This window comes from Rattus rattus, chromosome 8, assembly GCF_011064425.1.
Source record: "Rattus rattus isolate New Zealand chromosome 8, Rrattus_CSIRO_v1, whole genome shotgun sequence".
Classification (NCBI taxonomy): domain Eukaryota; kingdom Metazoa; phylum Chordata; class Mammalia; order Rodentia; family Muridae; genus Rattus; species Rattus rattus.
The window spans coordinates 13,034,618-13,106,706 of record NC_046161.1 but is presented as its reverse complement, the minus strand read 5'-3'; positions in this window follow the sequence as shown (position 1 = coordinate 13,106,706).

The following is a 72,089-nucleotide window of genomic DNA, read 5'->3' as shown; positions in this document are numbered from 1 at the left end:
CAGGATGTTCGTTTCTCAGCAAGATCACAAGTTTGTCATATCACTGGGCATCCTGACCACCAGATTTGTATTAGTCCTCTGCAGCTGGCTGGGGATTTTCCATCAACCCAGTCATACTTAACTCTAACCATAATATTAACATCAATAATGGAGGGTTTGAAGGGCATCACTCCCAACATTTCTTAACTATAAAGTCATTTAAATCCAAGTCAGCATAGCACAGAGATTTACATTATTGTATTCTGTTCATTGATACACTACTTATAACACACAAGTCATTGGGTTAGCTTGGGCTTCTTTCATGGGGTCCATGGAAAGGGAAAATGCTGCCTATATTTGTGACAGAGTATTATTCTGCCATAAATACAAATTAAATCATGTAATGAAGGATAAAATGTTTGAGAGCAGGTATTATCTAAGATTTCTTACAGGAGAAATACAGTGCTAGTGAATCCTGATTTTATACTTTCATCTCAGTACTTGTTTCTGATTGAAAACTGAACGGTAATTTAATCAAATATAAAATATTAATTTGTCCATTGTATTCATTTTACACACCTTATTTTAGCTTTTCCATTACCTTATTTTAGCCAGGTTTATGAGATTGATAATCTAATTTTCTGATAGTTCGGTTGTTGGTTTGCTTTATGATTCTTTTTATCATTTTGCACAGCTTCAGGGTTGTCTTGTAATTTTTTAATCGCTTTGTATGTATATTTCTGTATATGTGTGTGTTTATGTGTCTCTCTGGTTGTGTTTATGTGTCTGTGTGTGTGTATGTGCATTATATGAAACATGCAATTTACCTTGATCAGCTATAGCATGTTGCTATTGTGTGTTAATATTACTATAACAGCTGAAGTTCTTGAGATGTGGGAAGCTTTGAACAGAAATGCATCTCCATAGCCATGTAAATATTGTTTACTTAGTATAGTAAGTATTTAAGGGTATGCTGTTTAAACTTAACAAAGTCTTGCTTTCAAACTTGCTCCCACTTCTTTCTCTGTGGTCAAGCTACTTTCCTGAAGGAATTTCCATTGTTTCTGACCTCGGTGAAATAAAAATTTGGTAGAGGATCATGTAATCCTCTTATCCAGCTGGAATACTGCTCTGGCAAGTGAGATTTAATGAAGAAGACTGCATAAGTCATGGCAGCCTCCTGCATCTACTCCCACCAGGTTTAAAAGACTTCTTCTCAGTCCCTTAGAAGGAATCTTCTCAGCTTTTTAGAATGAAATCCTCTGCAGTTGGACAGCATTGCCTCTGACTGTGGGTTTCAGAAATGTCTCTTCATACTTCTATATGCTTAACCTTCAATGGCACTTGTTGATTACAAAGCAATTGTTTATAACTGCACATAGGCTTTTGTACTAGGTGCCCAGATCATGGCTATGTCTTCGGATATATATGATTCTCACTCCAGATGTTGATGATACTGTTTTCTCTGTACCATCAATTGTCTTAAAGACTTAGAAAAACCTACTAATTTTCTGTTTGTCAACATTTATTTTGTGGCCATAGTGTATAGAGGTGGTGAATAACTTTATATAATGACTCAGAAACTAGAAGCCTCGAGTTATGAATTATTTCTAAATAATCTACCATATCGGGACTTGGAAGAATTTTATCATTTGTGTTTTTTCTACCAAAACCAAAGTAGTAGATCATTTGAAGAAATTACCATTTATATAACAATAAAGTACCCAAACACAGAGTGGATATATTATAGTCTTATTGCCAAGGTGGGAAATATGGATATTTTAAATACTATAATATAATCACAAATCATAATCTTTTAACTCGAGGGCACTGCAATTAGATAAGCAGAAAGCAAAGAGCTCCTTTATTCAATCAATTATGTGATTATTTATCTTCATTGCTACCCTGAAAGTGTTAGAAGCAATTGAGTAATCAAACATACCTCTGGCTGTGTCTGAGATCTATTTAGACAGGATTAACTGTGGATGTTAGCATGATCACTTAGTGTTGAGACCAAGAAGAGATAGGAAAAAGTGAGCAGAATGCAGGCATTCTCCCCTTTTCTGCCTTTTGGTCCTCCAAGATATAAACATCTTATTCAACCACATGCTCTTCTGTCTATAATATGTCTTGTATGAATACATGGGGCCAAATGACCACCCCAAAATCTCTGGAATCATGATTCAGATTAAATGTTCTTTGCTTTGTATCAGATAATAAATGCAAAATTTGATATCAGATTTATTTGGTCCTTACTGTAAATAATCTTAATCCCACACCTCTTAATTTTTTGAACTGGATGTTGGAAGAGTTTGGGCTCATGTATTAGAGAAACCTCAACATTCTGCAAACAAGTTAATAGGTATCTTTGCTATGGGATCAGAGTACCAGTGGGTACGCAAAGGAAAGAGAAGGTCTCCTAGAGCTTCAAATGAAACAATGACTCTGCTGAGAATTGGGCCATTCACATCACATTCCAACAAAGAATTTGTCTGCATTTTATCTGTGTCTTGAAGTTCATGAGAAGGAGAGTTAAGAGTGTTGAGTTAAATAATTTAGCAAAGAAAATTTCAAAATGGTAGTTACTGGCTGCTTTTATTGAGGTCTTTAAAAAGGAACTAGGAACAAAGAGCAGAGCAGAAAGCTTGAAACTGTTTGCAGTCTCAATAGTAAAGAGCTGCACTTGAAGTTATGGACACAGTATTATGGCATCTAAGAAGAATTGCCCAATCCAACAGAAGTAAGCATTCTATGCAAAGATAATATGGGAGTGTCCATATAGTGTCCATTTGGACTTCAGAGTACAAAATCCCAAACTTGTATGAAATTCTTCTCCTCAAATTGTGTCTGCTGTGGTCTCATCTTTTCTGAAGGCTGGAAAGGAAAATGTTTTCCTCTCCTTTTCTTTTTCTTCAGATATCCAGATACCCATAGGCACTGTTGGAGTGGTGACGGGGCCTGGCTTATTCCACAGGATGCTTACAAACCTTGTCAGTGTACATCTGATGCTGGGTGTGCCTTAGTGCAAATTAAACAAGTGCAATTTTCAAGATGGATTTCACAAAGATTTCAAAAGCTTTAGTGACCAGGTAAGGCATGACAGGATCAGAGTCCCTGTAGGGTACACTGGCTTTATTTCAATCCCTCTCTTGTTTCTGCTCCTCCATTTGTTTAAATGTTAGATTATTATTTTTGAAGAAGAAGGACTCAAAGATGTACAGCTAAGTGTTGCTTTGAGTTTCAAAGAAAACTTTATACTGAGGCTTGAACAACTGTCAAGATGCTGACAACTTCTGAATTTGGGTTATATGAACATTACATCATAGAGAAAGAATAAATCTTAAGCAGGGGTAGTAGATGGACAGCTGTATTTTAAAATGACACACTTGGTGGCCAGCTTGACAGATTAAAAAAAAACTGACTCTTGCTCATCACTGTTGACCTGACTGTAGAATCACCTAGGAGATTGAGTTTTACTTTGAAAATGTCAGTGATAGTGTTTCTAAAGATGATTAACTGAAAGCTTTGGGTCTTCAGTGATTCAGTGACCTCATTACATAGGTTTTATAGCCATATTGATTCAAAGAAGAAATTAAGCAAAAATTCAACACCCACACCCTCTACTTCTTTTCCCTACATGAGATGTTTTTTCTATCATAGATCAAATTCCTGCCATTATTCTGTCTAATCTTGGCCTGTAGCATCAAATAACCATGGGTTCATGTCTATATGCCATGAAATACATATCAGTTTTGGTTCCTGGCACTGAATGTGAAATCAAGGGCATTTTGTTCTGACTGTTTAATATTTTTTATGAGGTTCTCCACATCTAAAACTTCATGGAAGAGAAAAATTCTTATTTGCCTTCCTAGCACAGTCTGACATTCATCCAAAGTATAATTGATAATCAGACAGATGCCAAGTACCCACTAACCATTGAAAACACAGCAGTGAGAATGCCAGAGTTTATTTGTTTGCTTTTGTTCTTTTTGTTTTTTAACTAGGAGCCTTAATGACTTCCCAGAATATCAACGTAAAAGAAACATATTTTCATAAGCATGTGAAGTAAGGATAAAATAATGCATATTCCTCACCTTTCATTTCTCATCTCTCTGTGATTTACATATGAATATATCATGAATCAGATATTTTTAGCACAGATACTTTTCTACTTAGCTGTGCTCCATTCTTGAAATTTGAAGGAGCCACAATAAATGCATTTCTGGAAGAGGCATCTACTGGAGTTCAAATGGCATTTAATTGACTATTAAAAGTAAAATAGACCTGGGCTATAGTGGTATTCCTTTAAGCCCTTTCAGGGAGGCAAGGCAGAGGCCAGAGGCAGAGGCAGAGGCAGAGGCAGAGGCCAGAGGCAGAGGCAGAGGCAGAGGCAGAGGAAGAGGCAGAGGCAGAGGCAGAGGCAGAGGCAGAGGCAGAGGCAGAGGCAGAGGCAGAGGCAGAGGCAGAGGCAGGCAGATCCTATGAGTTCAAGACCACCTTGGTCAACAGAGAGAATGGTTCCAGCACAGCCAGAACCCACAGAGATACCCCATCTTCAAAAGAAAACAAAACAAAAAAAGTGAATGGGGAGACATCCTGAGACTGCAGGAAAGACTGCCACCTCTGCACATCCTGGCTCATATCCCTGGTCCAAGGGGAAACTGCTCAGTGCCTCTGGACACAGGGATAGAGGAACAGACAGCTGCTGTTACCTGCGAATCTGGTCTTCACCCAGGACCTAACTGAACCGGCCAAACAGCTCCCAGCACCCAAATCCTGAGGGGGGAGAGCGGGACCCTCAGAAGTGTGGATACTTCTGAGAAATCAGAGGAGAATACCCTCTGTCAACAGTCCAAGACCCAAGAGGAAATAGCATAGTGCCAACTATGTCCTTGGAGTACAAGGACCTACATAAGCAATCAGGGGCAGGACCCTTTGATTCCTGCCCGGCCTAGAGCTAGAAGACTGTCTCCAGGAGTGCCTACACAACTGAAATAAGAGCACCTGAGCTCAGGAAAGGCTGAAAGAAAACAGGACAACAGTTCTACAGGAATGCTGACGCAGAGGCCTACAGCAGGGTCAAGTCATACTCAGAAACAGCAAGACAAACAAACACCACAGACAACTCAAAGGCTAGAGGCAGGTTCAGGAACCTAAGCAACAGAAACCAAGACAAATTGGCATCATCAGAGCCCAGTTGTCCCACCAAAGCAAACACTGAATATCCAAACACACCAGAAAAGCAAGATCTACATTTAAATAACACTTGATCATGATGATGGAGGACTTTAAGAAAGACAGAAAAAAACTCCCTTAGAAGAATGCAGGAAAACACAAGTAAACAAGTAGAAGCCCTTAGAGAGGAAACACAAAACTCCCTGACAGGATTACAGGAAAACACAAACAAACAGGTGAACGAATTCAAAATGGAAATAGAAACAATAAGGAAAGCACAAAGGCAGACAACCCTGGATATAGAAAACCAAAGGAAGAGACAAGGAGCCGTAGATACAAGCATCAGCAACAGAATATAAGAGATAAAACAGAGAAACTCAGGGGCAGAAGATACCATAGAAAACATTGACACAACTGTCAAAGATAATGTAAACCTCAAACAGTTCCTAGTTAAAAAAAATCCAGGAAATGCAGGACACAATGAGAAGATCAAACCTAAGGAAAATAGGTATAGAAGAAAGTGAAGACTCCCAGCTCAAAGGACCAGTAAATATATGCAACAAAATTATAGAAGAAAACTTCCCTAACCAAAAGAAAAGATGCCCATAAACATACAAGAAGCCTACAGAACTCCAAGTAGATTGGACCAGAAGAGAAATTTCTCCCATCACATAATTGTCAAAACACCAAATGCACAAAACAAAGAAAGAATATTAAAAGCAGTAAGGGAAAAAGGTTAAGTAACATATAAAGGCAGAACTATAAGAATTACACCAGACTTCTCACAAGACACTATGAAAGCCAGAAGATCCTGGACAGATGTCATACAGACCCTAAGAGAACACAAATGCCAGCTCAGGTTACTGTGTCCAGCAAATTTTCAATTAACACAGATGGAGAAACCAAGATATTCCATGAAAAAACAAAATTTATGCAATATTTCTATAAATCCAGCCCTACAAAGGATAATAGATGGAAAACTCCAACACAAGGAGAGAAACTACAGCATACAGAAAACAACTATATAATTTCCTTGCAATGAAACCAAAATAGAGACACACAAACATAATTCCACCTCCAAAAACAAAAATAAGAGGAAGCAACAATCACTATTCCTTATTATCTCTCAAGATCAACAGATTCAGTTCCCCAATAAAAAACAGAGACTAACAGACTGGATACATAAAGAGGACCCAGCTTTCCCACATGCTTGAAATACAGTTCAGAGACAAAGACAGACACTACTTCAGAGTAAATGGCTGGAAAAAAACTTTCCAAGCAAATGGCCCGAAAAAACAAGCTGGAGTTGCCATCTTAATATCAAATAAAATTGACTTTCAACCAAAAGTCATTAAAAAAAAGATAAGGAAGGACACTTCATACGAATCAAAGGTAAAATATACCAAGATGAACTCTCAATCCTAAATATCTATGTTTCAAATGAAAAGGCACCTACTTTCATAAAAGAAACCTTACTAAAGCTCAAACCACACATTGTATCTCACACGATAATAGTAGGAGATTTCAAAACCCCACTCTCCACACTGGACAGATCATGGAAACAGGAATTAAAGAGAGGGGTAGAGAAACTAACAGAAGTCATGAATCAAATGGCTTTAACAGATATTCATAGAACATTCCATCCTAAAACAAAAGGATATACCTTCTTCTGAGTACTTCATGGAACCTTCTCCAAAGTTGACCCTATATTCAGTCACAAAACAGGCCTCAACAGATACAGGAAGATAGAAATAATCCCATGCATCCTATCAGACCACCATGCACTAAGACTGGTCTTCAGTAACAACAATATTGACAGAAAGAACACATATACATGGAAGCTGAACAATGCTCTACTCAAAGACAACTTCATCAGGGAAGAAATAAAAAAAAGATATTAAAGACTTCTTAGAATTTAATGAAAACAAAGAAACAACCTTCCCAAACTTGTAGGACACAATGAAAGTGGGACTAAGAGGAAAATTCATAGCTCTGAGGGCCTACAAAAAGAAACAGGAGAGAGCACATGTCAGCAGCTTGACAGCACACCTAAAAGCTCAAGAACAAAAAGAAATGAACAATCCCAAGAGAAGTAGAAGGCAGAAATAATCAAACTCAGAACTGAAGTCAACTAAGTAGAAACAAAAAGGACTATACAAAGAATCAACAAAACTAGGAGTTGGTTCTTTGAGAAAATCAACAAGATAGATAAACCCTTGGCCAGACTAGCCAGAGGTCACAGAGACTGGATCCAAATTAATAAAATCAGAAAAGAAAAGGAAGACATAACTACAGAATCAGAGGAAATTCAAAAAATCATCAGATCTTACTACAAAAGCCTATATTCACAAAACTGGAAAATCTGGAGGAAATGGACAATTTTCTAGACAGATACAAGGTACCAAAGTTAAATCAGGAAAAAATAAACCATCTAAACAACCCCATAACTCCTAAAGAAACAGATGCAGTTATTAAAAGTCTCCTAACCAAAAAGAGCCCAGGTCCAGATGGGTTCAGTGCAGAATTCTATCAGATCTTCATAAAAGACCTCATACCAATACTGTACAAATTATTCCACAAAACTGAAACAGAAAGAGCACTACCAAATTCCTTCTATGAAGCCACAATTACTTTTATACCAAAACCACACAAAGACCCAACAAAGAAAGGGAACATCAGACCAATTTCCCTTATGAATAATGATGCAAAAATATTCAATGAAATTCTTGCAAACCGAATCCAAGAACACATCAAAATGATCATCAATTATGATCAAGTAGACTTCATCCTACAGATGGAGGGATGGTTTAATATATGAAAATCCATCAATGTAATCCAGTATATAAATAAACTCAAAGACAATAACCACATGCTCATTTCATTAGATGCTGAGAATGCATTTGACAAAAATTCAGCACCCCTTCATTGTAAAAGTCCTGGACTATCAGGAATTCAAGGCCCATATCTAAACAAAGTAAAAGCAATATACAACAAATCAGTAGTGAACATCAAACTAAATGGAGAGAAAATCGAAGCAATCCCACTAAAATCAGGGACTAGACAAGGCTGCCTACACTCTCCCTACTTATTCAATATAGTATTCGAAGCCCTAGCCAGAGCAATCAGACAATGAAAGGAGGTCAAAGGGATAAAAACTGGAAGGGAAGAAACCAAAATATTACTATTTGCAGATGATATGATAGTGTACTTAAGTGACACCAAAAGTTCTACCAGAGAACTACTTAACCTGATAAACAGTTTAAGCAAAGTGTCATGGTATAAAATTAACACAAACAAATCCTCTATTCAAAGGATAAACAAGCTAAGAAAGAAATTAAGGAAATGACACCCTTCACAATAGTGCCAAATAATGTAAAATATCTTGGTGTTACTTTAACCAAGCAAATGAAAGATCTGTAATGACAAGAACTTCAATCTCTTAAGAAAGAAATTGAGGAAGATCTCAGAAAATGGAAAGATCTTCCATGCTCATGGATTGTCAGGGTTAATATAGTAAAGAGGGCCATTTTGCCAAAAGCAATCTACAGATTCACTGCAATCCCCATCAAAATTTCTACTTAATTCTTTATAGAGATAGAAAGAACAATTTTCAAATTCATTTGTAATAAATAAAAACCCAGGACAGTGAAAACTACTCAACAATAAAAGAATTTCTGAGGGAACTACCATCCCTGACTTTAAGCAGTATTACAGAACAACAGTCATAAAAACTGTATGGTATTGGTACAGAGACAGGCTGATAGATCAGTGGGACAGAACTGAAGACCCAGAAATGAACCCACACATCTATAGTCACTCAATCTTTGACAAAGGAGCTAAAACCATCCAATGGAAGAAAGATAGCATTTTCAACAAATAGTGCTGATTCAACTGGAGGTCAGCATGTAGAAGAATGCAGATCGATCCATGCTTATCACCATGTACAAAGCTTAAGTCCAAGTGGATCAAGAACCTCCACATCAAACTAGATACTCTCAAACTAATAGAAGAAAAAGTGGGGAAGGGTCTCGAACATGTGTGCACTGGGGAAAATTTCCTGAACAAAACACACATGGCTCATGCTCTAAGATCAAGAATAGACAAATGGGACCTCATAAAACTGCAAAGGTTTTGTAACACAAAAGACACTGTCATTAGGACAAAACAGCAACCAAGAGATTGAGAAAAAATGTTTACCAGTCCTACATCTGATAGAGGGCTAATACCCAAAATATACAAAGAACTCAAGAAGTTAGACTCCAGAGAGCCAAATAACCCTATTAAGAATTGGGGTACAGAGCTAAACAAAACATTCTCAGCTGAGGATTATTGAATGGCCAAAAGCACCAAAAGAAATGTTCAACATCCTTAGTCATCAGGGGAATGCAAATCAAAACAATCCTGAGATTCCACCTCACACTAGTCAGAATGGCTAAGATAAAAATCTTAGGGAGGATGTGGAAAAAGAGGAACACTCCTTCATTGTTGGTGGGATTGTAAATTGTTACAACCACTCTGGAAATCTGTCTGGAAGTTCCTCAGAAAATTGGACATTTTACTACCCGAGGATCCAGCTATACCTCTCTTGGGCATATACCCAAAAGATGGTCCAACATAAAACAAAGACACGTGCTGCACTATGTTCATAGCAGCTTTATTTATAATAGTCAGAAGCTGGAAAGAAGCCAGATGCTCTTCAACAGAGGAATGGATACAGAAAATGTGGTACATCTATACAATGGAGTACTACTCAGCTATTAAAAACAATGACTTTATGAAATTCATAGGCAAGTGGAATGAAGCAGAAAATATCCTGAGTGAGGTTACTCAACCAGAGAAAAACACACTTGGTATGCACTCATTGATAAGTAGATATTAGCCAAAAAGCTCGAATTCCCCAAGATGCAATCCACAGAGCACAGGAAGCTCAAGAAGAAGGATGACCAAAATGCGGATGCTCCCACTCCTTCTTAAAAGGGGAAAACAATATCCATAGGAGGAGATATGGAAGCAAAGTTTAGAGCAGCGACTCAAGGAATGGCCATTCAGAGCCTGACCCACATGTGGCCCAATATACAGCCACCAAAACTAGATAAGATTGATGAAGCTAGAAAATGCTTGATGAAAGGGACCTGATATAGATCTCTCTGGAGAGACACATCCAGAGCATGTCCAATACAGAGGTCAATGCTAGCAGCAAACCACGGAACTGAGAATTGGACCCCCTTGGGGTGAATTAGAGGGAGTACTGAAAGAGTTGAAGGAGCTTGTAACCCCATAAAAACAACAATGCCCACCAACCAGAGCTTCCAGGGACTAAACCACTACCACAGACTATACATGGACTGACCCAGGGCTCTAACTACATATGTAGCAAAGAATACACTTGTTTGGGCACCAGGGGAAGGGGAAACCCTTGTTCCTGCCAAGGTTGGACCCCCAGTGGAGGGTAATATGGGGGAGGCAATAAAGGGATATATAGTGGGAATACCTGTATGGGGGAGTGGGTGAGGAGGGAATGGGGGCTTACGGAGAGGAAACCAGGAAGGGAATGACATTTGAAATTTAAGTAAAGAAATATATCTAATAAAAATAATGTCCAGTGGTCAATATGGACTACATAAAATAAACGTAAATTAGAATAATAACTGTCCAATTGTGTTATTCTCAACTAGTTTGCTTTATTTGAGTGACAACAGGCAAGCCACTTGTCAATTGACCTCTTATGAGACTTACATATATTTCTCTATAAATTGAAAAAGATAATCACCCTATTATAGGTCCATTGTTCTAAATGATTTATTGCATAAAATAATTCATTTAATAGTGCACAGAGCTATTGACATACTAGTAAGGAATTATTCTACAAGTATTACATAATTCTAGAATATCTTTACTCATTGGTGGTCAGACTTAGTTACTGGACTTGTTCTGCTTCTGTCCTTAGGGTATCCTTGTATCCCTTTATATCAGGCAAGCCTGGAAGGAATGAAGCTTATCTCCAGCACCTGAATGCTTGGAGAAACAACCTTCTCCAAGGCAGTTTTAGATGAAAACAGCTCTCTTCTCTAGGGGTTGGGGAAGTAAACAAATGCTGTATAAATCTTGGATAGTGGGTAGGGGGTTTGAGGGTGAGCATAAATGATTGGCTTGTAACAAGGTGCTGGGAATGCTTCATATGCATGAAGAGGAGTTCTAAGTGCTTATTGGACACATCCTTATAGGGACAGAAGAAGTTAAATCTGTAATCTGGCGACAGGGCTAGGTGATTACTTCAAAGCTGGCATAGGTGGGGGTTGTAAAGGCTATGCATACAATGGGACATGCTAGCCAGATGCAACGAGCAGCAGTCATTCTCTTGCCTGTCTGAGGATGAGATTTTCAGTGTTTGGACATATCTTGACCTCATCTCATTCTTGCTCTGGACTACCTCCAAAAAGCTCCACAACTAGTGAGCATTGAAAACACATTATATTAAAGCATTACACACCCTTTGTAATAAAATATTTTTAACCAATAGTTAGCTAGAATACAAAACACAGATTTTCTCCCAATACTAATTGTGACTTCACATTCACAAATTCTTTTTTTTTTTTTTTTTTTCGGAGCTGAGGACCGCACCCAGGGCCTTGAGCTTGACATTCACAAATTCTTAAACATTATCTCCCTAAAGAACAAACTGTGTAGGTTTATGGGGAGTGTAGTTATACCAGAATGGATTAAATTGTGCCATTGTCCATAGGAATGACAAAAGAAGTTCTCTTCACCAGCACTGGAGTGAGAGGTGAAAAACTTCCTTGGAGGAATGGTTCAACTAAGAGAGTACTGCTAGAGAATCTCACAAAACCAAAGAAAGCATTGCTTATCATTCTCTAGAAATGATGAAAACTGGCTCCATTTTTCTGCTGTTTATATAGTTTTTCTATCTTTTCCTAAACCTTGAGCTATATTAGAATTTGCCCTCATCTCTCCACAAATGAATTTGGGATCAGTAACTTAATTCTCTTCATACATATTTAGTTTTAAGAAGCAGAGACAAAGAATGCCAATGTCACAGACCAAAAACACATTTAAAGAATTGTCATGAGAATAAATAGTGAAGAATAAATAGGATCTGACCCAAAGAAGGATTCCATGAAGAATCAGTTTGCATAGTTTCAAGGCATTATAAAACCATCCCATATACCAATATACACAGTAATAAGGATAGTCTATGGAACTAAAGAGATTATGTTCATTCATAATCTTCCTGACAGAGAATATAGTAATCAAACAAAAGGGATATGTGCTCACCTATAATCTTGGTTCATCGAGAGATTCAGCCAAGTTGAGCAATCATTTTTACCATAGCAAGACCTCTTGTCAGAACTGAAATTGAAATGAGATGAGAAATCTCACTTAGGAATGTTTGCTTATTATGCAGGAGGCCTTGTCCTGAATTAATCTTTATTGGCAGATAGGAGGGGAAAATGTATTCAGAGTTAACCAAAATACTCTTGATGAAAATGTATAATATTTGGCCTGAAACTATAGATTAGTTCTTATGACCAGTTGTTAACATGTTTCAAATACTTGTTAGGCTGGTAAATTTAATGAAGTTTGTGCGAAGGTACAGTGGTAGCAAACTCTGGTTTTGTACATTTTTAATCATATCAATAGCAAATATAGTTTCAAAATTAAGTTCCAGTGGTGAAAGAAAAAAAATAGACACAGGCTCCTACTCCCTAACCAAGAAGGTAACTGCAAATGATACCCACATTTAAAGGAAAAATTAGTTTTCACCAATTTAGCCTCACTGGGTATATTAATCACACTTCAGGGGAGGACTCCCCCTACCCAACAGTAGATGGCCAATACAAAACTAAATAAATGATATTTTTGAAAACATTTTTACTTATATGAACATTTTTTTGCCTCAGTTTTTTTGTTTGTTTGTACTTTAAGATTTCTGGATATGTGTTTGTGTGTGAGAGAGGTAGGGGTCAGTTCTTGTATGTTTGTTTTTAAAGGTAGATAGAAAATGAAAGGTTATCAAGTTGGGGAGTGGAGGAAATGGAGAATTGGGGAAGATATGAGAGAAGTTTGTGGAGGGAAATATGATAATTATATATTCTTTGAACTTTTTTCAATTAAAAATACAAGTATCAGAAAATAAATTTAATTTCTATATTAAGGAATGCATGAACATTTCTGATTATGAGGTTAGTTGTAAAGCAGTAGACAATGAATGGGCCTGGTCTTCGGTTGAGCTAAAGCTAGAAGACCCAGGAAGAGCTTTGTCTGCTCCAGGGCACCAGGTCCCTGTCACTACCTGTAACCCCCCCATCCCCCCTTGGATTTGTGGCCACCAATCACGTAAGGGCAATGCTCCAAGCCCCTCTAAATGTAGCCCTAACATCTCAGACCAAGACGGTAGGAAAAGAGACATGACCACAGGTCACATAGGCTCAAGAAAGAGATCTCCATTCAAATGAAGTACCTGGAGGGCTTAGCCAATAAGCTTTTCTTCACAGGCATTCCTCCCTGAAAAAGATTTTTAATCTCATTCCCACCCTGAGGGGTATGGTTTTACACATCCTTTTTCTGCCATGACAATAAATGCCTTAATACCATGGACTGCACCTTTTCATTGAGATCCCATGTGCGGAGTCATGGAGAAGGTTGTTGTCTATAGACCCATTGTCTAGTCTCCCATAGACCACCTCTTTGCACACTCAGCCACAACCATCACCAAGCCCAAGCTTGATGCCCTCAAGCCAAGGACTATATACAGCAGGACCAGTTAGAGCTGCTCCCTTCCCCCACCTCCTGACTTGGGTTAGAACCAGCCCCCAGACCCAGATTCCATTCTCAGATATTCTGTGACTTCCAGTGACACTTGGGTGTCCAAGAGCCTTGGAACCCCATGGCCGCAGCATTTCCCCAGGTCTGGGGACCCTGGGAACTAGAGTTGGGTGTCCCAAGCCTCAGATTGTGCTTTCGCACCCATGAGCACCTTCCCAGGACCGAGTGAAGCACAATCAACTCCCACATCCTGAGTGGCTGTGCGTTATGGTGGAGTGGTTGCAGGACACTTAACCATACATTTAGTGATACTAACTTAAATAATTTGAAAATCTGTACTCCTAAATAGATCAATAGGGGTGAAATTTGAAAGAGTAACTGTATTTATATAGGAGTTAAAACCTCTCTTCTGAAAGTATGAGGTGGTCTTTGCTGATGTGAGTATACAGATAGGTAGATGTCTGGGAACAAAGAAGCTTGTAGTAAAGTTGTTTAGGTCATTGATTTATAAAATAGCTAATTATCAATTTTTAGTAGAAAAACTGAGGTATGAAAGTTAAGTAACTTGTTTCAAATAACAAGGTCATTTCTAGCTAGAAATGGAGCCTGACTCAGCTTAAAAGATTGAATAATATTTCCTCATCATGGAAACAACATATTAAAAATGGAGAAGAAAGCATAATGACTCAACAGGTATTAATGGGAGAAATTTACGTGGAGTTTTACTACAACTAAAAGATTAAGATTGACAGCACTAGGAGAAGCCATGGTTGCATGCACCTAATTCATAGTTGTCTATTAATAGTGCAGATTATAACAGAGGACCAAAAATATGGAATTTATGAAAATCCCAGTACTAACTGAATCAGAAAATAATGAATTGTGTAGGTTGTAATAAGTAGGTCAACATGTATTTTTCTATATGTTGACATCCACTTAGACCAGCACCATTTGTTGAAGATGCTTTCTTTGTGTATTTCTTGCTTCTTTATAAAAATCAAGTGTCTGTAGATGTGTAGATTTATATCTGGGTATTTAAATCATTTCCATTGATCAATCTGTTTGCTTTTATTTTAACATCATGTGGCATTATTACTATAGTTTTGTTGTATAGCTCAAAACTCAAGTCCAAGTGGATCAAAGACTTCAGCATAAAACCCATTACACTGAACATAATAGAAGAAAAAGTGACACATAGCCTTGAACTCATTGGTACAGGGTATAACTTCCTGAACAGAAAACCAACAGCTCAGTCACTAATATCAACAATTAATAAATGGGACTTTATGAAGCTGAAAAGACTCTTTAAAACAAAGGAAGCTGTCAATATGACAGTCACAGAATGGGAAAAAATTTTCAACTCCACATCCAATACAAGGCTAATATCTAAATATATAAAGACCCAAAGAAACTAGATATAACAAACCTAATATTCTAATGAGAAATTGGTATGCAGAACTAAACAAATAATTATCAATAGAGGAATTTTAAATGAACAAGAAACACTTAAAGAATATTCAATATCTGTAGCTATCAGGGGAGTCCAAATCGAAATGACTCTGAGATTCCATCTTATATCTATCAGAATAGCTATTATCAAAAACACAAGTGACAGATCATGCTGGAAAGGATGTAAAGCAAGAGAAATACTTATCCATTGTTGGTGGGGTGCAAACTTGTACAGACAGTATAGAATCAATATGGTGTTTTCCCAGAAAACTGTGAATGGATCTACATCAAGCCTGAATTATACAACTCTTGGACATCTACCTATAGTAAATTCCATCCAATCACAAGGACACTGGTTTGTCTATGTTCATAGTAATTTTATTTACATATCCTAAACTTAAAACAGTCTAAATGTCCCTAGATCAGCATAGCAAAGTCTCCTAGTAATGGGAGGTATGCAGCACAAACGGGCCATTTTCTATAACTAGGCAAAATTCCTAGGAATGAGACTGGAGCATCAACCCAGCCATAAGACCATAGATCTACAACTTGCACTGCTTTCAATGTGGGCTATGGTGTGCAGAACATGTGGGCATGGCAAACCAGTGACTGGTCTAAATTAAGGTTCATGCCACAAGAGGAAGCCATACCTGATATTGCCTTAAATAGCCAGGAATTAGGAACAAAACAACCCAGAGACCCAGGATGTAATGAAATACAACTAAAAATAAAAGTAAATGATAGTTCGAATATAGTTCTGCTGTAGTCATACATTAGTACCTAGATAAACTGTCATCAAAGAAGCAACATTCAGCAACTAAAGGGAAAAGAGGCAGAGATCAAAAGTCATACACTAGCAATAGCCAGAGTAACATCACAGAAGAGGGAAACAAAGAATTGTAGGAGACAGATGAATCAAGGATATGACTGAATCTACAAACCCAGACAGTGTGGGTTTGAGCTAGGTCCTCTGCATATACCTTTTTGTAGCTTTGTGTTCTTGAGGCTCTCTCTGCCTCTTATGCCCGTGCTTAGAACCCTTTTTCTCCTATGGAGTCGCCTCATCTAGTCCTGATATGAGGGTTCATTCCTTCTCTTATTATAACTTGTTATGCCATGTTTGGATAAAATCACTGGGAGACCTTCTCTGAGTTTTGAAAAGAAATGGAGAAGGGTTGAATATGGTAGAGTGGGGAGGTGGGATAAGAGGCTGGGAGGAGTGACCAGAAGGTTAAAATGTAGTCAGGATATGATGTGTGAGAGATGAGTAAAAATTAAAAAAAAAAAAAAAACTAAAAAAAATTGAATAACCTTTTAGGTGATATTGCGTTTCTTGAGAAACAATGTTGTTTAAGCAAGGAATAAATACTTTTTAATAGAATATTAGAAGAAGACTGAAAGATTCTGAAGGGACCTGACAGATGACAGTAAAGTCTGGAATTCCAAGTGTCTATAATTCTACAATACTCGGGAGATTGCACATAATACAGAGAACACCTGGACTACCTTGTCATGATCTTATCCTGACTCTTTCTTTAAACCACACTAAGAAATAAAAAAAAAAAACAATTAGAGAGAGAGGGAGAGGGGGTGGGGTGAGGGAGAAACTTCCTTGGCATCAACCACGAAGCGTCAGTTTCATATTACAGAGTATCATTGTCTACAGTGTGTGGCATCCCACGAGGCAGCAAGTGATATGATTTAAGCAAGTGTAACATGTTACTCACCTCAATACCTGCCTAATGTCCTGTTTCCTCTGAGGACCCAATAACAGCTTATGATTGGTCTAATATACTCTCCTCAGAGGTCTTTGGCCGCTGCCTCTCTCCATTACTGATTGGCTGCCTGACCTATATCAAGTTACAGCTGTCTCAGGGGTGTGCTGAGGAGTGCTAGCAGTCTTTCAATCTAATTTACTATAGAAATAAAAACTAACTCAGGAATGATCCATTGGAGTAGTGACAATGCACAGGAGACTCATGAACGGCAGAGCACAGTATTTGTAGCAGAAGAGATATCCAACTTCTAATGCAGCATTGAACTCAGAAGATAGATAACAAATACTATTTTCATCTCATTGATATTGGTTAGTTCAGAATCAGATGTTAGAAAACTAAGCTATGATAAGGAGAGATCTAGAATGCTTTTCATCCTCCTTGATGATAATATCTTACTTTATGGCTAAATAGCTTTGGGTGTTTGTGAATGTATGGACCACCGTGGAAGATAAAGTAGTTCAATTTATATATCAGACACTTGCTTTTACTAATCTCCTTTCATTAATCATTAGCAGTCATCTTCATGGTGATCCTGAAAAGAAGTTTAGTTTTCTAGCTAAAATACAGGGAAAGTTTCATCAATGAAAAATAATAATCTTCTCCAGTTCACTTTTTATAATTGTATTGCTCAGGATAAAAGTTTGGTGTAAAATTATATTCAAATGGATATATATATATATATATATATATATATATATAGTGTGTGTGTGATATCTCTTATATGACCAATGTATATATTTCATCACGTGTATTTAACACATAAAAGTTTAATATAGCAGCTGTAATGTAATAGTGCCAATTACCAGGAGATGTTATAATAAAAATATCATGAAAATTATCATAAAAAACAAAATTTCATTCAAGCCAAGCCTACAATAAATGCATGTTGTAAATCAAGCTCCTCAATGGGCTATCTAGTTTTCTCATGTTAACTCAATTTTGAATGAAAGACAGGCTTGTTTCATATAGTAAGTAGTGATGGAGTTGGGGTAAAGTAATGTAAAAGACAACATAGACAGAGTGTCCACTGCCGAAACACTATCAGGCAGCTCTTTTTTGGGACCAAAGAGGAGAAGGCTGATGGTTGAAAGCTTATACCCTCAGCTTCATATCCCCACATGCAAAATTAGAAAAATGGGTGCAACTAACATATAAGGACTTTATAGACCTTTAACATGGCTTGAGGGGTGAGGAACACTTTCATCACCATGGCACCTACAACTAAAGGTGCAGTAAAGTATACCCAATAGAAATTCAGTCTAGGACTTCTTTGGAGAATTGCAGATCTGAAATTTCCAGTTGCTGGCGGTGCAAGTTAACTCCGATTATGTCATTAACTTTCTAATAATCAAGCCTTCATTATACCAAGATGATACAGTTATAATTAAATCTATCAAAATGTGACAATGTTTTCCTTTGTAATAATAACCTATCATATACTGAAATCTTCTGTTCCTAGTCTTGTCTTAATCATTATTCGTTATTATTAATCACATAAATTATTTCCCATTTATCCAGGCTATGCCTTGGTGTCATTATTATCTGCTTTGTCAAAGATAATTGACCAGGTTGTACATAGTTTCAGTTACTTCTTGATGAGCATCCAAACTGCCTGAATTTTAATAGCCTTAAACTTTCAATCATTGCATTTTTCACAGTTCTGCCTGTTAGACATATATAGTACCTTGAATTCCATTGCAGACATTGTCTCAAGGGTGTAGAATGGTACTGTATGTTCAGGACAATCCTTAGAGTCAATTAAGTGGTGAGTATGGATGACATAGCTGGGATAATATGGTGTTTTAATTATGATAACTATCTAGCATGACTATTTTAGGGAGCTATGAGACCCACAAAAGAGACCTTTGAATTAGATGTTTATGTTCAAGTAAAAATATTGTCATGTAAAGAGAACAAAATATACAACTATAGGGTCTCAAAAAGGATTTGAATCCAGCCAAGACTTTTATTTTATATGTAAATAAACTGGAACAAGAGTTGTAAAAAGTCCAGCTAAAGACACAAGATAATTAGTGACAAAAACTAGATGAAGAATTACAAAGATATGAGAACTCAAGGGAGGTTTTGTCTGAGACAGAAATGTCAAAGCAGTTATTAGTCCCATATCTGTTCTTATGTACAACCTTTTCCATACCCATTTGAGAATATGCCTGTTTCTCTCTGCCTTACCTGATTGGATTGAAACATTGTATATCTCTGGAATATTCATGTTTTAATATCCAACAGCTTATTTCCTTGGAACACTTCAGACCTGATACTTGTCTCTGTTATTTTCAAGAATAAGCCTTCAAAAGTGTGCAGGGGAATTCTCAACTGTGGAGTGTTCAACAGTTAATGTACAGGTAATACTGAAACATTTAGGAACCCTCAATTTTGCCATATGATCAAAACATATAGAACATCATTGGAGAACACATGACACTATACAAAGATTAAAATTTTTATTGTTTAATAAATTCATATAATGTGTTTTTCATTCTGAATACATTCTTCTGCAAGTTCCTCCCTTAACACTTCCCAGATCACCTCTACGCTCCTACTTAAATGAGAAATTTGGAGTAGTCATATTTTTTTTATAAATGAGAAAACAAAATATGAAAAAATATTATTCCAATTACATTCAGCCAGTGAGTGACATTTAAGATTATAATTTTGACAATCATCATTAGTTTTTCTATCTTATATGCACTGAAGCCATAATTCCCTAGAAAACCAGGGTAGAGTGTTGGTCAACACTGGGACTTAAGCACTGAATTAGATTTTAACCCCAAGAGTATTATATATTTGAGCATGAATGTTTTTGTCTTCGAAGTGAAACTTGAGCAATGTTATTTATTGAATGTATGCCATCTCCAAAATGTTTCCAGCATTCATGGAAAATTGAAAGAATGAGCTGCTCAACTCTATGCCATCTGCTGTTCATTTATGATATTACTCAAAGATACATCAAGCAAAAAGGGAGAAATAAAGCAGTTTAAAAAACTCCATGCACAAGTAAAAAATATATACCATTTACACAATACATCTCCACAATACATCTCATTCAATTGTTTGCATAGTACTTATGAAGTAGGCGTTAAAATATCAAAGCATTGCACTTCCTGAATGGTCAGACTATGCCGCCAGCAGAGATAGATAGGGGTGACCTTCACAGCAAGTGAGGTACGTTATACTTTTGCACTCCACATTATAACAGAAGAAGGAATCAGTCCCGTCACATTTCTATGTAATTAGTGTTGAATATATTTAATCTTATGTAGCTACATATATTTGAATAGTAACCAGCACTATTGTATTTGAACTATGTAATTACAGACTGGATCCTCAATGGTTTAAAACGTATAATTGTGAAGTTCTCTAAATATCAGAAAAACAACGATGTCTGCTGACGGGAGTCACAGTGAGGTTCTGATGTTTGTGAATTTACTGCCTACTTAACTGCCTCTGCGGTGTAATTAGACATGGGCTGGGTTGGGAGACAAACCATAACTCACATATTAGCAGCATATCTTGTTCACAAATAGTAGAGGTGAAGCTAATGGCAGCAGCTTTCCTTACACATAATACAAGTAATTATCTACGCCACAAGAAACTACCTATTATATTTTGTGCTGTTCACAATAAGATTCTAAAAATACTTCTCAAAGCTACTCACACTTCATATGGGGTGCTGTGAGTATAAAGAATTTCTAAGTTCATAAAATGATATCAAGGAGAGTAGAGTCAATGAGATATTCTTAAAAAGCAGGGTGGGGCACCAGCTAAATAGTGTGGAGGGGGCAGTTCCACCAAGACCCTCTAAAGTTCATTGCTAAAGAAAGTTGTGTTTAAAACAAATTTCTCCCACTGAAGGTCTTTCATTCAAATGTGTTTGAAAGCTGTGTATCTACATAAATTGAGATAAGCCTCATAGAAACTCCCATGCTAATGTGAGATACAGGCAACAGGAGATGAGGGTGCTTTGACCAGTGTGACAGAACCATGGATTGTCAGAACACAGTATTGAAAGGGAGGAAGTCCTGCCATGACTTATTAAAGACAATGAATGTTCCAGGAGAGAACATGGTTTGATGCTTAAGCTAGACATAGAGGAAAGACAGGAATCAAGCTTATATATTTTCTGAAAATTAAAATAATAGGCAGATTCAGAAATGAAAGATGGAAGAAATAAGTCTGAGAAAGCACAGGTGGACATAAATGCTAAATAAGAGGACATAAGCAACGCTGTAGAATTCACAAAGAAGAGATTCTAGAAAGAAAAATATATAAAAAAGCAAAATTTCTGAGCAAGGGGATGAGAATACATCAAAAGGTTAGAGGGAGAATGATGGAATGAAAAATTATTTTTTATTCTCAAAAATAAGAAAACAATTAAAAATATGACAGCCAAACCAAGAACTCCAACAGGACTGCACCCTGGAAAATGCTTAGGAGTTCTGGAAACTGAGGAGAACTCTGTACTCCAAAGAGACGTCGACTGATTGAAAGTAAATTTCAGAAATAGTAAGTGAATTGCAGTCCCACAATCATAGAGTTCAATCGCAGATGAAAATTAGATACACCAAAATGGAACTTTACCCATTTTATCCTGTCTTTATTTCAAAGCCATAACTTACTTCTGACCCTCATTTTCTTTAGTCCCCCACTATCACAATACCTCAGATATGTTTGATTCATTTTTTCCCCACATACATTGCTGTACATTGTTACAACCACAGAAGTCACTCTTAGTAGCTTGACAAGCTATGACTATCTGGAGAATCTTGTCCATTGCAAGAAGATAACCATTTGAGAATGAGAGCAGTTGTAATCTATGGGAATAGAAACAGATGTCTAGAAGGCGATGTGATAGTCCCATCACACATATTTAACAAAGCAATAACAGTTTATATACACTGGGTTCTATGCACTTTCCAACAACAGACTTAAGCCCTGATTTACACATGTAAATTCACTCCTGTGGCTTTACATAAGTTGAAAATTAAATCCTTACAGCATAGCAGTCATACCATGATTGCATTAATGAGCACATCTTGCCCATTTTTTAGTAAGGAAGTATTATTGACGACAATTCTCTTTCCACTTCTTGATACTAATGTAGCTTGCCAACAAAGAATATTTATTCATAAATTCATATTTAGTCTAATTTCTCCATATTCTACCGGCAAAATTTGTGTCTTCTTTTGCCTGAAGGGATTTGGGTGTGGCATGCAACCAATACCTTTAAAAGGAGCTTACATCGCTTATGTAAGAACATCAAGGTCTTCTCTGTCTAGTGACTCTAAATATGAAGCACAACTCTGGTAGTGAGAGTTTCACTCATCAAAGGTAAAAAGAAAAGGAAAGAAATGACACATATTTAGAGAAAGGTTAGAGGCCTGATGTGGGTGTGTCTTATAGTAGTTTCCCTCAACCATGCTACAACAGTTAGAATACTGTGGAGTATATGACCAAGTAAAGTATGAAACCTCATATTCCCTGGCTGCATCATCAAAAATATTAGATGACTTCTAATACTCTCTAGTTCTATCTTGGTAAGATTCAAGATGATTACCATGTTACTGGTGTAAGCATTTTCTACATTTAGAAGTATAGAGTTGACATAAGCACATAGTGTTTCCATGTATTTAATGAAAATTTTACAAATGAAAGCACAGCTATTGGAAACTAGAACAACTTAATCCATGCAAAAGAAATAACTCTTGGAGGTTTTTGTGCTATACCTTGTTACCGTGCAGCCTGGTCTATTTGTTCATCAATGTATAAGACAATCCAAGTCTCCTTTCCACACTGTGGGGGAGGGAATGCTTTCTATGACGGGTGGTAACATCTTTCTGCAGGAGGAGAGTGGAAGCACAAACTGAAACATATTTGGGCAGAAGTCTGTAGTCCCAGAGAGAATTGAGAACTATTTTATTTTCAACCATGAAAACTTTTACCAGACAAACAAAGTGTTTAAGCTCTTAAGTCACACCAGGTTATAAGAAATTTGTCTGGAACGCAGCCAAGTAAGAATCTTGGGGTGAGACGCATCTCTGAGACATGAAGTCAGACCAAATGTATTCTTTTCATGGAAGGCAAGGAATGAAATTCAGATTGCCTGGCTTTCAATACATTGTAAGATCATCTTCAATTTATTTTATTTGTAGAGAGTGCCATGTAAAAGTTGTATTTAGGATAAAGATATATGGCTGGCAAGACACTCAAAGTTAAATCCCTTTTCAATGAAAACATGAAATGTATTATTGGAGGATAAATTTTGAGCTAAGCACAAGTCATCTTTGAGTTTTATTTTCAAAAATACACACATATTTAAAAAACACTTGGTATTTATTGAATGCCCTGTGTCTAATGCTATAAATTACAATTCCAAGAATTATTCATTATATACTTTAAACTGCTTGGAAATAACAACTTTATTTTTAACTAGGTTAATTCAGAATAGGTGTGAAGTTGGATAAAAATCTTGAGCTGCTATTTAAGAAGTAAGAAAACAATCCATTGCATCCCATGATTGGACTAAAAAACCAATTTCTGAATATGAAAAATAATTTATAGAGGAGCTAGGCAAAGTCTGCTAGAGAAAATAAGCTTTCGTTTTGTTTTTGTTTTTGTTTTTTAATTACAGACAAGTGTGGGAAATCCAAGACAGTCACCATTTGGTTTCCAACAGTAGAATGAGACTGCAGCATGGATCTCTGAGGACTCCTCTGGTTGAGCAGTGCAGGATACTGAATAGAAACTAGACAAAAATATAAAGACCCAGAACAACAAAACGTCTCTAAACCATCTCCACCCTGCATTGTTGTTGGTGCTGAGGAGACTTGTAAATGTATAATGTAAACTCATTATAAATGTATTGTTGATGATTACTGCAATTTTTGTTACATTACACTTGAAACTGTGATACTTAGACTCTATGGTTTACTCTTCACTGTGCCAGGCAAACTCTTTTAGTTACTGTGATAACAATATGCAAGAACAAGAATATAACCTAATATAACAAATGAAGTTTATCCCTTTTTGTGCTTAAACAGTATATATATATATATATATATATATATATATATATATGAAACTATATTTTGTGAAATGGCTTAGAGTCTTGACAATTTTCACAATTATGAAAGATGCTGCAAATATTTATCTATTACTTTTCTTAACCATTTTGATATTTTATTTAAATGCTCAAAATTTCTTCATTATTCCACCATCTATCCACAAGCTTAAAATCTCCATTTTATCTTTCTTTTCTTAAAAATCCTCCTCATAAAGAGTGTAAGGCAGTGAGCAGCTTGAACACTGACTTGCCGGGTGATGGCTTTATTACAGTCGCACTGTTTCAAAAACAAACATCGCTAATGCAACTCAATAAAACATTTTCTCTACACCTCATGGAAATGAATTCCGACTACTTTTGTTGAAGGTAATCTGCTACAAATTAGAGAATATGTCATATTTTGAATAATCTGGATTAAAAACACTACATGGGCTCTTCAATTCTGGAGAATGTTTCAAACAACCGGTAAGGACATGTAAAGAGTAGGCTGTGCTCAGTAGTGCACAGGAGTTCACGTGAATGACTTCTGGGTTGGGGATTTAGCTCAGTGGTAGAGCGCTTGCCTAGCAAGCGCAAGGCCCTGGGTTCGGTCCCCAGCTCCGGAAAAAAAAAAAAAAGAAAGAAAAGAAAAGAATGACTTCTGATTTGTAACCAAAAATTACCTATAGTGTCCAGGAGGTGTTTTGAAGGAGAGGAAATGGAAATATGGAGCAAGGCTATTCAATACAGGAGATTAGAAAAGTATTTGAAAAAGCATTTTAAAACACTGCACCATAATTGTCTATAGGTGTGAAAAATGGCAGTGGTCAGAGACTGCTCAATGAGGTGAATATGGATCACCATTCAGGGGACCAGTGGGAAGTTTGGGTGCAGATTTAAGAAGCCATATCATCTCATAGTGGAATTATCAAGTATGTAAAAGAGAAAAGATCGATTTCAGAGAAACTGAACCTAAAGAAATGAGAAGAACCAGTCTTGTTTTTAAACCACACACTTGGTAAAACAAACACAAGGTGAGAAAATAAGTTTTTTAGTTTAGTTTTCTAGTATCTGAGGTTTATCAGGGAATGGCTAGGAATGGTGACTTATGTCCATAACAAAGTTTTCTTTGTCTCAGAATTTATAGAGTAAATAAAACCAAACTTCATTTTCCAAATAATTTACGCTATCAGGGTTTCATTTCTGTTTCTAAAACTCTAAGACTGGGCAGGGACATGATGCTTAGTTAGTACAGGACTTTCTTAGTTCACTAATTCCAAGGGTTGAAACTAGGTAGTGCATAACCTGAAGATGCCTGTCTCAGCACTGGGAGTTAGGTGCAGGGGCATGAGAAGTTCCACATTACTTTTAGCTGCATGTCCAAGTTGAGGTCAACATAGATCATGTGAGACTCCGTCAAGATCAGCAAAAACATCTATGAGAAGAATGCAACCTAATTAATGTCCAAGCCTACCTCATAGCCAGTGTTTCAAAAACCCTCTGAAAATTTGGTATCAAGAATCTGCTTGAGCTATGTGATGATAAAAGAGCTAAACAGATGTAAAACAACTATGTAATGAAAAAAATTCAGAAACGTATTTCTTTATTGTGGAATTAGTACTTGACAGCTGAGGTGTCTGAACACCTGTTTTTCTCTGTCTTACATGGAGTTGTACAAACTAAGATTAAATACAATATTCACTGCAGTTTTCTTCATTAAAGCTAGAAAGTGGAAATAATCTAGATATTACTTAGCTAAGAATGGATAAAGTAAATGTGGAACATGCACAATGGGGTATTGCTCAGTGGTTTAAGAACAAAACAAAATCACTACCACCACCATCATCAACAACAACAACAATAACAACAAAAAACCAAAATCATGAAATTTGCAGGCAAATGGATGCAACTAGAAAAAAAATTGCCCTTTGTTAGATAATCTAAGCCCACAAAGACAAATATAGTGTACGTTCACATATAAGTCAGTATAGATGATAAGAAAATGAAAATCAAGATACAATCCATAGACTCCGAGATGTTAGGCAAAGGGGAGGACTAAAGGGGAAGACTATAGGGAAGATGCGTGGAGCTACCTTGGAAAAGAAAATAGAATATATTCCCAGAGTGGACTGGAGATATGTTGGGACACTACTGGCAAAGATCAGGAGGAAGAGATGGAGGGAGGATATGTGGGAAGAGACAGCTGGGATTGAGGGGCACCTGGGAGATACAGCAGTCATTTTTGGAATTTAGCACAATCTTAGTGGGACCCTGTAATAATGCAGAATACAGAGTCTGAACTGGCCATAGTTTGTATCTAAGAAAAGCTACCAACACCAAATTGAATTATTCAAGGAGATATCAAGGAGCTTTCTAAACAACCCAGGTTGATGTTAAGACAGAAGGTCACACTTGGGAAACTTAAAATAGGGTCCATTGCTAAAGACAACTTACACTCATCTCATTGAATATAGAGAGGTCTGGCTGGTTCAGGCTTCATTCTAGGGTTTGTGGCATGACAAGTTACTGTACAAGCTATAGAAAGAGAAACCTGGACACCAATCCAGTCAGAACCCCCCCCCATCTATAATCTGTCCTACTACAAGATGTAAAGGGACATTGGTTGCACAAAAAAATGTGTAAGTGGTCAACCAATACTTGATTATTCTGAGGCTGACCCCAGAGTGGGATCCCTTGCTCTATACTGTCTAGATGGCCAGAAATTGTAGACTGGATAGCCCAGTGCCCTAGGGTTGAAAGAAAAATGTTTGGGAATAAATTAATGAAATGATTTCTAATGATCTGCTATACTCATAGATTGGTACCTTGTCCAGTAATCATCAAGGAAGCTTCCTCTGGCAGCAGATAGAAGTGTGTGCAGAGATACACTTCCAGAAATGATGTGGAGAGAGAGAGCCTAAATTCAAGGTATTCACTGAGTTCTCCCTCACAGATCAGGAACCCCATGGAAGAGGAAAGAAAAGTCCATAGAAGTCAGAGGGGATGGAAAACACCAGGTGAACATGGCCCACCAAATCAACTAAGCAGACCCCACATGAGCTCACAAAGATAACATGGCAAGCATGTGGCTGTAAGGGTCTGCACCAGGTCCTCTGCCTATATCTTATAGTTGTTAATTTGATGTTGTTGAGAAACTCCTGACAGTGGGAGTGGGTGGGTCTCTGACTTGTTTGTCTGCTCTCGATACTCCTTTTCCTCTTATTTGTTTACCTTGTTCATCCACGCATGACATGCAGGCTTTTGCTTTGTCATATTATAACATGGTTTATACTGTCTGACTGTTGTCTTTTGGAGACTTTCTCTTTTTTGAAGATGAAACTGTAAGGAAATGGTCTGGTGGACAGTGAAGGTGAATGGAAAGAGGAATCTGAGAGAAGTAGAGGAAGGGGAAACTCTGCTTGGCATGTATTGTGTGAGAGAAGAGTCTACACACCAAAATATGAAAGAAAATGACATTTAAACTTCAAATTGATGACAAAATAAAAACAAAAACAAATGTCTCTAGAAGTGTCTTCAAACATCAAGCGCTTTAAAACATAAGGCATCATAGCATCTTTTTTTTTTTTTTTATTAACTTGAGTGTTTCTTATTTACATTTCGAGTGCTATTCCCTTTCCCGGTTTCCGGGCAAACATCCCCCTAATCCCTCCCCCTCCCCTTCTTTATGGGTGTTCCCTTCCCCATCCTCCCCCCATTGCCGCCCTCCCCCCAACAATCACGTTCACTGGGGGTTCAGTCTTAGCAGGACCAAGGGCTTCCCCTTCCACTGGTGATCTTACTAGAATATTCACTGCTACCTATGAGGTCAGAGTCCAGGGTCAGTCCATGTATAGTCCTTAGGTAGTGGCTTAGCCCCTGGAAGCTCTGGTTGCTTGGCATTGTTGTTCATAAGGGGTCTCGAGCTCCTTCAAGCTCTTCGAGTTCTTTCTCTGACATCTTGGCAGCTGAGTTGTCAGCTGATGGTAGCTGAGTTGGACGAGTAGATATGCTATCATTGCTGTAATGATGTAACCCTTAGAGCTAAGTAAGCTTCCATTTCTGTTATTACTGTCACTCTTGAGGCATGCTTTAATGAAGAGGTTTTCATATATGGAAAACAAATGTCAATCATCCATTGGACTATCTGTCCCAATATCACACGAGAGGAAAGGCAGGGAAATGGGTTAAGGAATGGCAGGGAGAGCCCTGTACAACGATTAGTGTCTGTCAGAAACAAAAGAAGGAAATTGGATCAAAGAACAGTTAGCAACACAGGCTCAGGGGAGTGCATTGTTTTTTGTTTGTTTGTTTGTTTTTGTTTGTTTTTGTTTGTTTGTTTTTTTCTCTGAAAGCATCAGGAACTTACATGATCCATTCTTTCCATCTGGGGACCCATCTTGGTTTTGGTGTGAGAGTGGAGGTAAGGAAGAAAGAGAAAATATCAATTACCATTGCTGGTGTCACTATTACCACTTTTAATAGTCTGAGTATCAGAAATACTAATTATTATAAAGTTTATTTGTGTCACTAGAGATGAATCATATGTACATAAGATGTACATAGACAAGTACTGTGCTGTCAGGCTACATACATTTTCAGCTCTAAACTTTTGGTAAAATCCATGTTTTCAAGATTATATAACAACTACAAAAATCTCTATAAGTTTCTGTGAATATATATTATACAATCAATTCATGGAATAAGAATTTTGTTTCACTCACAAAGAATGAAAATTTAGCTTTAGTAACATTCCTTCAAAGATATGAGAGATGTTTCTTTAAAATATGCTGTCCCCACTCAGTCCTGGAGGGTACAGGGATTAGGCTTTTAACATTGACATCTATAATCCATTCAAGGAAGGACTTTCTGAGTTGAGATGGAACCTGATAACTTAACACTAGAAGTATATCAATCACTGTTACTCTCTGATAAGCCACATTCTTACGACATATTATTTTGATCCTTAAATCTCATTGCAATATGAATGTGTACTCAAACATCCTTTGTCCATAAGAGCAACAGTCCATGTAAAGCCTGACTGAAGTGCTGGACTTTAAAGACCACAGTGGGAGGCAACCTGAAATGCCACCGTAGTGAGCAAAGGCAAAGGGCTAATGAGACTGAGACAGTTAAAGAGAAAAGATGTGTGTCTTGAGACTGAGATCTGTACTCCCTCTGCCCTGTTCATTTTGAAGGGATCACCATGCAGTGTGAAGCATAGACATTGTGTCCTTGGTGTTTGCATCAGCAGAGAAGGAAAGGTGGCTAGCTGAAATTGTGCTTGCCACGGCAAAATTTGAGTACGGCTTAAAAATATGATTCCTTTGCCTTTTGAGCATACATTCAGGTTAGTTACATCATTAATTCATAGGTCAAGCAAGCTGAAGAGAGAGAACACTGCTGGGTATAGAAGAACTCCATTCTGCAGAGTATCTTTTATGAGTTTCTGCTTCCTCATTGTTTACAGGTAACCCTTATTTTTAAATTCACTTACTGTTTCTTGTAATGGAAATTTTTTACTTGAACCCTGAAGCATGAACTGTATCTGATATATCTCTTCTGACCTGTTTAGTACTTTTGGTAATGTAAAGTTTAAACAAACCAGAAGCCTAGAGTTCTTTTAACTCCCAGACCCTCTATGTACCTTGTTTTCAAACTTCAACATATATGTGCTAGTGTTTCCTTGTCGTAACTAAACCATAGAAAGTTTCTCCACCCCCAGGGCAGACTGAGGAACCTGACATGTTAAGACTGCTTTCCCCACAGCTGAGCCCTCTGCAAGGTGGTGCCTTGCGAGTAGAATCTGTTTCTCATTTCTGTGATGATTTATTACACAGAATTATGAAATGGAATTTTAGACATTTTATATCAAAAGCAAAAGACAAAAGCCTATACCAAGTTACAAGAAGGCACTGACTGTTTAGACAGACATTATTTTTCTTTTGAGCATTTCCCACGTGTGTCCTCCACAATCATCAAGCTTCTGGTCTACTTTTCCAAAGTAAGTTTGGGCATATGTTCAGACTTATCATACCATATATATTTAACTTGTATACAGAAATCGAATGTCCTGGAATCCTGACATCCCATATATTTTGAAATATCAACTTATTAATGTAATAAAAGCCAGAAGTCTAATATATAAAACCATTCACTGTTCATTTCTGCAAGTTTTGTGTGCATGACACTGGTATTTAAGCACATACTAAGTAATCCAATAAAGTATCAGTATATTTGAAAATGCTTGATAATAAAATATGAAGACATTTGCTCATTTTTATTGCATTTTAAATACATGTTTCAGAACTATGGTAAAGCTTTGTTATATATACAATTTTTATTTTGTTTTGTTTTGTTTTTTTAACAGTGAAAGCCAAGATGAGTGGATTCTATCTGTATTTTTTTTTTTGGTGAGAAAGAAATTAACTTGGGAGATGGAACAATTGCTCAGTGGTTAAGAGCCTGTGCTGTTCTTCAAGAGGACCAAGTTTCATGCCCAGTACCCATGATAGGCATCATAACAATCAGTGACTCTAGCTCCAGGACAGCTGAAACCATCTTCAGGTCTCCTTGGTCACTGCATTCACATTCACTTACCAACAGAGAAACACACTCACACCCATCATGTAAGGCAAAAATATATCATAACAGAGAATCAAAGTATATGCAATACAATTCTTACCTTGGGTTGACAAAGTATTTTGTTACTGTACCATTTTTAATTTAAACAACTTGGAAGAAAATCAAGGGAAAAAAGGAAAAGTGCTAACCAAATAGTCAGAGCATAAATGGAAATAAGACACTCCCTGATTCAATTGTTCCTATGGTCTATTGTCTCCAGGCATTTGTAAATCCACATCTCATTATACAAGTGTATATGTTATAAATTAATCATCTTCTTCAGAGAATTATCTATTAATAGTATTTACCTTGTGCTATGCATCATAGGTTATCTAAAGAGAATCCATTGCATGCTAAAGAATGGGTGCAGTTGCAAGCACACGCAACTTAACGGTGTATGAACATCCGTAGATGTTGGTACCCATGGCAATATTGTGGCCATCCTCTTGTAGATACTGTTGAATACCGTTATTTGGCCTCTCTACTGGTAATGGATCTGTGGAACTGGTCGGATCCATTCCTCTATGAAAAGAAGTGACCAAGAGGAAGAATATCTGAGTTGCAATCCATTGTTCAACTGATTTAATCTGTCCCCTTCACAAGATCCAGTGTAATATCTTGTACTTAAAATAATTAAAAAGTTTAATCTTATCACAAAGTACATTCACCATGGTATCTTGATCATGAATGATTGAATTTCTGGGAAGTTGAATTTCTAGTGTGTGAAAGTTGACACATCAATCCCAGCTTCCCTTGCTTACAGTTTCATTCTTCATCTTCATTGGCCGATACTTACAATCTATGACCCACTAACTGAATATAAGTAAGTTGTTCAAACAGTGAGGTTCAAACAACACACTATATGACATTACAGTATTCAAGCAATAAGAAAGTACTTGCAAGAAGAACAGATGGTGTGATGTAAGGTATCAAAAGCCTCAGAGAGGAAAGTAGTTGTCGGTGCATGAGGTCGTCACATAAGGGACTTGGCTCTGCATAGCTCTAAGCTCCTTAATTCTGCCCTGCTCAGCTGGTATAGGCCCAATTAACTCTCATCTCAGCAACACTGAACATAATGAGAGGACATTTCATGTGTTATGATACAATTTTCCACTCACAATTCCAGATACTTAGAAAAACAGCTGTCCCTGGGATTGTCAGGATAGGTACAAGATTATCTTGTAATAACAGTGTTTGGAAATAAAAAGACATGACAAAACGTGACAGAAAATACAGAAAATGCAAAAAAAAAAAAACCCAGCTTTTGCAGACAATAGTCATAATCTAATTAAATAATGAAGGTAATCTTGTGTTGTATTTTATTGAGTAAATGAAATTCTTTTTAATATAAACAAATAGATTTTAGGTTGACAGAGAACAGATTATTCTAATAGGGCTAAGTGTTTGTACTCAATACTTACTAATTACAAAGAGAAACATATTAATTTTACGGTGAAGTCTAGCAGAACTATTAATTAAGTGTTCAAGTTAATGCACCAGTAATGGGAAAGTCAAAATCATAAACTACTAGGGAAATTGCATTAAGTTTATAAAAACACTTTTTTGTTTGCTTGCTTGCTTGTTTGTTTTTTTCTTTTATTTTTTATTAATCATTTTATTTGTTTATATTTCAAATATTATCCCAGATCCTGTTTACCACTCCACAAACCCACATCCCATTCCCCTCTTCTCACTCCACTTTGCATCTATGAGGGTGCTCATCCACCTACTCACGCACCCCTGCATCAATACTCTAGCATACCCCTACACTGGGCCATCAAGCCTCCATGAGACCAGTGGCCTCCCGTCCCATTGTTGTCAGGTAAGACCATCCTCTGCTGCAGAGAGAGAGAGAGAGAGAGAGAGAGAGAGAGAGAGAGAGAGAGAGAGAGATGTCTCCCTCCATGAATACTCTTTAGTTGGTGGTTTAGTCCCCTGGGTGGTCCAGTTAGTTAATATTGTTCTTTGTATGGGGTTTCAATCCCCTTCAGCTGGTTTAGTACTTCCCCTAGCTCTTCCGCTGAGGTCCTTAGTATCAGGCCAATAGTTGGGTATACTGCATCTGTAGTGGTCAAGTGCTGGTTGAACATTTTATGAAAGTCATATCAGGCTCCTCTTGTCAAGCGCTTCTCCAGTGTCAAACTCTTAATTTAATCATGAGATCTATAGAAACTGGTATGAAAACTTCATGAAAATCCATGGAACATTAGAAAAAGCTTTTTATAAAGAGCTCTCTGATTAACATCAAGAAACATGACAGGATTAGTTGTACTAACTAAAGAGAAAGAATAGTTGGTTCATTTGATTTTTTCTGGTGACATTGATAATCAAAGTGAATGCTGTTAGGTAGCCTGACTTGAAAGAATTGATGAACACAGAATAAGAGTGTTTGGCAAAGGTTACAGAATGTATTCAATTGTTTATGAAAAAGATATGTCATTGGAGAAGCATTTGTAATTATAGTTCTATTTAATCTTTTGAAATAAAAGGTATTAGTAATAGCTTGTTTTCACAGCATTAGTTTTGTAGAAATGTAACTTTAAAAATATTATTTGGCATATAAACCATGCAGTGGTAGAAATGACAATTCTGGCTTGTTTGTTTGTTTTAAATCTCAAGTACAAATGGTAGTTCAAACTCACTATAGGTCTTCAGGTAATGGTGGTGAATTTGCCCGACAAACCACACTGAATTACAAGGTCTGAGACCATCAGACATTGAAAGGGTTAATCATAACATTAGATCAGTACTATATATAGTGGTACAGGACTTGCATGGCTATACTATTTATTTTAATGCATCAATAATGAAAAGAAGGATTTATTTCATATTTCTAATTCCAGGAAACAAATAATATGTGCATGCTGCTTTCTAGCTAGCGACATGCAGACATTCAACATTGTGGTGAAAGGTGTATGCAGGCCCTAAATGTCAGTAAAATGAATCAATCCCTTTTAATGGCTGATCAGAGTTCTCAATCCATTCTTCCTTTCTCAGCTAATTTAATTTTACAATCTTCAATTGGCTGAATGCATTATGGTCCACGGTATGTCTGCCCCTGAAAGGAAGAAGCGGGTTTCTTCCTGAAGGTTATCAGATTAAATGGACAAATAATGTTATCCCCCGTGCCAACTCCTGTGAAGTTTAGCCAAAACGCTAAAGTGATGCATATTAAAGATTTACTGTAAAAAGCAAGTGGCATGTAGACAGAATTCTCAGATATCATAAAAAAGTATATTGAGTTCAAGGCGAGCTTCCTCTACAGCATTTACTACTAAAAGCCATAGACAGCTGGCACCAGAAGAGCATGCTAAGAGCTGACAATGCTTTGGTCTGTGAGAATAAATTTTTGATTTGAACTAAGAAGCAGGCTGGGATCATACTTTCTAAGGACATCGTTCCACATGCCATCCACTAGGATTCCCAGAATTGTCCATCGTAAGGGATTTCTCTTGTCTTCTTACCACTGAGCTATGTTATGTTGCAGGAATGCCATAAATTATATGCTACTAACATGATTAAATCAGCTTTCACCTAAGATACGGTCCTCATGCACATACCTCAGTGAGAAACTACTTAATAATGTTAAATGTGTGTACAAATACAGTAATCAAATATAAGATTCCTGTAGTCAATAGTCTTTTCTACTACAGGCTTTAGAAAAACCATTTAGGGTAAACCCTCACCTCCCCACAGTAGCTTACTCAAGAAAGCTTGATTAGGGTTTATAGAATCCATAAATGGAATACAATGTACAGCATAAGAAAGGGACAAATGGGTGCAAACATCCATCACTGTATACAATAGTCAAAGAGGGAGGATAATTTGTTTTACTGAAATAGCATCATAGGTAAGATGGAGTAATTAATAGTGTCTTTGTGTTATGGAGCTAATAACTCAATGTTGCAGTCTAGTAGTTTCTACACTCTTGAATCTTAATGGTGTTCTAGCTTTGGGCTACCATAGCCCCATTTATTATGCATTTATTTTTCTTTTTAAATCATTGACCGGAATATATGAAATCATGATTTTGACACTTTAGTCTTGATGGAGTTAATTTAACTGTCTCTAAAATAACATAAAGTTGATTCTGATATTACTGATGTTTACTATGTAATGAATATCCTACTCCTCTGAACATCAGGATCATGATCTAGAAATGACAAAACTAGAATATATAGTCTCAAGGCCATTCAGCTATCTGGTACACTTCCTAGGTTCTGTTCCATCCCGATAAGAACCCAAGAACTCTGAATGTGAAAAGAAGTCCCCTGCCAAGAATTCCATGTTGTACTTGATGAAACCAGTGGAATTGCCCAGAAAGAACAGGGCTTGGAACTTGTCTTTCATTTTTTTCTTTTTTCAACATGCCATGAGTCCTTCCTCTGCTCAAGGCCCTGGGCTCTTAATGACATTACTGGTTTTGTAGTACCTTATTTGTAGAACTATTTTTCAACATCTCTGGTCATTCCTAGCAATCTCTTCCTAATCATAAGAGTATGGTATAAAAAACCAGAAAGGTGATACATGTAAAGTTTAAATGTAATTCATGAAGCTTATTAAAATCACAGTGTAGTAAATATATGTTACATGTAATTTATATGATAAAACAGTCAAAAGTTATTGAAACTGAGTATATTCAATTAGCCCAGATGTCTTAATTTTTGCTAAAATTCAAGACCAAGATCTTGTGATTTTAAAAAGTAAATGAGTAAATGTTTTTATATACTGTTGGACCATATTGTCATTAATATTTATTACCAAGACAAATGAGAACCATTCAAAAGTTTGTGGTATTTAGGTGTGCAGGGAAACATGACTTTGCTGAAGTCAGGACAGTAGTTTTTAAAAATGAGCATGCTATTTCCTTTGTCTTTTGGTTCCCACTCTGTGTGATGGTAACAGGATGCAGAAATTTTAGTGGAATCACTAGGCATTCCTATCACTTTCTTGACTACATGGTGCAACTTTCAGGTAACAGCCAGAAATAGTGCAAAGCACAAAGGAAATCTCACCTTGTAAAACTAGAGATATATTTTCAGTGTTCATTGACTTCATTAGAATATTGTTGGTTGGACATATAAGTCCCATTTTTTTTTAAATTAAGCCAGACATAGCATCTCACATCTATATTCTCAGTACTTCAGAAGCTGGTGCAGGAAGATTGTCATTGACTCAAGTCTATTCTGGGCTACCATTTCTCTCACACACAGAGTAATCTTTAACAACCAATTTGTAAAGCAGTTTAAACTGTGAACATGTGCTGTCATAAGCCACTGCGAATTAGTTCTACTGGTACTGTACCTTTTCAAGTCTTAGTAACAGCTTTAGGACTTGCTATGTCAACATACTTGCTGACTTTATTCGTACATTTTCATTAAATCCATCTCAGGTAATGGGAACCATGAATAAATCTCATTAGGATATCTTCTGATTAAAGACCTTCGGTGTTCTACCCAGTGTTCTATCTCCATGTACATTCTTGCTTCTTTGTATTTGCTTGTGTACCTGTTTGCTTGAGATAGGGTTCTGATATGTAACAGAGAACTGCATCATGCATTGCCTCAGCATCCTTGGTTCTGTGTGTCATCATATTCTGTTATTTTAGGGGTTTGGAAATTGAATCCAAATCCTGTTGTATTATGGTTTGTCAAGTGATAGAAAGTGAGTACTTCTCAATCTCAATTTCTAAAACTATATGACAACCACACATACACACACATATGACACATACCACACACACACACACACACACACACACGACATACACACACAAGATAAGTAAAACAATTACTTTTTATTGTCTCTATGCTATAAATAGCCTTTCTCATAAGTTTGTTCATTCTATTTTCTCTCCCAAGAATTCTTCTGCTCTGATGTATGTTAAAATACCCAATCTAAATCCATCTCTTCTCTCAATCCACAATTATGTTACTTTTTCTGAGACAAGAATGATGATTTGTATCCCTACATAGATAGACAGACAGTGTTCATTTTGCTCACTATTGCATTGGATAAGACCTTTAGTTAAACTGCAAATTCCTTGAGCAGAAGCAAAATGATGTTAGTGCCTTTCAGTGTACAGACCCTCCAGGGAGCATCTGTGTTTGGCCCAACTAATGAATGACATTCCCACATTGAGAGTAGAGGCTCAGCTACACAAGGTCACATGTTCTGAGTAAGCGGAGCTGAATGCAATCTATGACACAACCCTTCTGTATCAATTTAGTTTTGTCCTCTGACCCTTAGTATAGGTTTAAGCTTGCAATACGGGATAATATTTCCAACTTGTATCTTTTCTCACTTTTCTGACATATGTCAATTCAGATTTATTTTAATCATTCTCAATTTAACTTACCTAGTTTTGGCCCCCTTTATTTGGAGTCTGTTTCCTTTGATTTCTTTTTCTTTTCTTTTTTTTTAATGGATGGTGATATAGTTTTGATTTAATTTTATTTTTCTTAGATACTTTATAAATTTACATATTTTAAATTTTTTAATAGATATATTTCTTTACTTGCATTTCAAATGTTATTCCCCTTCCCAGTTTCCTGTCCATAAACTCCCATCCTCTCCATTCCCCTTCGGGAATACCCATACGGGTATTCACCCATACATCCCCCTTACTGCCCCTCCTCACCCCATATTTCCCTGCACTGGGGATCCAACTGTGACAAGACCAAGGGCTTCCCCTTCCACTGGTACCCCAACAAGGCTATCCTCTGCTATGTATGCAGATGGAGCCCTGGGTCAGACCATTTTTTAAAATAGGGTTTTATGGCTCTCTGGGATCTAAGTTCTTGAGTTCTTTGTATATTTTGGACATTAGCCCTCTATCACATGTAGGATTGGTAAAGATGTTTTCCCAATGTGTTAGTTGCTGTTTTGTCCTAACAACAGTGTCCTTTGCCTTACAGAAGCTTTGCAGTTTTATGAGATCCTATTTGTCAATTCTTGATCTTAGAACAGAAGCTATTGGTGTATTGTTCAGGAAGTTTTCTCCAGTGCCCATGTGTTCAAGACTCTTCCCCACTTTTTCTTCTCTTAGTTTGAGTATATCTGATTTGATGTGCAGGTCTTGATCCATTTGGACTTAAGCTTTGTACAGAACAATAAGAATGGATCGATGTGCATTCTTCTACATGTTGACCTCCAGTTGAACCAGCACCATTTGCTGAAAATGCTATCTTTCTTCCATTGGCTAGTTTTAGCTACTTTGTCAAAGATCAAGTGGCTATAGGTGTGTGAGTTCATTTCTGGGTCTTCAATTCTGTTCCACTGACCTATCTGCCTGTCTCTGTACCAATACCATACAGTTTTTATGACTATTGCTCTGTAATAGTGCTTGAAGTCAGAGATGGTGATTTCTCCAGAAGTTCTTCTATTGTTGAATATTGTTTTTGCTATCCTGGGTTTTTGTTATTCCAAATGAATTTGCAAGTTGCTTTTTCTATCTCTATAAAGAATTGAGTAGAAATTTTGATAGGGATTACATTGAATCTGTAGTTTGCTTTTGGCAAAATGTCCATTGTTACTATATTATACGGCCAATCCATGAGCATGGGAGATCTTTCCATCTTCTGTGATCTTCTTCAATTTCTTTCTTCAGAAACTTAATGATCTTGTCATACAGATCTTTCACTTGCTTGGTAAAAGTCACACTAAGATATTTAATATCATTTGGGACTATTGTGAAGGGCATCATTTCCTTAATTTCTTTCTCAGCCTGTTTATCCTTTGAGTAGAGGAAGGCTACTGATTTGTTTGAGTTAATTTTATACCCTGACACTTTGCTGAAGTTGTTTATCAGGTTAAGTAGTTCTCGAGTGGAACTTTTGGGGTCACCTAAGTACACTATCACATAATCTGCAAATAGTGATATTTTGGTTTTTTCCCTCCCAGTTTATATTCTTTTGACCTCCTTTCGCTGTCTGGTTGTTCAGGCTAGGACTTCGAGTACTATATTGAATAAGTAGGGAGAGAGTAGGCAGCCTTGTCTAGTTCCTGATTTTAGTGGGATTGCTTCAAGTTTCTCTTCATTTAGTTTGATGTTAGCTACTGGTTTGCTGTATATTGCTTTTACTATGTTTAGATATGGGCCTTGAATTTCTGATTTTTCCAGGATTTTTTTTCTTTTTTTTTTTTGGTTCTTTTTTTTTTTTGGAGCTGGGGACCGAACCCAGGGCCTTGCGCTTCCTAGGCAAGCGCTCTACCACTGAGCTAAATCCCCAACCAGGACTTTTTTTCATGAAGGGGTGTTGAATTTTGTAAAATGCTTTCTCAGTATCTAATGAAATGATCGTGTGCTTCTTACCTTTGACTTTGTTTATATAGTGGATTACATTTATGGATTTTCGTATATTAAACCATCCCTGCATCCCTGGGATAAAGTCTACTTGATCATGATGTATGATCATTTTGATGTGTTCTTGGATGTGGTTTGCAAGAATTTTATTGAGTATTTTTGCATCAATATTCATAAGAGAAATTGGTCTAAAGTTCTCTTTCTTTGTTGGGTCTTTGGTTTCGGTATAAGAGTAATTGTGACTTCATAGAAGGAATTTTGTAGTGCTCTGTCTGTTTCAATTTTGTGGAATAATTTGTACAGTATTGGTATGAGATCTTCTATGAAGGTCTGATAGAATTCTGTACTGAACTGATCTGGACCTGGGCTCTTTTTGGTTGGGAGACTTTTAATAACTGCTTCTATTTCTTTAGAAGTAATGGGGTTGTTTAGATGGTTTATTTTTTCCTGATTTAACATTTGTACCGGTATCTGTATAGAAAATTGTCCATTTCCTCCAGATTTTCAAGTTTTGTTGAATATAGGCTTTTGTAGTAGGATCTGATGATTTTTTTAATTTCTTCAGATTCTATGATAATGTGTCCCCTTTCATTTCTGATTTTATTAATTTGGATATACTTTCTGTGACCTCTGGTTAGTGTGGATAAGGGTTTATCTATCTTGTTGATTTTCTCAAAGAATCAGCTCCTGCTTTTGTTGATTCTCTGTATAGTCCTTTCGTTTCTACTTGGTTGATTTCAGCCTTGAGTTTGATTATTTCCTGCCTTCTACTCCCCGTGGGTTTATTTATTTATTTTTGTTCTAGAACTTTTAGGTGTGCTGTCAAGCTGTTGACATATGCTCTCTCCTGTTTCTTTTTGCAGGCATTCTGAACTATGTGTTTTCCTCTTAGTACTGCTTTCCTGGTGTCCCATAAGTTTGGGAATGTTGCAATTTCATTTTCATTAAACTCTAAGAAAGTCTTTAATTTCTTTCTTCATTTCTTCCTTGACCAAGTTGTCATTGAGTAGAGCATTGTTCAACTTCCATGTATACATGGGCTTTCTGTCATGAACATAGTGGAGCATGTGTCCTTGTTATATATTGGAGCATCTTTTGGGTGGATGTTGAGGAGTGGTATAGTACCTATATTCATAAAAGAAACCTTACTAAAGCTCAAAGCACACATTGCACCTTGCACGATAATAGTATGAGATTTCAACACCCCACTTTCGTCGATGGACAGAACATGGAAACATAATTAAAGAGAGACATAGAGAAACTAAAAGGATTTATGAACCAAATGGATTTAACAGATATTTATAAAACACTTCATCCTAAATCAAAAGGATATACCTTCTTCTCAGCACCTCATGGAACCTTCTCCAAAATTGTCCATGTAATTGGTCACAAAACAGGCCTCAATAGATACAGGAAGATAGAAATAATCCCATGCATCCTACAAGATCACTATGGACTAAGATTGGTCTTCAATAACAACAATAATGATAGAAATCCCATGTATACATGGAAGTTGAACAGTGCTCTACTCAATGACAACTTGGTCAAGGAAGAAACAATGAAATTAAAGACTTCTTAGTTGGGGAGGAAAGGGTTTATTAAGCTTACTTCCATGTTGCTGTTCATCACCAAAGCAAGTCATGAGCAGGTCAGGAAGCAAGAGCTGATGCAGAGGCCATGGAGGGATGTTACTTACTGGCTTGCTTCCCCTGGCTTGCTCAGCTTGCTTTCTTATAGAAGCCAGGACTACCAGCCCAGGGATGTCACCATCTACAATGGGCTAGGTCCTCCGATCTTGACCACTAGTTGAGAAAATGCCTTACAGCTTGGTCTCACATGAAGGCATTTCCACAACTGAGGCTCCTTTTCTGTGATAACTTCAGCTTGTGTCAAGTTGACACACAAAACTACCCAGTACAATTGACTCCTTGTCAACTTGACACACAAGCACATTACTATTAAGCCTCAACCCTTGCTTTCTTATTCATCCCCAAGATCTAAATAACTTTGAGAGTCCCACAGTCTTTACATATTAAAAGTTCAATCCCTTTAAAATATCCAGTATCTATTAAAATTCAAAGTCATTTTAAAATTCAAAGTCTCCTAATTATGGACTCCACTAAAATACTTTCATCATTTAAGAGGGAAAAATATCAGGGCACAGTCACAATCAAAAGCAAAATTAAACTCTCAACTGTCCAATGTCTGGAATCTGCCAGCATTCTTCTAGGCTCCTACATGTGTTTAAATCTCTTCTCTGGCTCTGCCCTCTGTATCACTCACATTGTCTTCTAGGCTCCAACTACCTGTTCTCTAATGCTGCTGCTGCTCTTGGTGCTTATCTCACGGTACTGGCACCTCCAAAATGCTGCTAATTTCCACTGCAACTAAGCTTCACCAATAGCCTCTTACAGGCTCTCTTCATGATGCCAAGCCTCAACTCCTTTTCATGAACCCTTCAGTCCTGGGCCATCAATTGCAACTGAAGGTGGACCATCATTAATATCCAACCTCATAGTACGCAGCCTCAGCTTCTCTTCATGACCCCTCATGCGTTCAAAACCAGTACAACCTGGGTAAAGTTTACACACTACCAAGTCCAGCCACAGCACAAGGTACAACCTTGGCTTTCTCTGGAACATAGCCCCTTTGTGTTCTCAGAAAACACTGCCCAGAAGATTTAACCTCAATGATGCTGTTCTCTTCTTAATCACCACTAATTTCTTAGCTCCATCTGACCAGCATCAATAGTACCAATAATTCGAAGATTTGCTTTGGTATTTCTGGTGTCTTCTTAATCACAATTGATTCTTCAGCCCCAGCTAACCAAAACCACAGAATCTTCACAAACACAACAACATGGCCCTGATAAGAGTCTTTAATCTTCTCTCTCAATTTCACAAGCCAGTCCTCCATCTGCCGCATTGTTCTCAACATTATATTCTAAGCTCCTACAGAAGCTCTTAACATCCCAATAGCTCTTCTAGCTAAAAGTTCCAAAGTCCTTCCACAGTCCTCCCCGAAAAATGGTCAAGTTGTCACAGGAATACCTCACTCCTGGCACCAATTTGTTTTAGTCAGGGTTTCTATTCCTGCACAAACATCATGACCAAGAAGCAATGTGGTGAGAAAAGGGTTTATTCAGCTTACTTCCCCATTGCTGTTCATCACCAAAGGAAGTCCTGACTGGAACTCAAGCAGGTCAGGAAGCAAGAGCTGATTCAGAGGCCATGGAGGGATGTTACTTACTGGCTTGCTCAGCTTGCTTTCTTATCGAACCCAGAACTACCAGCCCAGGGATGGCACCACCTACAATGGACTGGGTCCTCCCACCTTGACCACTAGGTCTTGACAGCTAGGTCTTATGAAGACATTTCCTCAACTGAGGCTTCTTTTCTGTGATAATTCCAGCTTGTGTAAGTTGACACACAAAACTAGCCAGTACAGCTGTGATCTTGAATTCAGTTTTCATGAATTTAATTATGCTTGCATCTATATACTTGAAGAAAATTGGACTGAAGTTCTCTTTCTTATAGGGTGTTTGTGAGATTTAGGTATAAGCATAATTGTGGCTTCATAGAATGAAATAGGTAGTGCTCCTTCTGTTTCAATGTTGTGGAATAGTTTGAAGAGTATTGGTATTAGGCCTTCTTAGAAGATCTAATAGAATTCTTCACTAAAACCTTTTGGTCCTGGGCTTTTTTGGTTGGGAGACTTTTAAGAATTTTTCTATTTCTTGAGGGGTTATGGGACTGTTTCGATGGTTTATCTGATCCTGATTTAATCTTGGCCCCTGACATCTGTCTAAAAAATTGTCCATTTCATCCTGATTTTCCAGTTTTGTTCAGTATAGGCTTTTATAATAGAATTTGATAAATTTTTTGAATTTCCTAAGTTTCTGTGGTTACCTTTTCATTTCTGATTTTGTTAATTTGGATACTGTCTCTGGGCTCTCGGGTTAGTCTGGCTAAGGTTTCATCTATATTGTTGATTTTCTCAGTGAACAAGCTCCTGGTTTTGTTGATTCTTTGTACACTTCTTTTTGTTTCTACTTGATTTATTTCAGTTCTGAGTTTCATTATTTATTGCCTCTACTCCTCATGGATGAATTTACTTCTTTTTGTTCTAGAGCTTTCAGGCATGCTGACAAGCTGTTATTGTATGCTTTCTTCAATTTCTATTTGGAGGCATTCAGAGCTATGAGTTTTCCTCTTAGCACTTTGTTCATTGTATCATGTAAGTTTGGGTATGTTGTGCTTTCATTTTCATTAATCTAAAAAGTCTTTAATTTCTTTCTTTGTTTCTTCCTCGATCAAGTTATCATTGAGTAGATCATTATTTGTGTCCATGTGTATTTGAGCTTTCTGTTGTTTTCGTTGTTATTGAAAACAAGCCTTAGTCCATGGTGATTTGATAGAATGCATGGGATTATTTCAATTTCTTTGTATCTATTGAGGCCTGTTTTGTGACCAATTATATGGTCAACTTTTGAGAGGATACCATGAGGTGCTGAGAAGAAGGTATATCCTTTTGTTTTAGGATGAAATGTTCTGTAAATATCTGTTAAATCCATTTGGCTCATAACATGTTAGTTTCTCTATGTCTCTGTTTTGTTTCTTTTTCCATGATCTGTCCATTGATGAGAGTGGGGTATTGAAGTCTCATATTATTATTGTGTGTGGTGTTATGTATGCTTTGACTTTAGTAAAGTTTCGTTTATGAATGTAGGTGCCCTTGCATGTGGAGCACTGATGTTCAGAATTGAAAGTTCATTTTGGTAGATATTTTCATTGATGAGTATGAAGTGTCCTTCTTTATCTTTTTTGATAACATTTGGTTAAAAGTCGATTTTATTATGAGAATGGCTACTCCAGCTTGTTTCTTGGGATCATTTGCTTGGAAATTTTTTCCCAGCCTTTTATTCTGATGTAATGTCTATCTTTGTCACTGAGGTCTGTTTCCTGTGTATAGCAAAAGGCTGACCATATTTACATATCCAGTCTGGTAGTCTATGTCTTTTTATTGGGGAATTGAGTCCTTTGTTCCTAAAAGGTATTAAGGAACAGTCATTGTTTCCTGTTATTTTTGTTGTTAGAGGTGGATTTTTGGTTGTGTAGCTGTCTTCTTTTGGTTTTGTTGAAAGAAGATTACTTTCCTGCTTTTTCTAGGGAGTGATTTCCCTCCTTGTGTTAGAGTTTTCCATTTCTATCCCCTGTAGGGCTGGATTTGTGGAAAGATGTGTAAATTTAGTTTTGTCATGGAATATCTTGGTTTCTCCATCTATGTTAATTGAGAATTTTGCTGGATATAATAGCCTGGACTGATATTTGTGTTCTTTTGGTGTCTGTATGACATCTGACCAGGATCTTTCTATCTTTCATAGCCTCTGCTGAGAAGTCTCGGGTAATTCTAATATGTCTGCCTTTATGTGTTACTTAACATTTTTCCCTTACTGCATTAATATTTTTTTGTTTTGTATATTTGGTGTTTTTTATTATTATGTGATAGGAAGAATTTCTTTCTGGTTCAATCTGTTTGGAGTTCTGTAGGCATCTTGTATGTTCATTGGCATCTCTTTCTTTAAGTTAAGGGAATTTTCTTCTATAATTTTGTTGAAAATATTTACTGGCCCTTTAATTTGGGAACCTTTTTTTCTCTTCTATATCTATTATTCTTAGTTTTGGTCTTCTTGTTGTGCCATAGGTTACCTGGATGTTTTGACTTAGGAGTTTTTTTTTCTTTTTGCATTTTCTTTGACTATTGTGTCAATGGTATGGTATCTTCTGCCTCTGAGAATCTCTCTTCAATCTTTTGTATTCTGTTGGTGTTGCTTGCTTCTGTGACTCCTGATCTCTTTCTTGGGTTTCCTACTTCCAGGGTTGTCTCTTTTTGTGATTTGTTTATTGTTTCTATTTCCATTTTTAGATGTTGGATGGTTTTGTTCAATTCCTTCACCTGTTTGGTTATGTTTTCCTGTAATTCTTTAAGGGTTTTGTGTGTGTGTGTGTGTGTGTGTGTGTGTGTGTGTGTGTGTGTGTGTGTGTGTGAGTGTGTTTCCTTTTTGAGGGCTTCTACTTGTGTACCTTTGTTGTCCTATATTTCTTTAAGACAGTTATTGATGTCCTTCTTAAACTCCTCTATCATCATCATGAGATGTGATTTTAAATCCAAGTCTTGCTTTTCTGGTGTGTTGTGGTAGCCAGTATTTGCTGTGGTGGTAGAACTGGGTTCTGATGACACCAAGTAGTCTTGGTTTCTGTTGCTTAGGTTCTTGATCTTGCCTCTTGCCATCTGGCTATCTCTGATATTAGTTGATCTTGCTGTCTCTGAATGGAGTGTGTCCCTTCTGTTGGCCTGTGAGTCTGTGATCTCTGGAGTGATAATGTTTCTGGCAGACCAGCTCTCTGATGACAGGTTTTTGTTCCTAGATCTGTGGGACAGACCCTGCTCTGTGCACAGATAGAGACCAGAAGGATCCTGAACTAGGCCACCCTGATGCTGTCATGCCTAGGTGCTCCTGGCATGCCTCTCCTTGCACAGTCAATAGAGAGAAAGTGGGATTCTACCTGTGGGCTGTAGGCTTAGGAGGGAGAGTGTTCCTGTCAGACCAGCTCTCTGCAGACAGGTTTTGTGTCCCAGAGCTCTAGGCCAGCCCCAGCCTTGGGAACAGATGGAGACAGGAAGGGTCCCATCCCAGGTTGCCCTATGGCTCCTGAGCCCTGTACATCCCAGTGGGTTTCTCCTTGGACAGTCAATGGAAAGAAAGTGGGGTCTTTCCTTTGATTTCACTGAACAGCTAACCCATTTGTTTCTAGCAAATTCCAAAGTTAGATTGTAGTAGGCAGACACTATTTCTGTGTAACATATACTCTCAAATCTTCCTTCTGAAAATTATTTTAACTTCTGTCCAAATGGAAATTTTACTGGAGCAAATAGCTTTCAAATCTATAAAATGTGTTTCTTCCTTTGGATGCTTAAAGATTTTGGCTCATTAACTGGAATTGAGGATTAGAGTTATCTGCCCTGGAGAGTAGCAAAAGTGGACATGAAAGCAACTTATAGAACTAAACGATGTAATTTCAGGATATGGGATTGCCTAATAGCACTGCTGTTGATAAGTGTCATTTAATCTTTTTTCGTGTGTTATTTCAAAGATGTGGAAGCTCTGATTGCATATAAGAGATCAACTCAAGATACAAAGAGTCTTTGAGAGAAACGCTTGCAAAACACTATAGACAAGATAAGGATTTAAATGCACCTAGTCTTTATACAGGAGATGAAAAGAAAATGGAATCTTATTGAAAACTAGGAAAAAAGCTTTCCTATTTTTTGTTTCTTTTCTATTTGTGTACTCTTTGGGCATCTCCCCATCAACTAAAACTTTTTGATTCTTTCTCCATGAATATAATCATTACTTCTTGGTAAGGTGCTTTTCACTTTCTAAACTCCAGACCCCTCCAGACTAGGTCTCTAGCACCAGTTGAAAATTTATCAGGAAAGCACCACTAGGAAATTACTCCCTTTTACATACCATGTGCATGGTCATGATCTGGGTACATTCATACATGCATTGATGTATAACTAATAACCCAAAATTCAGATGTTTATATTTATTATCTAGCAATTTTAATGTATGTGCTCTTTTGGTTGTTTGGGTTGCTTGTTTCAAGACTGCAGTCAGGGTGGTTCTCAAATGAAAATTTTCAGAATCAAACAGACCAACACTCAAATATAAATACATATGTATTTAGAGGTAAACACTCACATGATGTGTTAGACTACAATATACATCTCATATTTATAAACAATATTTTGTTTTACACATTTTATTTTAAACATATTAACATTTTTAAACTATAAAAAAGTAGATATTAGCTGAGATAGCTTCCTAAATATGACAGCACCACAAAATAATCTTCCATGTATAATAGTCACTGCTTTATGCATTTTCTTCAGGCCTTATAAAGTGAAAATTTCTGGTTTCTTTGAAGACTCAGTTCTGTCATGTGATTTTTTTTTTGAAAAATGCTTTGTGAGATAATCTTTTGCTAAGAACAAGAATATGTGCTTTTTGTTTTGTTTTGTTTTGTTTTTTTCTAGAAGCTGCCTGGAAAAAGTACATGTGTTTTGCTAGAATGGATGCTTGAGAGGACACATGATAAGTATAACCCAACAGAGAGTAGACGATCCTAGTGGTATTGGATTGCCTTGTCACTCTTCTGGTCATCCTCTGTCATGACTTCATAGATAGAAATATAGCAAAATACTCCCTGCTGGTATTCCAGCACCTTCTTGCTGTTTCTGCAGACTTGGGGCGATTGGCAGAGCCTTACAATTTCTTCAGGATCGAAGTGTGGGTGTTGATTCATGAACAGTGTTTGTTATTGTATCGAGCTACCAATGCTAATTTGTATGAACTGAACTGCTGATATGTTGGCAATGAAAATTGGAATTACCCAAAAGAACTATTTCTAAACCGATCCACATCTCCCTTTATTCCATTAACCTTTCCTTTCTACTCGGTGGGTTGTAGGCTAAAAGGGAAGAAAAAGCATATAAGAATGTGTATTAAATTAGATTTTGAAAAATCTAGGCCTAAATGCTGTGACATAGATGCTGATTGCCTTCTGATTTAGAGGCCCTAGAGGTCATGTTGGTAAGTTCTGTCACACTGTGCTCCTTAAAGGCAGTGAGAGAAACAGTCCCTACCTGAGGTGGAATCCTATGTAACAAAGCATAATCAAGGAGTAACACCCAGTCACTGATTCACAGAACATTATATTGTCAAATGGAGTTACACTCCATCCTCTTTCCATGACACATGAGCCAGTAAGAGGAGAGGTATCACTGCAATATTGTGCGAGAAGGCATACTCTGGTTATTAGTAGTCAAGGCCTTGCAAAAAGCTTTATCCTACTATTGGTTCTTGGTGGTTCTACCTATGCATCCTATGGATGGAAAATTAAATGATTCATTTATTCAGACACAGTGGCAGTATAATTAATCTCTAAAGGTGTACTAACAGGAGGTTACCCAAGGCAATTGGGACACAAATCATCTGCGTTTAGAGTTTGTCCCTGATATACTGTAATATTTCTCTTTTATATAAAGCTCAGGTTTGGGTATGTGCTCTTTACTTGCAAGGATGTCAACATGTTTAACCCACACTGTTTTTAATTAAGAATTCATCATAAATATCAAACTTCATTTACTCATTCAGAGTTCCCTTTTAGTCTTTGTTATGTTAAGGTAATGCGATATATAAATATATTTCCCTATATAGAGCTGTTCTTTTATTAGTCATGAAAGAGCCACAGTTATAAGAATCTCATAATAGTGGACATGGAATATAAGGTCTTGAAAATTCTTTCTTACTATAATTTTGCCAGCTATTGACATCAGGATAGTGCTTATACTAAGGTAACATGTGCTATGAAAAGGTTAATCTTTCCATGAAAGGTCCTTTTTTGACATTATGCCCAAACATGTCTGAAAAATCCATCAATTCAAACCTTTCAAAGATGATGGGGGATCGTATCTAAGTCAAAATTGATTTCCTACATGGCTGTTGATGAGTTAACATCTTGCCTTTCACAGGTCATTTTCTTTCAGAAATTTGTAAGTTATAATTGGATTGCACTCTATACTCTCTCTTGCCCCCAGTGTTTTAATACACAACCAATTCATTTAAAAACGCCTGACTTTCAGGTTTGAGCTTTATGTCAAGAAGTAGAAAATGTATTCCGGTAAGGTGGAAAGTACATATTTTAAACCTTATTCTAGAAATAAAATTTTAAAAGTATGTTGAGTAGTACCATAGATCATCAATAAAAAGAATCTAGATATTTTCAAATATAAAAACAACCTCTGCTTCATGTTTTAAAACATACAGACACACATACACACACATGGAAAAAATAGACTGGAAGGGGAAGGGCAAGAAAAGCTTAGGATGTGTTAATCTGGGTTTGTATCAGGTTAGAGTGTGTTGGGTACCTTTTTGCTGTACTTACTATTCATGTTGTTAGTACATGCCATCGTATAGACTGAGGAAGGACAGCAGTGTGCAGGAAGGAGACTGAACATGCATAAATAAGTCAAAGAGCTAAGCAGTGAATAGAACATAGAAACCTGAGGCAAACTTTTAGCTCTTTTATTTATGCTATGACACATTCATATGGCTATAGCCACTATATACATGATGCTCTCTGTTTTTATTATTTGCTTATTCTCATTGAACTTGTCTCACTTTTCTATGAATTAGACTACAAATTGATTTCTATTTCTATATATTTCTTTTGGCTTCTATTTTCATAAAAATTGTATATATGAACAGTTTATCATTTCATTTCATTTAAAATAAGTAATTTAAATCTTCATCTTCTATTGTGCTGAATGTGATAACAGCTCATGTCAATTGCTGGAGGTGTGCCCATTGAGTTCTTCCTGATTCTGCAAATCTAACAGCTTTGCTGTGTCCCTTAGCTTGGTTAGATATTCCCTACCTAATAAGCACTTGTTCAGATTACACTGTTTTTGTTTTCTCCAACACGAGATGCTATACATGCTAGCATTTATATTCTAGACAATGTTTACTGCTAAATGATATGTTCCTTAATGGCCTTACTACATAGAATTTTTAGTTCTATTGAATTACAACTTTTACATTTTCATAAATTATAATTACCCTTCCCATACATGTTAGCAGCAGTAATTAATGAAAATAGTGGTTTTTTTTTCAGTGTGTCGAGAAGTACTATTATGTTATTGTAACTTTATAGTAGATTTAGGAAATCAATTGTATTATAGGATATAGAAAGGCAACTTAATATATGAGAACTTTCTAAAATTACAAAGAAAATAATTGTAACTCAATATTAAAGAGTCAAATCTTATATGAGAAAATAGATAGACTACAATTATAAGATAAAATGCAAAGTTTCAAGAGGAACTTAAACTTATACTGCAATACACTTTGTAATCTATCTCTGTATCCAGGCCCTGGCTGTTGACTTGATTAAAGTGGAACATTGTTCTTCTGAGTTGTTCGTTTGCTTATTTTTGACACTTGCAGTCCCCATTACTTCAAACTCATGACCCTCTTGCCCCAGGGTCCGGAATGCTGAGAGGAGATGTTCTGCTACAACCTGCAAGTATCGTTCTTAAGAACTTACATTGTTTCCCAAAAGTCATTCTCCATAAAGGTCAATATTCCAATGGAAAAATTGACAAATTTATAAAATACTTATTTAAAACTGATGTGTTAATCATTGAACATCATTTCTGAGAGAGTGATTAATATGTAATTATACATATGTATGTTGTTTTTAATTCATTAGAAAATATATTCATTCTTTTCATAAAATTTCTAGGTGATTTCTAACCAACATAATATTTTTGATCCCATGATGTACCCTGATAACCCTGACTTCCTAGTTCTCCCATGTCTGCTTCCCCCACCCTTATGGCAACCACCACATAAAACGAGAAAAAAGACAGAAAACCAGAAAAAAAGTCCAATCATAAATTTTGTTATTCATATACTCATTGGAGTATGGTCAATTTTCCAATGGCCAGCCACCTAATATAAAACTGAGTCCTTCTTCACAAGTTTTTGTGTATTAAATTAATTTAAAATGTTTTATAGTGTTGCTGACTTTTTGACTAGAACATTTGTTTAACTGCATTTAGCCTTAAAGGGCATCCTGACTGTGTGACCCTACAACTCCTACTGTGTTATATACATGTAATCATGGCACCAACGATGGATGGGGCAGGACGTTGCAGTCTGTAGCAGCTTTTATGACATTAATTATGCTCAGTAGTCCTGCATGATTATGACATCAGGCATTTCTTATTTTTGTCTTTTTGGTGATACAATTTGTGCTTCTGAATTTTAATAATGTGAGGCAGAATATCTGATAACTAATGATTTACTGTTGTTGAATAAATATTACAAACCATATTACTTTTATCAATGAATAACATCTCAGAGAGTCTCGTGGGGCTCAGGATGTCTCTATAGATGGTAAGGATCTATGGAATTAGTCCATAGCTTAGTGGACCAGGCAGCCACAGCTCAAGAATTAATTAGCTACTAATGGCCGTTGGCAAGCAGAATGAGTTGTCAATGTTTGCAGAGTGAATTGATGTGATTTGAAAATAAAATCCACATATAACTGAAAGACAGGCTTTCATGATGCAAGAAGGTACTTGGTATGTTACCAGAGGAGAAAATAATCATGAATATTATCCAGAAACAAGTTTCACAAACTACAACAGATACCTGTGTGGAAGATGGAGTAAAGTAGTGACACAAATGTTATGGCATTAGCCGATGACATTTTATTGTACTTACTGAGTACTCCATAGGATATAATCCATTGCTATAGGGACCCAGAATCTAAGAAGAGATAGAACATAGGCCTAGGGGAAATATATTACTATTATTCTGCCCAGCACAGAGGGGAAGAAGTAGACACGGAATTCCAGGAAGCTATATGAGTCCCAAGAAACTATTTTGAAGTGATAATTGCTGGGAAAGGAGAAAAAAATCATTTTTATCCAAAGGACTATCACTGGGTGTATTAACCACACGGCAGAGTTTGCTTCATGCCCAGAAAGAGGTGGCCAACACAAAACAAATTGAGTTAAGCATGAGTATATGGCAGGGTTGGGGGGGGGGTAGCTATTTTAGTTTTGACAACTTGTACCTTGTTGTTGTTGTTGTTGTTGTTGTTGTTGTTGTTCTTCTTCTTCTTCTTCTTCTTCTTCTTCTTCTTCTTCTTCTTCTTCTTCTTCTTCTTCCTTCTCTCCTCTCCTCCTCCTCCTCCTCCTCCCCTTCCTTCCTTTTGCCTCCTTCTTCTTCTTCTCTTCTCTTCTCTTCTCTTCTCTTCTCTTCTCTTCTCTTCTCTCTTTTCTCTTCTCTTCTCTCTCTCTCCCCCTACCTCCTTCTCTCCTCCTCTAGCTCTTTCCCTTGTTCCTCCTTCTTCTTCCTCCTACTTGTCCCACTTCTTTGTGTGAGAGAAAGAGATGACAGAAATGAAGCAAAAGACCATGAAATTGGATAGGTAGAAAACATTTATCTGGGAGAATTTGGAGGAGGGGAAAATTACCAAATAATTTTGTATGAAAAAAATCTGTAATAAAAAATTACTTAAAAAATGTTTTCATAGTATTTTCACTGTAAGTATCCCAAAAGTTTTCCTTGAAATTTCTGAACATTCAGTTTTAGCTAATTCCTGTTTTCTCTAGTAAGGTATTTGTTTTACACGCATTAAAATGTCAAGTGAGAGAGTATAACAAACTGATTCATTTATATCTCTATCACACTGTTTACTAAAAATATGTTTTGACTGATGCTGTTCATTAAGAATATATTAGCACACTTTGTTGCTAAGTATATAATTAGCTATAGATAATATATTATATTACATGTATTATATATATATAAAACCTGTTGCTTGATACATATTATACATTATATATCATAAACCAAAAATCATAGACCATGTCTTATATATCAAGTATCATATAAATTAAATATATTCCACATACTTTATATTCCTATTCTATATTTGATATATTATATATCATTATATATTTATAAGACATACATATGTATGCATATATAGTTTTAAGAGAAGTAATACTATTCTAATGTGGACTATTGGATGGTGGTAATTGTGAATCTGTTAACCTTATTTAGTTTAAAATGCAGTTTAAGTCTTCTCTTCCTATATTGGTTTCTGCCATGATGCTCTGTGAAAGTGTAGCATTGAAATAATCTAAGACTATGGCAGTCCCCATTTCTACTTATTTATCTGTCAATTATGCCTCAAAAAATTGGGACTGTTTTTTGTTTCTTGTTTTTGTTTCTGTTTTGTTTTGGTAAGTATTTATTGATTATTGCTTTAACTTCATAATGCATAGACACTTTTAGATGCATTATATTTGATGTTTCCCTTATATAACTTTAAACAATATTTTCAAATTACTTATTAATAGTATCTCTCCACAATACAAAGAGAGACTATATTTTAAAAATTTTTGAACTACTGGCAGGCTGCTCATATACACTGGTAATTTATATTTTCCAATGATGATAATTTCTTTATAAACTTTTGATTCAACTAGCTGATATTTTGGATTTGTCTATGTCTGTGCAAGTGCCATTTCATGATAACATGTTTTTTTCTTTCTAATTTTATTTTCCTTGGATATTTTATGTATTTATATTTCAAATAGTATTCCCTTTCTCCCCTCTCCCATACCCATCCCCCTTCTCCTCCTGCTTCTATGAAGATTTTCCACTCACACCCACCCACTCCAACCTCAATGCCCTGCCACTACCCAATGTTGGGGGAAACAAGCCTTCACAGGACCAAGGGCTTTCCCTCCTTTTAATGCTGGACAATGCCATCCTCTGCTGCATATGTGGCTGGAGCCATGGGTCCCTCAATGTGTACTCATTGATTGGTAGTTTAGTTCCTGAGAACTCTGGTGTGGTCTGGTTAGTTGATATTGTTGTTCTTCCTGCGGGGTTGCAATCCCCTTTAACTCCTTCATTCTTTCCCCTAACTCTTCCATTGGGGTCCCTTGTTCAGTCTAACGGTTAACAGCAACCATCCTCATCTGTATCAGTAGGGCTCTGGCAGAGTCTCTCAGGAGACACCAATATCTGGCTCCTGTTGGCAAGTACTTTTCGGTATCAGCAATAGTGATATGGGATGAATCCTGGGGTGTAGGTGGGGCAGCCTCTAGATAACCTTTTTTCAGTCCCTATACCACTCTTTGTCCCTGTATTTCCTCAGAGAGCAGGGTGCTGATGTTATTTTGTGGAACTTAAGTCTACCTCACCAACCTCAGAATCTGAAAACTTTCTTTTCCAATCTCACATATTTCACTGTACTAGGCAGAGCAAACTCTTTACTAATAATTTAAGTAGTTGAATGCTAACAGTTGTATCGGGTGGGCAAGGTGGTCTACAGCTGCTGTTTGATGAAGTATAGATAGAGTGACTGAAAGTAAGGTTAGAGAGAATATCACCACACATCTCACCAGAGAAATTGGGATGTGCAAATTCACATCCCAATCATATTTTGAATTAGTTTTTTGTCAGTTTGTGGACATCCAAAGGAAATAAGTAACCTGCACAAGAGTATTTCATTAAATGTCATATGAATTGGGTTTTATTCCTGATTTATTCCTCTGGCTTTTTCAAACTTTAAATAATAACAAACATTTCAAATCAACCAAACACAAAACAGCTAATTTCAATTTAACCATTTTTTTCTGCCTGGAGACAAACTGATTGGAATTCATACTCAAATATCCTGGATTTTATTCGCAGGCAATATCTTAAAACAGCAATCCTTTTTGGTAAATTTAATTATCTTAAGTTTCCACTAAAAAATTTCTCATTGTTCTGTTAAAACAATGTTAAATGCTCTCAGGGCTAACAAGACAAAGCAATGTTAAATATCAGTAAAAATTTTAATCATTAAAAATATAGTAATTCTATGGAGTTCTATATCAGTTGAAGTGGTATTTCTTAAGTTTTTCAAGATAGTTAAAAATAATCATCAGAATAATAGTACAAAATAATAATTCTGTAATAATAGCACAGAAATAATTAATGGATAATAAAAGAAGGAGAACCTTACTTGATAATGAAGCCCAAAGAAGGCACATTGGTCGGGCATTGCCTTTACTTCAAATCACCCACAATGGATAAGGCCAAAGTTCCAAAGTTGGAACCAGTCAATGAAAAGAATTAAAGTGGGTCTTTGAAAGCTGACTAGGTTATAAAGTCTCAATTCTCATGAAGAGGGTGGGTGACCTTAACAAAGAGGATCCAGAGAATTCGCTGTGTCATCCACCATGCAGACTCACATGAAAGATGTTTCTAGGAACCAGGAAAGTAGACTTAGCCAGATACTGCACTTCTGGGTAACTTGACAAGGATTCCCAGAATCTAACATTATAATATATTAATGTGTTTATAACTGAACTAATCCATGGCATTTTGTTCCAGTGGCCTGAACAACTGTAATAATCTAATTAATGTTTTTCTGCATTGTATGTGATTAAATTAAAAGTGTGGGAGATCTAAAATTATGATTCTTTTCCTCTATTACCAACCTTTTGCAAAAGGGAGGATCCTTCTAACTACTGAAACTCAGTGCTATACAATTATCTTCTAATTGACTTTTGATAACTACTTTGAATATTTAATATTATACTGTCATTAGCAGGTTCATTATTCATCCCAATCATGTAATTGTGGCAATTAAGGTGGCTTCTTTTTGAGAGCATGGTTCATTGATCTTTAATTACACTTACGAGAATTCAACTGAACAGAAAGGTGCCAGTGTCAGAACTCCTTTGGGGTCCACTAAAATTAGTGATGACGCCACGATATCTTAGTAAGTTCAACTTAAATTTAGTGATGCCTTGCTTCCTCATATAATATATAGTGTTTTCGTTTCTTTTAATAATTCATCCTTTCACTTAGCCATTTGTAAATATTTAATGTCAACTTCTTTGTTCCTGGTAGCATGCTTGGTGCTGGGTGCAAAATCAGGAATAAGAGTTCCCCGCCTTTGTAGAATTTACATCAAAGAGCAAGAAATAGGTAAGAAGCAAAAATAAACTAAATAATTCAATTTGATTATGAGAGAAATCGATTTGTACAATGGGGTTTGGAATTGGATTGAAGCTTGAAGGACAGAAAGGACTGTCATGAAACAAACCAACTAAAAAAATCAGTAATACCCAGTCTAATTTTATCTCTCTAAACCATTCAAGTGAGCTTTTGTTTACAGATATTCATATATTCTATATACTATTCTATCTACTTTATTTCTATATAATTTATCAGAGAGATATATGAGTGAAATTAAATGGTAAATACGGATACATTAGTATACCGGTCCTTCCATGAATTTGTAGGTATGTATACTTTCTATTTATTGGTTCTGTCTCTCAGGACAATGCTCTCTAATATAAACTTAGAGTAGTGCTTGTTACACATGAAAATCAATTAGTAAATATTGCCGAGGGAAAGTATACAAATAAAATTACCATTGCACAGAAGAATACATGGGGAAGGAGAAGGAGAAAGATAAACAATCTTTTCTCTTGTATTTATAACATGACAAAACTGGAAATTAAATCAATCTTTACGCAAATCAAAACCCATGGTGCATTAGGTTTTCAAATATTCCATTGCTTCTGGAGGACCCAGACATGGAGCAACATTGTAGGTAAATTTCTCTCACTCATGAATGGTTTTCCCCAGAGTAGTTAATCAGATAATAAGACAATTCCTCAAATTAATTTCTTCACATTCATTTAATTTTAGTAGATTATTTTGCAAATTTCTCAAGACATAAAAACAGTACCAGTCAAGGACGCTATGTAAGGATCCCATAACAGTTTGAGCAACTCTCTGACTCTTTTGTTATGACTCACTTTCCTTCTAATCTTCAGACATGGGAAACAATATCAGGTGTCTGTGAGGAAAAAGGCATTTTATTTCTCTGTGTTCCTGCTTACACTTTATGGCTGAATAGAATGTCAAAACAGAAGAAATGTGCTGCACTGAGGGTTCATTTTCTAAAACTTCTGGTGGAACTGAAAGCTTATATTCATGCTCCTTTATTTCCATATGAATACCTAAATCTTACCAAAAGTTTTATTATACTGATTATATCAATCTCTATAAATAAACCCTACATATTATTTACAAGAAATTTGAATGACAAAGAAGCACAAATCTTCTAAATGCTTATGCTAGGCAGTACAAAGTAATATATGGCAGTTAAAAAAAAAACCTTCACTCAATAACAGATCATTATATTGACTCAATATCCTAAAAGTCAATATGACCTCACTTTCCCCATTAGAAGCAAAGGCAACCAGGAAACAAGAATTTGGCATTTCCAAATATCTGAGACAATAATTTTCAGAGTCTATTTGTGTTACTATTAAAGCCACCTTTTGAAAATAAGAATAATTTGAACTTATTACAAGCAAAGAAGAGCTAAGATCAGTCTACCCACGGTACCAGCATAAATTTCAACAAATATATTCCATGACATAAAAAGAGAAGGATTTCCAAAAGATAGCCAGGAGTGCAAAATAAATGGTAACACATGTAAATTTATTGGTTCATAGAAAATGAGTGAAAACAAAAGATATGACACATTACTTCTAACTCTGGAATACTAAATAGGATTGAAATATTGGCATAATACAATTGGTAGCTTGGAAAAAAAGTGAATAGGACCAACAAAGCACAGGTGACAAAGTTTAGACATTTTAATGTTAAATGTGAGTCCTTATTCAATGAATGAAGAGGAAGAAAAATAGAAGACAATTTCTGACATTAACAAACACAAGCACAACTATCTATGCATGCATACGCACTTACACACACACAAACACACAATTCACATGCACAGGCATGCACATGAACATACCGCACATGTGCACAACACACACATATACAATTATATTACAATGAAAACAAGAACTTTTTAAAAATACATTATATATCTCTTTGAACAAAAGTACTTAAAAGAGTTATTACAGCTGCTTTTATGTGCGGTGTACTATCTGCAGAGAGAGGAATCCCTTAAAAGAAGTAAGAAATTTTATAAAACCCAGATGTTTGTCTGAAAGTATCAGGAACATTTCCTACACATAGAAAAAAATCAAGATCCATGTGACAAACCAATTGAACTATTGGGACTTTCAGGCAGGGAACCAATGCTAACTCTGTGTCATGTAGAAGTCTTAGTATTGTCTCCTTTCAGTGATGTTCAGTGATGGAACACTTGTTGCCTGTGAACCAAACATGGGGAATATCATAGCTATATAGCCCAAGATAAGAAAAGATGGTTGTAAAAGTTTTTTATTTTACACATTAAAAACAGTTTTATTGGTTCTCTCTCTCTCTCTCTCTCTCTCTCTCTCTCTCTCTGTGTGTGTGTGTGTGTGTGTGTGTGTGTGTGTGTGTGTGTGTGTATGAAATAAATGTAACAGTTAATATATAATGAGAGACACAATGTCCCAACCAAATACCATAGTCTATCAAGTAAAATCTCCAATACCAGGAATAGCTTATATTCTTTCCAATCATTGGCCAAAGTTGTCTCACTGATGCCTCCAAATATTACAGGTTATTGCCAAGGCTACTGGCTATCCTCCGCAACCTGATAATAAGAGCCTATTGCTGAAAACTAGCATGCTTATGTTATTAGGCATGGGGAAATTCACTACTACCCAACCAGAAGCCTGACCCACAACTAAGTAGGGTCATAGTTCTAGATTTACTACTGAAAGAGAAAACTATTTGTCAATTTCACACAGCCATGAAACACACTTGCTACAATACCTGAAAGATTATTGAAAAATAATCTTACCTGAAAAATACGGAAAGATTTGTTTTCTAGGGGAAAGACAAATGCGACAGGGGTAAGTAATTTCCTTATGATTAGATTTAAGGCCAAGATGGAATCCATACTTGACACTGTTAAAGTGGCCAAGAACATGAAATTAGATAGATCATGGGCCTAGAGGAACACATACTACTCTTATTGTACTAAAGGAACATAGTAATAAAATGACTCAAAATGACACATTGCTCTACCCACAGATCACTGCATTGCTCATTTGAGGTTTGTATTACAGGTGATGTTAACTAGCACAACTGGCCAATGTTCAGTCTTTAATGGGATGTCTTTGGCAAATCCATGCCTCAGGATTCAGAGATCCATGTAGAAGGGAATGCAGAAGAATTTTAAGTGTCAGAGGTGATAGATCACTCCAAGGAAATACCGGTTTTGATAACACTCCAAGATTGATATACATATGAACTCACAGAGATGATGACTACATACCTAAGATCTACAAATGTCAAATCAGACAGCACTGAAAGAGCAAAGTAGACATGGATGCCACCACTTACAAAGAAGCTGCCTGAAATTTATACCTGACGGCAGAATAAAAATTAGTCTTTTTCAAGGGAGTATTAGTTGGACAACACAAAATGCCTTTGTGATTTCTTTATATGTGTTTAGTTTGTTTATTTTATTTGGTGTTTTTTCTTTCTTTGAAAATTGATGATTTTGATTTTTTTTAGAGGTAGAAAGAATATGAAGTTAGGTACCAAGGGAAAATATCCTGGAGGAATCATGAAAGGGGAAAATTATAAATATACATTGTATGAAAATTTGAAGCCTAAGTGTAAAATCCTTTCTCAGGATAACTTAACAAATAAAGAAAATTTAATTAATAGTGCAAAATAAATAAGTAAAATTATATTCTGCTTTAAAAACATTATTTTAACATTGAAGAATATTCGAAACTAACACTGAATAGATATTCTAACAATAAAGTGCATGTAATGATGCAAGGATATTAATGGTGATACAGTGAGTTTATGGTGAATAAGTCGGTAATGGAGCCAAAATATATCACCATTCTGTATCCCATCCCTGCAAATATCCAAACATGCTCAGATGGAATACTCATAAAACAAAAAAGTTTTAATTAATAACTGAAAAAATCTGACAGTGACAGAATAATCATGAAATGGTATTGTGGCCATCATCCTTTGATTCCACAACTCAGTCCAGGGCAGAGCTGGCACAACATACCCCCTTCCCCAGTCAGTTTGATTCCATTACAACTAGGCTTACAGACTCACAGGAGAAACAAGATCCTGTCAGAGAAAACAAGACCAATTAACACCTGAGATATCCAGATGGCAAGTAGCAAGCACAAGAACATATGCAACAGAACCCAATGCCATTTGGCAATATCAGAAGCCAGTTCTTCCACCACAGCAAAACGTGGATACCCTGACACCTGGAAAGCAAGACTCCATCTCAAAATCCCATCTCGTGAAAATGATAGAGGACCTTAAGGAGGACACAAATAATTCCCTTAAACAAATACAGGATGACACAGGACAACAGGTAGAAACCCTTAAAGAGAAAACACATAAATCCCTTAAAGATATGTGGGAAAACACAATCAAACAGGTGAAGGAATTGAACTACACCAGGACATATAAATGGAAATAGAAACAATAAAGAGATCATGAAGGGAAACAACCCGGGAGATCAAAAACCTAGGAAAGAGATCAGGAGTTACAGATGAAAGCATCATCAACACAATACAAGAGATAGAAGAGAGAATCTCATGAGTAGAAGATAACCATAGAAAATATTAACATACTAGTCAAAGAAAATATAAAGTACTTAAAGTTCCTAACCCAAAACATCCAGGAAATTTAGGACATAGTGAAAAGATCAAACATAAGAATAATAAGAACAGAAGAAAGGGAAGATTCACAATGCAAAGAGTCAGGAAACATCTCCAACAAACATCACAGAAGAAAACTTTTCTAACCTAAAGGAAGAGATGGTCATAAATGTACAAGAAGCCTACTGAACACAAAGTGAATTGGATCAGAAAAGGAATTCCTCCTGTCACATAATAATTAAAATAGTAAATGCACAATAACACAGAAAGAATATTAAAAGCAGTAAGAAGAAAAGGCCAAGAAACAAACAAAACCAGAACTATCAGAATTACACCAGACATCTAAACAGAGATTCTAAACAGGTCAGAAGATCTAGGAAAAATGTCATACAGATCCTAAGGGATTACAAAAGCCAGCCAAAGCCAGCCCAGGCTACTATACCCAGTAAAACCCTCACTAATCAAAGATGGAGAAAACAAGATATTCTATGACTAAACCAAATTTAAACGACATCTTTCCACTAATCCATTCTTTCTAGAGATAATAGAAGGAAAACTCTAACACAAAGAAGGAAACTGTACCCATGAAAAGCTAAGAAATTAATCATCTGGCAACAAACCCAAAAGTCGAGAACCATAAAAACATAATACCACCGCTAACATCAAAAATAACAGGAAGCAACAATCATTGGACGTTAGTATTTCTCCACATCAATAGACTCAATTCCCCCAAAAAAGACACAGTCTAACAGACTGGATATAGAAACAGGACTCAGCATTTTCTTGTGTACAGACAACATACAGTATTGACAAAGACACATTCTACCTCAGAGCTGGAAAAATATTTTCCAAGCAAATGGTCCAAAGAAACAAGGTGGAGTAGCCATTTTAATATGGAATAAAATCAGCTTTCAAGTGAAAGTTATCAAAAAACATGAGAAGGGACATTTCATACTCATCAACGAAAAAATCCATCAAGATGAACTCAATTCTAAATACCAGTGCTACAAATGCAAGGGCACACACATTTGTAAATAAATAGTACTAAAGCTCAAAATACACATTGACTCTCACACAGTAATAGTGGGAGACTTCAGCCACCCAACTCTTACCAATGGGCAGATTATGGATTCAGAAACTAAACAAAGACACAGTGAAACTAACAGAAGTTATGAATGAATATATACATTCAGATATATATATATATATATATATCCTACAGCTAACATGAAATTAAAAGGAGAGAAATTTATCCTAAATCAAGGATAAGACAAGGCTGCCCACTCTCTCCCTATTTGTTCAATAGTACTGAAAGTTCTAGCTAGAGCAATTAGACAACAAAAGGAGGCCAAGGGATATAAATTGGAAAGGAAAATATTAATATATTATATTTGCAGATGATATGAAAGTATACATGTGTTCTCAAATGTGTACTAAACAACTTCAGCAAAGTGAGTGGATATAAAATTAAATCATACAAATCATTAACCTTTCTCTCCAAAAAGAATAACCAGGCTGCGACAGAAGTTGAGAAAACAGCACCCTTCACAATGGCCACAAATTATATAAAGTATCTTGACTTAATTCTTGTCAAACAAGGGAAAGATCTGTATGACAAGAATTTCAAGTCTCTGAAGAATCAAATTTAAAAATACCTAAGGATATGGAAATATCTCCCATGCTCATGGATTGGTAAGATTAACATAGTAAAAATGACCATCATATCAAAAGCAATCTACAGATTTAATGTAATCCCCATCAGTTTCCAACTCAATTCTTCACAGAGATAGAAAGAGAAATTCTCAACTTCATCTGAAATAACAAAAACCCAGAATAGCAAAAATGATTCTTAACAAAAAAAGAACTACTGGGTGACTCACCAATCCTGACCTCATAGTGTACTAGGGAGCAATAGTGATAAAAACTGCAGGGGACTGATACAGAGAAACAAAGGTAGATCCGTGGAATAAAATTGAAGACCCAGAAATAAACCCACAAACCTATATCACTTGATCTTTGAAAAGAAGTCACAACAATACATTGGAAAAAAGAGCATTTTCGAAGAATGGTGCTTGTCTAAGTGGCAGTCTGCATGTAAAAGAATGCAAGAATGCAAATTGATCCATTTTTGTCTCCTTGGATAAAGCTCAAGTCCAAATGAATGAACGACCTGCACATAAAACCAGATACACTACATATAATAAAAGAGAAAGTGGGAAATAGCCTTGAACACATCAGCACAGGGAAAGACTGCCTGAACAGAACATGAGTGGCTCTGACTCTAAGATCAAATATTGACAAACAGGACCTAATGAAACAGAAATGCTTCTGTAAGGCAAAGGACACTGTCAATGGCCAAAATAGCAACCTACAGATAAGGCAAAGATCTTTATCAAACCTCCATCTGATAGCGGGCTAATATACAAAATATCTAAAGAACTCTAACAGTTAGACTCCAGAAAATCAAATAACATAATTAAAAGATGGGATACTAAGCCGGACGAAGAATTCTCAACTGAGAAATCTGGAATGACCGATAAAAAAACTAAAGAAATGTTCAGCTTCCTCAGACATCATGGAAATACAAATCAAAACAACTCTGAGATCCCACCTCACACCAATCAGAATGGCTAAGATCAAAAACTTGGGGTACTACAGATGCTGGTAAGGATGTGGAGAAAGAAACTCCCCTCAATTGCTGGTGGAATTGTAAGCTGATACAATCACTTTGGAAATCAATCTTGCAGTCCCTCAGAAAATTGGGAATAGCTATACCTGATGATCCAGCTATACCACTACTGGGCATATACCCAAAAGTTACTCTGACACACAGAAAAGACATGTTCTCCACTATGTTCACAGCAGCCTTCTTTACAATAGCCAGGAGCTGAAATAAAAACCCAAATGTCCCTCAAAGAAACAATGGATACAGAAAATGTGGTACATTTATACAATGTACTCAGCTATTAAAAACGATGACTTCATGAACTTTGAAGGATTACAGATGAAACTAGAAAATATCCTGAGTAGGGTAACCCAGACCCAAAATGAAATACATAATTGATATTAACTGAAAAGAATACCCATGATAGACTCTATGAAGGTTAACAAGAAGGAAGGCCAAAGTGTGAATGCTATAAACCCACTTAGAATGGGTAACAAAGTAATCACTGGAGGCAGAGGGAAGGAGGGATGTTGGTGGGAGAGGTGAGCAAGAGTAAAGAAGAGACTGCAGGACCAGACATGGGAATAGGCAGGAGTAAAGTCCAGAGTATCAAGAAAATGAATATATTAAGTAGCAGTGGGTGGTGTGGAACGTGAGAAAACACTAGAAAGTCCCAGATGCCAGGGATGCAAGAGGTTCTCAGGACCCAGTGTGGATGATATTAGCTAAAATATCCAACAGCAGGGAGAAATAACCTGAAGAGACCACCTCTAGTAGATAGACATGGTCTCCAGTGGAAGGATGGGGCTATCCATCCATCTAAAAAAATTTAATCCCAAATTGTCCCTGTCTAAATTAAATATAGGGACAAAAATGGAGCAGAGGCTTAAGGAAAGGCCATCTAGACACTGCCACACCATGCAATGTCTCCATCCATGGACTCAAAACCTTGACACTGTTGCTGATGCGAAGATGTGTTTACAGGGAGGAGTCTGAGAGACTCTGCCCGTACCTGACTAAGAGAGATCGCAGCCACACATTGGACTGAGCTCAGGGATCCCAAAAGAATAATTAGGGTAAGGTCTGAACGAGGTGAAGGGTATTGCAACCCCATAGGAAGAACAACAGTATCAATTAACTGGAAGTCTCAGAAGTCCCAGGAACTCAACTATCAACCATAATGTAAGTACCAGCTGATTCATGGCTTCTGCTACATATGTACAAGGGGTTGACTTATGTGGCATCAGTGGGAGGGGAGGCAATTGGTTTTGTGGAGGTTTAATGTTCCAGTGTAGGGGGATTCTAGTGAGGTGAGACAAGGGTGGGTGGGTGGGTGGGAGAGTACACTCTTAGAGGCAAAGAAGAGAGTAGTCAGGTGGGTTGTTCATGGAGGAGAGACATGGAAGTGGGTAAACATTTGAAATGTAAACAAATTTATTGTTTAAAAGAAAAGAAATGTACTAGGGAGAACCATGCATATTTTAGGAAAAGTTTCTGTATTTGTGAAGATCATCAATTCCAGACCAAATTGTAATATGTAGAAATTCAGAAAATAAAACAAAACAAGAACATGTAATCTCAAAAAAATGTGTTATGTTCTTTCCATGTCTGGTACAGTAGGTATGTTAAGGCTGAAAAGATGACTCAGAGGTTAAGAGCACTTGCTGCTCTTCCAGAGGACCCAAATTCTGTACCTACTACTCAAATCTGGAGCTCATGACTTCCTGAAACTCTAGCTTCAAGTGATCTAGTCCTCTTTTCTGGCCTTTGCATGCACCTACACACACACACACACACACACACACACACAACACAAACACACAACACACACAGTGTCAAAAAATAAATCATGGAAGAATGCCTTCTTTGCATAGCAAAATTTCTTCAAGGACATACTGACACATAAACTCTGCTACAGATGCTCACAAAACAGTTTATAATCTCTCTTGTCTGTAAGAACATTTCTACTTGCATTTTAACAACAAACATAGAAAATTAATGTCATAACCCCAACACACTAGCTTTCAGGAAATGACCTTCACATTGTGGCTGGAGCCTTGTAGAGCTGTGACTCCTATGAAGAGATAGTGTGAATTGTTTAATGAAACTTAAATTTCAACCAGACCCAAGTCTATTGGGTTAAAATTCTTGTGACTGAAGTCTGAAAGATTTGAATTTAAGCTAATTTTACTATTCAATGTCAGAGTTTAGTCAGGGCAGCCAATATTGATACAGAATGGGGGAAGTAAAGCCTGTGTCACATGTTATGAGAAAAATTAAGTGACATGTAGATCCCATCATCAATGAGATGATTTCTATGTTTTTAACCGAAAAGTTCACAAAGTCCTCACACCCTAAAGTACTGCTAATTGTGGGATAAACCCTTGGTCACTGGACATTATTTTAAAATGTAACACATGGAAAATAATTTCCTTTAAATTGAGACTTGAAGATTTTGAGAGTTTAAATCAAGCTTAATTTAAGTAACTAATTACAAGAGCAGAGCATTCATGAAGCCACAGACAATATTAGGATTTAATACATTATAGAGTATAGATTGAAAGAATGATATGAATGTAACTCTATTAATATGTTATGAGCTATTCATTCAATCTTTATAAAATAGCATATTAATTGGGATGTTAATTTTTCTGAGTACCCAAAACTTGCACATCAGTCCTGCTTTATTCTATCACTCTTGATCAAGCTTCCTTTTAATTAACCCATTCTTGTTTGTTCATTTGTTTATCCTCATATTATGTAGAGGGATTTTGATATAGCAACATGGCTGCTGTGGCAAGTATCATATCAAAAGACCTTCAAGGTCTATATGATCTGTCCTGTATGCACACATGTCCTAGATTACGGTATGATCTGGCTAGAATACAGACCAGCCCTGAGTACACAACTTTAATCCCTAACAACGAAGGTAAGGTTAGTATGTAGAAGGAAGGAACCATGTTTAAAAGCAATGTTTAATAAGTAGCAGACAAAGTAATGACTCAGGGAAAGATTTGGCAGAATGAGTAAGAGATAGGGTAAGTCTAACTCACATTAGAATAACACAGGAAAGAGAGGCTACTTAACAGAAACAGAGCAGGAAGACAGAGAGTTGGTGTAGTGTGGTGTGTGTGTGTGTGTGTGTGTGTGTGTGTGTGTGTGTGTGTGTGTGTGTGTGTGTGTGTGTGTTGGTAGTTTTACCAGGACAGCTTTACAGAGACAGGTTGCAGAAAGAAAAAGCTAGACACAGGTAAAGACAGAATGAGCCAGAGAAGGGGAGGAGCCAGAAGTTTAGAACATGTTGCCAAAGTTAATGTGAGGTTAAACAAAACAATTCCGGAAAAGTCCAGGGAAGCAGGATTGAATCAGTTGTCTTGTAAGATTATATTGTGTGAGGGCTAGAAGATTACAGGTATAGGCATAGTGATAGAACAGAGACAGAAACACTCTGAGCTCTGCCCAAGCCATGTAATCACTTAACTTGGGTATGGCTCTCATCCGATCCTTTCATCTGAGGAAATAAAGCAATATTTCTGACCTTGTTCTATGACCTCAATTATAGTAAGATAAAGTCTGCCATGGCACATTTTCACATTTATTAGGAAAACATGTGTCTGTGTTTAGACATTAATTTGAGCATTATGCTTTAATACCTGAAAGAATATTCTTCATTCTATTTTCAAGCATTCCTAGATTATCACTCAAAGAACTCTCCTGGTTAACAAAGGAGATTCCCAGTCTTACACACACTTAAGTTGTTAAAACTAGATCACAGTTTACTCTATTCTGAAGCGTCTATATAACATACTCCTGCTTCTAAGTATTCTAATAAGTGTAGATGGGGGTAGTGAACCTACTCATTGCACCTACATATTTTTTTTTTTTTTATTAACTTGAGTATTTCTTATATACATTTTGAGTGTTATTCCCTTTTCGGTTTCCTGGAAAACATCCTTATGGGTGTTCCCCTCCCAACCCTCCCCCCATGGCCGCCTCCCCCCATCATCACCCTTCCCGCAACAATCACGTTCACTGGGGGTTCAGTCTTAGCAGGACCCAGGGCTTCCCCTTCCACTGGTGCTCTTACTAGGATATTCACTGCTACCTATGAGGTCAGAGTCCAGGGTCAGTCCATGTATAGTCTTTAGGTAGTGGCTTAGTCCCTGGAAGCTCTGGTTGCTTGGCATTGTTGTACATATGGGGTCTCGAGCCCCTTCAAGCTCTTCCAGTTCTTTCTCTGATTCCTTCAACGGGGGTCCTATTCTCAATTCAGTGGTTTGCTGCTGGCATTCGCCTCTGTATTTGCTGTATTCTGGTTTGCACCTCCATATTTATATTATGAAAATTAATTGGCTTAATAACTCAGGCATGTATCTGGATGCTACCCAACAGAATAAAGTGGTCACGTATTCTTCCCACATTTACTGCAAACCTTTCTACTATAGTGAACAAACCCAGGAAAATATGCATCGTTAGCTAATGTAGTCATACAAGACAAGCAAGCTCCTGGCCACATATTTTTGGTGGAAGTTCTCATGAAGCTGCATATATACTTCTATCGTGTCTGTTATTCTTTTTGCTTTAAATAATTAGTTTTATTTTATAGCCCTATGTAGAAAACCCTCCATAAATTGCCCCCCCTTTCCCATCTTTTTTTCTTGTTCTGCTTTACATAATTGAAGGAGTCATTAGGATCCTGGCTGGAAAAAATGCAGGGCTGTTTACAGAAGCTGTTGAAGAAGGATGCATGCAAGTTTGAAAGTATTATCTGCTGTCTAATTGCATTTACAATCATAGAGCAACAAAGTTCAACTTAGTAGTTTTCAATAAGCTTAAGGAAAAACAGGTTGGTGCTGCTGGCAATGCTCCTTCATTTTGATGCTAATTGTAGCTTATGAATTTGTTTTTTTTTTAATTTTCACCTGTACTTTCTTATCTATCTATTGTCTATCCATCCATCCATCTATCAATGAACTGTGGACAATATTTAGCAAGTTAAGTATTTGTAGGATTGAGATTCCCCTTTGTTTAGCATTGATCCTTGAAGCCACAATGCTAAGATGAGCTATCCAAACATAAACACAATACTCATTATTAGTGTGCTATCTTGCCACAAACAGAGAGATTGGAGAGTAAAAAATTATTATTCATTATCTATCTTTATTCTATTTATCTGTCTGTCTACCTATCTATTATTTTTCTCTCTCTCTCTCTCTCTCTCTCTCTCTATATATATATATATATATATATATATATATATATATATACACACACACACACACACACATCATGTATCAGTTATTTTTTATTTTTGTTATTTGAGGCAGGGTTTTATTTTGGTTTTTATTGTTTTTCTTTGGTTGGTTTTATATGTGTGTGTGTGTGTGTGTGTGTGTGTGTGTGTGTGTGTGTGTGTGTGTGTGTGCGCACGCGCGCGCGCGCGCTGGCCTGCATGTCCTAGAACTCAATTCATAGACCATGCTGGCCAAGACTGCAGAGATCAACCCACATTTGCTTCTCAAGTGCTGAGATTAAAGGCATGTGCCAGTACTGCCTAGCATCTACATTTAAAAAAAAAACCAGTCTCTTAATTCTCCCATGGCCAAATAAATCAATACGGAAAGTTCAGATGAACACACAGGTAATTTCAACTTGGCTATGAACTTCTCTTTGCTTTGTGACTGCAATAAACAGGGACCACATTACAATTATAAATTGACAGCTACTCATTTTCAAATAAACATACTTGCAAACAGAAACTAATAATAGGGCATCTACCTTACAATATCTTTTAAAGAATCAAGTGGAATAATGACAAATATACTTTGTAAAATATAAAGTGCCAGAGAAGTACTAATTACCATCAGTGCTTCTACTGTTTGTGCTATAATTATACATAAGTGAAGTGGTGACCTGCCATCTGTGTGTGATCCTTGAAGGCATGATGCTAAGATGAGCTGCCTGACTACTCTCTGAACACTCACTATTAATGTGCTATCTTGCTGCAAACAGAGAATTTGGAAGAAGACAAATTCATTATTCTTTCATATTCTAACATGAATTATTCACATTCCCATATGAATTAATTAAATCATATCATTTTGATCATAAATAGTAGTCAGAAATAACCTTTATAATATGTAACAGGTACTTGGAATAGATTTGACTCATTGAATATGGGCATAGATTCAGAGATGGTTATTGCCCTAGAGATGCACACTGTTAATATAAGTAAACAATGACCAAATGAGAGACATGACAATGCCCTGTAAAACTATTAGTGTATGATTCATGAGCAAGTCACTGATTCAAGAATAGCCAGTGCATCAAGACTTCTGGGTGCATCACCTTCCCTCTTTCATCTCCAGTCTGCTATTCCTGTATCATGTGCCACGTAGTATGAACTCTATTTTTTGTGATGTATATACATATACATATATGCATGTACATACACATATTAACACATGCACACAAATATGCATATATCCATGTACATGTACACACAATGTACACATTCACTTATACATGTTCCCACATAATCACACATGCATATGCACACATACACCAGTACAGGTGTACAATCACAAAAAAGCAAGTGTTGGTACAAATACACAGGCACATAGATAAGTATATATTTATACAGACGCATGCTAGAAGTATATGTACCTAGGAGATATATATATATGTGTATATATATATATGATTAAATATTGCCTTCCGGTTTTTGTCTGCATCTAGAGCTGACCCGGGCCAACAGTACTCTGTACACAAATCCTGAAATGGAGAAGCTACACTCTCAACAGTGTGGACAATCCTGAGAGCTCAGGGAGACCACCACTACTGCTCATATTCCTAGCACAAGAGGAAACTGCCTAGTGCTCTCTGGACACAGGATCCTAGTAGCAGTCAGGGGTAGGACACTTCCTGTTTCTGCCTGCACCCAGAGCTGACCTGATCCCACACCTCTCTGTACCCAAATCCCGTGGGGAAGAGAGCTAAACTCTCAGAAGTGTGGACAATCCTGAGATGTCAGGGGAGATCACTACATCGGCTCATAAGCCTAGCCCAAGAGGAACTTGCCTAGAGCCCTCTGGACACAACAACCTAGGAGCAGTCAGAGAGAAGATACATAGGGCATCTGCCTGCATCCAGAGCTGAAAGCTAGTCACCAGGAGAAATGAGACACCTGAGAGCAGAAGTAAGACCACCTCTTCTGCTCTGAGTGATCTGCCTGATCCCTCAAGACACACAAAACAAGAAATCTGGGACAGGACGCATCTTGTTTCTGCCTGTGCCCAGAGCTGCCACTGTGCCACAGCTCTCTGAACGCTTATCTCGCTGAAAGAAAACAGGTCTGTAGGAGTGCTGTCACACAGGCTTACAGGAGGGTCAAGCCACGGTCAGAGACAGCAAAACCAGCTAATACCAAAGACAACCTGATGTTGAGAGGAAAGCACAGGAACCTAAGTAACAGAAACGAAGAATACTTAGCATCATCAGAACCCAGTTCTCCCACCAAAAGAAATACTGGATATCCGAACACACCAGCAAAGAAAGATTTGGATTTAAAATCACATCTCATAATGATGATAGAAGATGTTAAAGAGGACATAAATGACTCTCTTAAAGAATTACAGGATAACACAGGTAAATAAGTAGAAACCCTTACAGAGGAAACAAAAAAATTCCTTGAAGAATTACAGGAAAATACAACCAAACAGGTGAAGGAATTGAACAAAATCATCCAGGATCTAAAAATGGAAGTAGAAACCATAATGAAATTATAAAGGGAGACAACCCTGAAGTTAGAAAACTTAGGAAAGAAATCAGGAGTCATAGATACAAGCAACACCAACAGAATACAAGAGATAGAAGAGAGAATCTCAGGGCAGAAGATATCATAGAAAACATTCACACAAACATCAAAGAAAATGTAAAACATAAAAAGCCCCTAACACAAAACCTCCAGGAAATACAGGACAAATGAGAAGATCAAACCTAATAGGTAGAGAAGATAGGACGATTTCCCACTTAAAGGTCCAGTATACATCTTCAACAAAATTATACAAGAAAACTTCCCTAACCTAAAGAAAGAAATGTCAATAAACACTCAAGAAGCCTGGAGAACTCCAAATAGATTGGACCTGAAAAGAAATTCCTCCTGTCACATAATAGTCAAAACACCAAATATACAAAACAGAGAAAGAATATTAAAATCAGTAAGGGAAAAAGGTCAAGTAATATATAAAGCTAGACCTATCAGAATTACACCAGACTTCTCACCAGAGACTGTGAAAGCCAGAAGATCAGAAGATCAGACTGATGACCTATAGACACAAAGAGAACACAAATGCCAGCTGAGGCTTCTATGTCCAGCAAAATTCTAAATTAACATAGAGAGAGAAACTAAGATATTCCATGACAAAACCAAATTTACACAATTTCTTTCCACAAATCCAGCCCTACAAAGGATAAAAATGGAAAACTCCAACACAAGGAGGAAAACTACATCTTAGTAAAATCACAAAAGTATTCTTACAACAAACACAAAAGAAGAGAGCTACACAAACATACCTCTAACAACTAAACAACAAAACAGGAAACAGCAATCAATAATACTTAATATCTCTTAACATCAATGGACTCAATTCCCCAATAAAAAGACATAGACTAACAGACTGGATATGTAAACAAGACCCAGCATTTTGCTTCATAAAGAAAACAAACCTCAGTGATAAAGACAGACAATACCTCAGAGGAAAAGGCTGGAAAACAGTTTTCGATGGAAATGGTCCAAAAAAATAAAATCAAGGTACAGTAGTCATTATAATATCAAATAAAATTGATTTTCAACCAAAAGCTACTAAAAAAGAAAAAAAGGACATTTTGAATTCATTAAAGATAAAATAAAAAATATGAACTTTCAATGTCGAATATCTATGATCCAAATACAAGACACCTACTTTCATAAAATGAACCTTATTAAAGCACAAAGCA